The 72089-nt window shown below is 34.5% G+C and overlaps 1 long non-coding RNA gene across 1 annotated transcript; it reads left to right on the top strand.

Annotated features, from left to right (window-relative positions):
• Positions 1–24622: 24622 nt before the first annotated feature.
• On the top strand, positions 24623–61903 carry LOC135288482 (uncharacterized). The gene is made up of 3 exons (XR_010351551.1): positions 24623–25237; positions 40054–40385; positions 59687–61903. It is a non-coding gene; the product is annotated as an uncharacterized LOC135288482 (long non-coding RNA).
• Positions 61904–72089: the final 10186 nt, after the last annotated feature.

Below are 72089 nucleotides of genomic sequence, written 5' to 3'. Positions count from 1 at the left end.
GTCTGAGATGTGGCGATCTATAATCTCCAAATTTATAATAAGGTTGATTTCTGCTGTCTGTAAGCATGTCTTACAACTTCATGTTTCCGCTTATGGAACCAGCTTTGAAGTCAGGCATTTTGTGCTACCTCTTAAGGCACAGCATTGTTATCAGCTTTTAGACATCTCTAAGAGATGTATGTGTGTATAATTATATGCATGTATGTACACAGTGTCCGAAGGAAAAGATTTGTTGTCAAAACAAAGAGATGCATGTATGTGGTCTGAGAGTGTAGAGTTGGTAATAAAGGGTCAGACAATACTTCATTTAGCTTGTGACCTCTCAAAAACTGGAAGTCCAGAGATGAGCTATGTAATAGGATAATAATGTTTTCCTGGGATACTGGCCTCTTTTAACTGTTATGTGGATAGGGATGTGTCTTTGCACTTAATAGAAAGGGGGTTTTTTTTGGCTTAATTCAACCTGCTACTTAAGGTGAAGCCTGTGGGCATTTGATTTCTTGTCCTGGAAGAAACAGTGAATAAGCAATCCTTTGTTAATCACTTTGTCATTCATGATTTTGTAGGTCTTTATTATATCTTCTAATCACCTCATCCAATGCTGCAGGGTTTTAGTTTAATTGTCTTCTGTGTGAAAACAGCTCAGAAAATAATCATCCTTTGTGACCTGCTCTGAAACTTTTCCAGATGAGGAGTTTCATCAGTTTTGAACTCTCAGTAGGTAAGAACAATATCAAAATATGACTTTTCTCTCCTTTCCTATTCAATTTCCAAAATTTTATTCAGTAATAGGAATGTATCTATGTACATAACTAAGGAGCTTTTGAGTGCCTAGTCAATGCATTTAATTTGATAATTACTTATGGCAGCATCAGGACATGACAGTGTGAATGCAGTAGTTGCTATACGTGTCTTTTAATGCCATTTGAAGTCAAAATCTAAAATTGAGGTCAAAGAGACATGAATCAAATTCATTATTGTGACTTAATGTATTTCCAAATATAGCTTTGAAAGAGATGAATTTATTTTAGCCTTCTGAAACTACTTAGTGTGTAATTCCCTTACTTTATTAATTTTTTGTTCTTTTAAATTTTATCTCAATAAATTAAGTTTGACAATTATAGGTTAAAAATATTAGGTACTGTCACATGGAAAAAATTTCTCTTTCTAGTTATTTGTGTGACCTATGTCATGAATATAAAAAATTACACAACACTCAATTTAATGAAGGATCGTTTGGATTCCAATAATTCAGGCAATAAAACCATAACCAAAGAAAATGGATATTGATTGTTCTAAATAAGATGAGAGTTTATGTTACATCTTCAACCTGGAAAAGGAAGGAATACATTAATTAATGACTTTGGAGAATTTATATGAAGTGTGAGAAAAAGGCTGACGTTTCTGTTTCAATTAATTTAAAGTGCAGCAATTTCTGGGTCCACTTCTATGCAGACAAATAAATGATCCAGTGATTTGCATATGTTCCTTGCAGTAGAATGCCTAAGCTATTTCTTCCTTCACACATACCTTAATCACCATATAAGATGTACGGAAAGGGAAAAGAGAGAGAAGATTCCCATTTTTTTTCAACTTGCAAATTTGAAGTAATTTTATTCTCATTAAATGGAGAAAAAAAATTTTAAAGCAGCTGCATATTGAGGAAGTAAAAATTAAAACCAGGCACCATACCACACAAGAAAACCCATTTCCTAAATATTTCTTCCAAAGTGTAAAGTCAAGTGTAGGAATGTTGAGTAATCTATGTGTTTGCCTAGAAATAAACACAGGCTTAAAAAAATAAGAGGTAACATGACATTTATGATATTTATGAGGAATGATACATCAGATTTGCTTTTGACCATAATTCATTGGATTTTTTTAAAGCTTGTAAAAATGGAAAAGACTAATTTTAAGAAAGAAGAAAATTTTATTGGCTAATATCTTTGAGAAAGACAGGAAAGTTGTTATGACAAAAGAGTAAAGATACATTACTAATTATTCCTTCCATTTTACAGGTGAAATACAATTTGCTTGAGGACATAAGAATGTAATTTTTTTTCCAATTCCTGCTAACATGGTTGAAAACATGGCACAAATGAGGCAAAGTTTTAATTTCACAGTGTGGCTTATGAGCTCAAGTACCAGTATTCCAGTGCACTTTGAACTTCTATTCCCACCACTAATTTTGACTAAAATATTTTATATTTTACTGCTCTAAATTTTCTGCTTAGGAGTAGAGTCAGGTAATCAGCAGAAGCTTTTGACGTTTAAGAATCTTATACAAATATGATACTAAATCTTGGACTGCATCTTACAAATTTTCAATATTTAACTTCTTATTTTAGCGCTTACAGCCATCAACCTAGATGCTCAGATCTCATTCCACAGGGCAGCTCTCCAGCCTCTTTGGGCCCCCTTTTGGATGTAATCAAGGATTACCCCATCAGGCAGCTGCAACCCCACTGAATCCTTAGGACCCAGCCTGGCAGTTGTTCACTCAATGCAATCCATGTATTATAGACTTGTCCCGCTGTGCATTGTTGTCAGCCATATTTTTTGGAGTCCTTTAACAGCAGAAATGGCTCAAGTTTTTCAGTGTAAATATGAACATCAGGTCAAGAATATTCACTACAAAATTATTTCCAAGTTTCAGAAATAGTAGGGTTTGTAAAGTAGTATTTGCAGAGAAACTGTCCCCTATTAAAAAAAAAAAAATTTTTACACTTTTAAGAACCTGTAAATTCTTTATGCACGGTCCAAAATTAGCTGATTTTGTTGAAATATAGATCTGGGTTTTTTTAGATATTATTGGATTTTTATTTTTTTTTAATTTTAGGAGTTGCACACAATTTTAAAGAGTGATTTTTCTTCTTGCTTTTTTTTTTCTTAGTAGACTATGTTTTCAACAGCTCTTTAAATAGATTAATACACCACTATATCTTCCTTTTCTATTGACCACACCATAATAGTATGTAAGTATTTATTAAAAAAAACCAAAACCAAACCAAAACAAAACAAAATGTATGTTTTTAAATGAAATTACTTAATTTTTAACGTTTTTAAGAAAAGAACAGCACTTTTAAACAGAAATAACCCTGAAGATATGTCATGGTTTGACTCTGGCACAGTGCCAGTGCCTCCATGAAAATACACTTTCTCTAGTGGCTTCTGTGAGATATGATCAGGAACAGAGCAAAGCAGGCTCCAATTTAGGAATAAAGGAAACAAATTTTATTAATTACAACATCTAAAAAGGAACAAACACAAAACTAAGAATGAAAACCCTCCAAATACATTCCTCCTCCTCCCCCCTTTTCCTCCACAGCATGAAATGACATAATAGATTTCCACTCTGTCACTGTCTCTCAGGTAATCAACTTCCAGTCCATCATCACTCATCAAATAATCAACCCTCAAATCCATCAGGGAGAGAGGAGTCCCCCCCTTGCACCACAGGCTTCCCCCGGAAACACAATTGAAACCTCTTGTGTTTCAGTGTCACTCGCGGCACCGCCCAGAGAACATCGGCCCTTGTGACTTCTTCCCCCCCATGTCCAGTGCTCTCACCACTGCACATGGGCCAGGACTGCTTTTAGGGTTCCCCGTTTAAGGATGATCCACCCAGTTCCAAAAGCAGCAGTCTTTCAGCTTCGGGACACCAGTCCCCCCCAAATTTACCCCCTGGGGCCGAGGGGCCTCGTGAACAGAGATCTTAAACCCTCTCTGAAGACAGAGTGCATCTCACATCCTCCTCAGCCGTCTCTGTTCACGCCGCTGCTTCACTCTTGACTCCAAGGCATTGCCTCCCCCTAAATGCACTCTCTGGGTCACAGGAAAAACATGGGTCTGTCCATGGCCATACAAGAAAGAGTCCAGCTCAAGGCCACTCCATCATCTCTTCCCACCTAGGATTCTTCTCACCTCTTCTGACTTCTCTCGCATGCACCAACTTTCCTCACACTTGCCCATTTCATCATGCTTCATCTCTCTCTCCTCATTCTGATTCAGGAGGATCAGTATTTGTAAGGTTTCCATTATTCTACAAAGGGGTTAAAATCTTTGCCTCTGTCTGCCCAGAACTCCCACAGCTGCCGGGCACCTTCTCTCGCCACATCCCCTGCTTCTCCTTCTGGCCGGCCGTGCTGCCAGTCCATGATATCCAATACCAAGGCAGCACAGGCACTGGCTCTCTCTCTCTCTCTCTCCTGGGGGGTTGGGGCCCAATGCTTCTCAGGGCTCCTCCACCTTCCATCCTGCAAGGCCTTCACCCCCCTCCTCTGCCCGAGGCTCCGGCCTACCTCACCCGGCCGCATGGCTTCCCTCTCCCAGCCAGCCCTGGCCGGGCAGGGGAGCTCTGAGCTCCTTCACGGACTGGGACCAAGAGAGAGTTCTCCTGGGAGTTCTTGCTTTTAACCCCCTGTATTCTCAGAGGTGCTCCATACCTTCAGTGGCCAAACCAGGTGCCAATATTCAAATCCAAGCACTGATTGGTTTGACCACAACCTCCCAAAAACTCATTTCCTTCTTAACCTACGACAAGATATTAGGGCATATTTTGTTTTATTGTTTCAGTACAGTCTCTACTGTGAAATGAGGAACACAATTGTACCTTCCCTTTCAGGCTGCTTCCTTCAAACAAGAAAAATTTGAAAGAAATATTTTCCCATTTTGTAGAGAAAGTTTTTCACTCTGTTAATCATTTTCTGAATAAACAGAAGGCTTGTGTTTCCTGAAACGTTCAGCACATTTTCTGAAGTCTCTACCAAGAAAATTATTAGAAAAAAGTAAATGCTTTCACAGGTTTCTTGTATCATTGCAGAGGTAACTGCTGCCCCATAATAAAGTAAAAAGCAATAAAAAGGCAACAATTATGTGACAATCATTTTCAAAGGTGTCAGTCACCCACTGTAAGCAAAACACTGGATATTTTACATTCTTCTCTGTGAAAATGGTTGGCAAATGATGTTTAATGGCAACCCACTCTATTTTCTGAGTAGTTTTTCTCCCTTTCTGACCACTGCTGTCTGTTCTTCTCTCCCATTTTATTTTGTTCCATGAATTGTATAGAAGAACACAATTAAAATTGTTTCTCATTTCATATTCTCCCATCCTTATGTGGTTATTTTCTGTGAGCAGCAGCTCCTCTCATCACAATATCATGACTACTGTGGTGACTAGAGGAATAAAACATAACATTATTTTAACATTATTATCATCTCTAAGTTAAGTTGATGAGGTCCTGACAGATCTGCTGACTTTGTTCAATGCCATTTACAAGAATGATTCAATTACATCTATTGTGTAAGTGTTTTCTCTGGAGGGAGTATTGAAGAGATAAAAATAGCTTTGCAGGTTTCTGACCAGACCATTTTAAAAGAAGATTGTTCATCCTCCTGTACAATCAAACAACTGGGTGAGATTTTCATGGCCATGGCGATATTTTTTCCTTTCAAACTTTGTTCAATAATTAATTCTAGAATCAAATCAATCAGTGTTCAGCTTATGATGCACCTCAAAGACACCTTGCTAGAGTTCATTGTATAAAAAAGAAAGGAGCTACAGAGAATGTCAATTTATTCTCAGATTGATTGCATTTTTCAAAAAATATGTAGCCAGTTAAGACAAAATAAATTTATTTCAGTATTGAAGAATGTAGTCTCCTTTTTGAACCCAAAGGCATTGAGTGGTCTCAACAGACTGAAGAAACAGACTAACAGGAATCTCATGAAGTTCAGTGAAGGGAAATGCCAAGTTCATTGCTGGGCACAAATAACCCCACACAACAATACATACTGCAGGCTGACTGACTGAAAAGCTTCTGGAAAGCAGGGGTTTTTTTTTTCAAGAAGGACCTTAGGGTACTGCTAGTCAACATGCTGACGATGAGCCAGTGATGTGATTCTGTGCCAAAGAAGGCCAACAGCATCCTGGACCTTGTTAGAAAGACAATCACAAGTTAGATAAAGAGAGGAGATCCTTCCCCTCTATACAGCACACAGGAGTGCTTTGTCCATCTTTGGGCTCTGCAGAACCTTAGGAGAGGCATACAATCATAGAATCATTGACATGGAGCTACTGAAGCAAAACCAGGAAAAGACCACAAATATGTTTAAGGGACTAGACTATCTTCCACATGCATGAGTCTGAGACCTAAAATTATTTAGCTTGAAGATGAGAAAGCTCAGGCAAATCTTACCAGACTGTATAAATGCCTTTTGGAACTGAGGGAAGAATGCAGACCCTCTCTTTTCTCAGTGATATCCAGTGACAAGACAATAAAAAATGGGCACAAAATGAAAGATAAGACATTCTAGTTAAATAAAAAACAAAACAAAACAACAAGAAAAAAAATTAAGAATGGCCAAACTCTGAAACAGGTTGAGTAGACAGATAGTCCAATCTCCACTCTTGAAGATACTCAAAACCAGCTGTACACAGTCTCAGCTGATCATCCCTTGAGCTGGTGGTAAGGGGGGGCAGAACCTGACAGCCTCAAGTTTTTTTCCCTACACAACTATTCTGTGATTCTGTAATTGAGTTATTTTTAAAAGGAGCTCTACTTTTAGCAATGTACTTTTGTTCTAAGGAGACAATATATGAAACGTAAACTGTAACCCCAGAAGCACATTGCTGTAGTTCAGCTCTGAACATTCCTCCTGCAACCAGAGAGAAACAGGGATGCATCAGTGTGAATGGGACCTTGTGAGATTAGTACGTCTGAACCATGAACAAAAACCTCAGATGGAATTTACAGATTGTGACCATCTGGCAAATTTGTCAGTGGGGAACTATCAGTCCTCATTAAGGGAAGATAAAAGATTGCTATCAATGAAATGTTCCACAAGGAAAGGACTAGTGGAGAGAAAGCAGAATCATACTAAAAAGTACTAAAAATCTCAAATCCAAAAGGAAGCATCAAGGGAATGCTATCATCAAACTAATGGACCAGAAAGATAATAGAGTATGTATATATATATTCATATTAAAGGCCAAATTACTTCTAATTACCTTTTAAATCTTCTTCAGCAACTCTATAATTCTACTTTCTCTTTCCCTCTCTTTTGCATTGGTTTCTTCTGTTCTTTTTCCATTTATTCTTTCCTTTCCTAGATAGGAGTAATTGCACTATTGAATTCCTGTCTACACAGATGTTACTTTGTCTATTTTTTTTCACAGAATTCCAGTAGAAATCTGAATACTCGGTTGAATTAATTCTAAAGCTCTGTAGTTTCACTGAATTTTTAATCATCTTTAGTTTAGATATTGGCTTTTTTTCTTTTCCATTTATATTCTAGCTCTTCTTGTAGATTTAAAAGTTATTTTTAGTTGCAACACAAATATGTTTCCATAATCAAAGTTTCATTTGAATGCAAATCATTGGAAGAGTTTAAAAATTTCTCCTCCATGAATAAATAGGGAATTATTAACAAAAGTTTTAGGAAGTCAAGCAGTGATTCTTCCCATAAAGAGAAACAAAGTTCAGAGTAGAATAGTAAATATTAGAATATTTTAAATGCTTTCTGTTTAGTATTACAAATCTGGATGAGTAGATAATAATCTGAATGTACCTCTGTAGAGCGTCCCTATTTTTCATCGATGCACTTAATTTGAAATTATTATTGTGAAAAACATGTTCATGCCTGTAACGTGTATGTTTATAAACTGTAAGTGAATGACCACTGAATGTTACATGTAGTCTTCTAATGCCATGCTTCTAGGTGATGAAACAGCATTTTGAATTTTTCTGAAATCTTTCCAATTTTTCAACATCAGTTTTTGAAATCACAGAGGCAGGCGGAATGTTGTTTGCTTTTCCAGTATTGGTATTTCTGAAAGACTATTTTTTCTTCATTGTTTTTGAGCTCTATTCTCTTGGTCATCTTTAGTTAGAGAATTATTTTGAAATCTACTGTAGAATAGGTGTTTATGACTTTGTAGCAGCACTGCAAAATTTAACCCTTAGTCTGAAAACTTACATTTTGTACATAAGCTATACCAACGCTTATAATGTGGCATTTAGTTATATTAAAATACTCATTCAAAACAGCCCACTTTACTCAACAGACAAGATCTCTCCCTGAGATTTCTCTCTCCTAGCAATTTGTTCTTCTGTCATTCTTTTCACAAATTTTGCCAACATATTTATTCTTGATGGATGTAAACTGCCTGTATTAAATCCCTGAGATATCAAAGTCTCATGAAGATTCAGTGAACAATTTAGCTCATAATTTAAAAATACTTAGTTTCAACTATGTAATGCTTATTATATGTAGAATGTGTCTCTATACAATGCCTTGTTTTAAATCTGTTATCCAAACATATCTTTTTATCAACCCTTTTTTTATTTTTCTAACATCTAAACCAGAAAAGTAGTTTATGGCCTATTTTCTAATACATTAATTTATTTTTCATCAATTCTATTGCCCTTCTTTAGTCTTTTTGGATTTTGTCTATATCTCTTTTGTTTGTTTTTTTTTTAAATCAATTGCACTGATATTGAGATAACCAATGCATCCATATCTGAATCTGCCTGTCCGTTCTTTTCATTGTGTGCATACATTTCTTTCATTAGTCAAATTTCTTGTTCTAACTACCACGCGCCATCCTATTTGCTGATAAAAACTCCTTGGGAATAAAAACTCTTACCAGATAAGGTGGGTTTTTTCAGATGTTTCCAAGATGCATGAATGATTATGAACAGACCACCGCACTTTTCAAATATTTCAGAGGACTGGAAAATCAGTGCTTGTACCATCATATTTTTTTCCTAAAGAAAAGCTGTCATCAGAAAATTTTGTGAAATTCATCAATGATCTTCTGTCTTTGATCTTCCCATCTCTACTGGTTAGGGTAGTACAAGTGATGTCCTGTTGCCTACTTAAGTGGCACCAAAATTACCTGTCATTAAGTGTTCTTAGGAAAGTGGGCAGACAGAACTGATGATATGCTCTGCACATTTGGTCTCAGTATTAATTTGCCCAGTCTTAATTTTGGTGATGTGATGTGGTTTTTTCCTCCTTTTCACTCCCATCATCAATTTTAGTGCAAAATATGAATTGCATGCTCATCAAGTCAAAACAAAAAACTATTGATCTTTAATTCATTGAAGATTAAAGTGCATCTATGACTTTGACTGTATATCTATGCTTTAGTGAGCATCATTCTCATCCTGGCTTGTGTTATGGACTAAAAGTTTCATACCACATTCATTTGCAAAGAACATTATGACAAATCACAAGATTATATTTTAATAACAGTAAATATTCAACTGATTAAATGGCATGTTTTCTTTTCCTTTGGTGGACTTTACATTTTCATATTAAACTAGTAATTCCACTGAAACCAGAAGGAATTTATTGGAAGAAAGCAAATTTATTTATCTATTTTTGTGGAATAAAGGATAACTGTTTGTATGAAGTACAACAGGGGACTTAAGTATCTCAATGTAATAACTCATCAAGTGTGGATTTTGAAAACTCTTCACAATATGGACTTGCACTGCTCATTTAAAAGACAGAATATGTTTTAGGAAAGTGTTTTAACAATTTTTTTTCAAGAGATTGTCTAGAGACAAAGTCAATCTAACAGCTGGCTACTGAATATTGTTGACCATGTCAGTGTAGCAGACCTATACATTTTGAATTTTTTTAAATTTTTTTGTCAGCCATTCTTTGTCATTCATCATACATCCAAAACTGTTTTTAATAGTATTGATAAGAAATTTTAAAATTGTCTAATAGTCCATAATTTCATACTCTGAGGAACCTGCATTCTTATTGTAATATAATAATTAATGTAATATTGTATAATATAAAATGTAATGTATCAAATGTTAATTATAATTTTCTCAGGAATATTAGGTGTTTAAACCTTTGATTTAAAGAATAAAGATTTGTGCTTTAAGACACTGAAGTGCAAACTTCATCCTTTTTTTCAGTAAGACTAAACCTGAGTAAAACATTAAAGCAGTATACATGTTGCTTTTGTTTATTAGGATGTGAAATAAAAAATGAAAGACCAAGCGTTTTCCTTTGGTGTCGTATGATTTTATTAATGAAACACATCAGTTTATATTTAATCATACAGCTAGAAAAATTATAAAACACTCTCTGCCATTTGATTATTGAATGAGACTGATGCATGTGTCTGCTATGAAGGAAGATTAATAACAAGCAACTTCAGAATTACCTGACCTGTATTCAGAAGATACTGAGTGGAAAAAAACCAATCCCCCTCTTAAAAAAAACAAAAAACAAAACAAGTATGGAGACCGTAAGATTGAGAGAGGTAGTAAATTGCATGTCATTGTGTTAATTATATTTAGCATTGCCAAATATCACACTTCTGTTACTAAAAAAAAACTAAAGAAATTTCTACCTTGGCACATGTTCTGTCTTGAACCTTACTGGTCATTATAGAATTGTTATCTTTTAGTAATAGAACTCTTCTTAGACAAATATGGGTAACCAAATAAGAGGGCTGGCAAGTTGCCTGAGGATCTGAGACTGGCTGCAAAGCCCATCCATACTATCCCCTTTAGCTCAGACATGTAGTAGGTGTATAAAAGTCTATGGTGAACTACAGTTGTCTGAATGGTTTTATCCCTATCTATGATAAGGATAAGGATGAGGAAAAATGTTCCGGTCAGACACAGCTGCAGAACCATTATAGGAATAAATAATATGGTATCTTAAATTTAATCTGCATTTCTTCAGGTTTTTTTTTTTTTTTTTTCAAATTCTAACCCTATACTTTCCAGTACTCCTCTCTTCATAAACTGCTTTTCTCCTGATGCTGAAAATAGTTTTACTCCCCCATTACAGTAAAGATTCACACTATGTATTTAGAGCAAACTGTTCTTTAAAATGTTTCAAATTAACATACTATTTAATCATTTTAGTCAAGTGACAGTACTACATTTTTTAAGGATGACTTACAGCTAGTACAGCTGTGCATAAGGAATTAAATTTTTTTTAGGTTATAAAATGATGAAAAAGAAACCTTATTGGAAAGTGTTCTGTCACTTATAGCATTAAAGAAACACTTTACAGCCACTTACAGTTTTCTGTTTGAAAGTAATTAAGTTTTAGTTGTTGTCTGAGGTTAATTTAGGTTCATAGTGAGGACTACATGAGTTTTGCTACTGAATTCTGAGTAGTGAAGTTCTAGCAATATTTAATGATTTTTAAAGATGTCATTTTTTTCTTCTTTTTTTAGGAACTAGTTATTTTGATTGGAATAGTGTTTTTTCAGCTTTCTGGCGTATGACTTTTTCTTCCATGTACATTTGCTTTACACCTACACATGATTGGAAAAAAATATAATAGACCACACACTTAGCAATATATTTTATGTCATTTGATATAATATTCTGGATGTTGCACATTTTTAAATGGCTGAAAAAATCATTAAGAAAGATAAATATCAAAAACTCAAGATAAAATGGAAAATACTCAACTTTTTTTCTATTGTTTTTGTTCAGATGGTATGTAGGCTTTCAGAATGATTTCATATATGCCAGAGAGAAAAATAAAACTTCGAGGATCAAATGAAAGTCTTTCCAAAACAATTTCCAAAGTGAAAAGGAAAGGTAAACTGGAAATCAAACAAGGTAAATTAGAATCAAAGAATGTTTTTGGAATTTCTTAAAGTCAAAAATGATGAGTTTTTCAGCTTTCAGAAACATTCAGTGCTTAGCTGAATAGCCATACAGAATACCATGCTCATCACTCTAGTGCCAGAACAAACTTAAGCCATTAATGCAAGAAAACACTCATTCTTATTAGAGAATCAATGAACCTAGGAAGGCTTCTTGGATTCTTTGGATTTAAAAATGTTCAAGGAGATACTTCTCCCTCTTCTCCTAGATCATTGAATCAAAAATGTTTATTCTTTTACATGCTTCCAGGTCTTGGTGAAGAAAAATACAAAGACCAAGGCATCTGGAAATGAATAACTCAGTAGCCAGTATGCAAATTACTTTAATGAATATTGTACACTTACATACCCTTTTTTTTTTTTTGTTACAGTAATGCTATTTTCCCCCATTTTCTCAAGTTAGTTTCTTCATTTCAGTTTTATTGCTTATCATCTACTACCTCTCTAATTACTGGTTCATTTTCTTTTCTACAAACCTTCCATTTTTTCCCCCACTTTCTTTTCTCCTGTATTGAAATTTCTTTTAAACATTGGGATTTTAATTTTAATTTTTCTGTTTGCATTTTTTTTCTTTTTTTTCTTTTGTTGTTGCTTAATTTCCCTGAAAGCATCTGTAAACTATACAATTGCTTTCATGCATGGACATGCTTTTTTTTTGCTAATAGATAATAGATATTAAACTGTAACACATTTGCTTTTAAATGTAGATCTTATATCTGCAAGTCTTTTTGATAAGACTTGATTTTGATAAACAATTGGAATGAAAGTTCTATTGCTGAATACTGATGAAAAAAGATCAAGTTAGTTGTCTTAGCCTTAGTAATTGCCATTTATTTCTGTGTCAAAAGGATGGGTTAGGTTGAAGATATAATTCCAATTTTATACCTTTGTAATTTTTTCTATTAGGAGTTGAACCAGGTGATCTGTTGCTTGTAATTCATGAAGTAAAATAATGAGCTTTTTTTTTTTTAATTTTTACAGAATATGCTAAAAATTATAGAAGACTTTATTTAATAAGTTGAATTTAGGAAACTAGTTGGAAGAGAAGGGAGTACTCACAGAAAAAGTCATAGAGTATCTTTAACAAACTTCTTTTCTAACCAGTCGTTCATACTTTTTACCATGTCTTTTGTTTCTAATGTATAGGCAAGGCCTAAGATAATTTTTCATTATAAATTACAAGTTTGAGTCATGAATTAATGAAAAAGTGTTAAACCCCAAAATTAAAAAACAAGACTCAGCAACATAATATTTGAGTGCTTTGATCCAAAATACTGAGGCATTGCTGACCAGATTGGCTTCTAGCTGAGTTGTAGGTAAGACTTGCTGGATCAAGTGGAAATTTTAGTTTTAATGCATGTGTTGTTGATATTCAGTTCTTGCTTCCCATCCAGTAAATGGAGGTCTCCCAGGGAAACTTGAGAGGGTGATGCTAAGTTCACAGAGAGTGTTGTCAAGATGCACAGTGAAGAAATGTCAGGGAGGCCTAAGCAGTAAATTAATTGTTTAATCCAACAGCTCCAGTCTTCATTAGAGAGAAAACTAGCTTTGCGTTTTACATCTTGAGGTTAAAAAGAGAACTTGTCCCATGGATGTTTAAACTTTCTGAAGGAGACTTGCCAATAACTTTGGGGTTTTTTGATCAAGACTATGTGTTGTGTATATAAAACTGAAAAGCTAAGTTCTGTGCTGAAATTTTTGTCTGAGAACATCCACCAAATACTCTCATCCTTCACCGTTAGCCTTTGAAGCATTCTGTCTTCCACCTCAAAAAACCTAACCCGCCCCTTTGTCTTCAATTGCATCTCAATTAAGCTGCAATTTCATCCTCTAATATATACAGTGAAAAAAGTCCCTATATAAAGTTTGGTATAAAGTGACTAGCTCTGCATTTCATAAAAATCACATGGAAAGGAAGACATGACTTAGGAATCTTATGCATGCTGAAAAGTATCAGTCTTTTCCTACCTACTACCCCACAACAGGAGGTGCCTGCTTGCCTGACATAGTGAAGAATGTCAAGGATAGGCCTGAGCTTGGGCCAAGTATCAAAAATACTGAGCTGTGCTTTTCTGAGAAAGACTGACAGACATAAAGGTACTCTTTCAGCCTCTTGTTGGATTAAGTCCCAAACATTAATTTGAGAACCTTTATGCTTATTTTACTATTGCCATGGATGGAGGGATGTACTTTGCATACACTTCACTTGTAAGAGAGGAGGAACAATATCCTTTATTGATAATAAACCAATGAATTAGCAAAGTTCAATGGTAAATGTGTCAGTGGCTTAAAAAGATTTGATGGCGAGGCACACATGATAATGTCCCACACAGAAGACAAGGTCAGATGAAGCTCTCAGGGAGACCCCATCATTGAGTCAAGTGGCTCAGAAAGGAACCTGTGATGTTCCAAACTCTTTCTTAGAGAGATATCTAGATGCTGCAGGATCCATTCCTAGTCCCAGACTTGGCCAATGATTTATGTCTAAAGGATTGTTTGTGCACAATCAATCTTTTATATCATTTAGATAAAATTTCAAAGTTTATCACATATTATTTACTGAGAACCTGTTGTGGCAATGAACTTCTCAGCTTAAATGAGTAACCTTGACAGGCATCCTCATTCAGAGGGAGATCCTGCCATGCAAAGAGCTGCCATACTGAAGAGCTCAACAGGCCCTTGACTGCCTACTACTTATGAATAAAATTAAATAGTCATATTTGTATATCAGCAGTATGTCTAGGTCACTGTCACAGACAGCTCTTGGCTGCCCTGTTGCTAGTTGTTCCCCAAGGTCCACAGTCAGATGGATGCGGCTATCACATCCCCAGTGGTGGTTACTGGGGGGAAAACACATCCTCACAGGTATTTAAAAAATGCATGTAGCAGAAATGGATTGGAAATTAAAAAAAATTATATTTTAATAAATATTTCATTCAAATGTGTTCTTGTAACTAGTTATTTGTGGATAATTACTTTTGATTCTCATGCCCCTTGCAGGTTATTTTTGTTTTGTTCTTGGGAGGTTTTTGGTTTGTTTTAAAACTCATTGAATCTTTTTTTTCTTCCTCTTCTATTTTGAATCCTCAATTTTTAATACCTCCATTTTCTGCTAACTATAATAATAATTTATTGCAGTAGGTAAATCCCTTCTATAAAGAAAATGGCATTACATTTCTATTGCTAACCAGTGTTGCATGCTTCCTCGAAAAATCAGGTTGTTATGTTTGGGTTTTTTCTTTAGGTTGTCTCCAAATGTCTCAATACGTGGATATGACTGCCATTAAGACATCACCAAAAGTTGGATAAAATAATAGAGGTAAATTAATATGGAAGATGGTAATGCATAATTATGCATATACTTCCATATAAATCAAACACAATTGTTTAGCGTAAGCTGAAGTAGCGCAGGGACAGTAGTTGTGTGACTTATACAGATGTCATTTGTATCTGATAAAAATATTTAAAAAGTTTTGGTTCTGATTATGTTTATAAGTGATGGCTGTGTGTGGATTTTAAGAGAACTGACATATTTCCAAAGAATTTTTGTGCCATTTTCCTGTCCTGGATTTTTCTTTGAATGTACCAAACATATTTAACATATGATTTCTGATATTAATATATTTATAGTTTTAATTATAGAGAACATAAAAGGCAGCTAATAAAAAAATTGTTTTCTGTGATTAAAAAAATTACTTTTGAGAAGTTAATTAGAATCATACTTACCAATACAATTTTCTGAAGTTTATTTGGAAGTTCATTTTTTGCAAAAACATGGAAAATTATCCGTTTTAAAAATAAAATGCACGATAAAATGTATATAATTCATCTAGAACTGGCACCAGACATAGGATTGCACATGTTAAATTCAGATATTTTATTATCATACTCTTTATTTTATTCTTTTATTATTTAAAGTGTTGTGAAGAACCTTTACATTCAAGTACACTAAGCTATTCAAAGGTTTTAAAGGATATTTGGACTAGTATTTTGCCCTAAAATTTCCAGAATAAATTGATATTCACTGATATTGCAGGAACAAATAGTGAACATGGCCCACAGATTTTGGCAAAAGAGCTCTTTTTCCCCCTTAATAAATAACATTAATTCACCAGCATTATATTTTGCAAGAATGAGTTTTAATTACTTCAGTGCTTTCAACCAAAATCTGTTGTTGGGAAGTTCTACCTTTTTGTTTGCTTAAGTTGTGATATGAAGCATATCATTCACAGATTTGTAGCAACCATCTATTGCCTTAAAAAAAGTCCACAAAAAAAAAACCCTGCATAAAATACCTTCATTTTCCCCTCTGTTTACTGTGTATTTCAAGTGTTTGTGGGGAATTCCCTTGCATTTTTTTCTTAAAATGCATGTTCTTAATTATTCAACATTAAACCAATGAGTGTGTGAATAAGAGAAGAACTATGCCAATTTTTTCACCAATGAGGGTATCTTTTAATGCTTGGCAAAGATGCAGTATAATCCTGAAAAATGAATGTTAACTGATAAGCAGATTTCTGTGGAAAACACATTTTTACTGAAAAGCTTATGTAGAAAAAGTCTGCTCCATGATGTTTGCAGACAGACAGATGAGACTGACTGGTCTGTAATTTCCAAATCTTCCTTATATCCCCCTTTTTTTTAATGTAGGTTTTTCTTTCCCTTTTCCACATAAATTAAATGAATCATGTTCTAACACCAGTCGTTGATTTATCTTGTGGGAATTCAGCTGCAAGACTGAATTTTGAATTCATGTTTTCTAAACATTATTCTAACTCTGTGCCTATTTGTCCTAGAATTTAAGGTCATGTAGACTTTTAGCAATTCTGAATGATTTACCGATCCCTTTGATACTACAATATTTGCATCTTCACATCATAAACTCTGCCACTTTTCCTTTGTTTGGACTACTATGGAGTTTATCTCAATTTCTTTATGCTCTCTCATGCTTTTATTTTGATTTATTTTGCCTACCCATGTTCACAAATTGTCACATTTTAGTATCCTTGAGTCATGTTCTACTCATAGTTTATGTTAATTTGTCTTTGATGCTTGACAAAGGCAATAATATATTTGTATCTAAACACCAAAAATACACAAGAATCTGAACTTTTCTTTGGAAGAATACATTTCTGAATGACGATGTTCTGTTAATGCTTTGAAAGAAAAAGAAATTACGATTTTAGAATACAAAAAGTTAAATATTAGAAAGTTAAAACTATTGGAATAAGACAATGCACATCTCCCAGAACAATCTTTGTTTCCATTTGTAACTATACCTTTTCTTGCTGTTTCTAGCTTCTAGAAACTAGAAATTTCCTAAGGGAAGTAAAATTAAAGGAAATTACAGGTATCTTCATTGAATATGCAGGAATGGGCTGAATATTATACATTATGCTTCAAATCATTGGTATTTTCTTTTTCTTCTGCTTTTCTACCTTTTTTTCTTTCCTCATATGTCTTCTTTTCCTGCACTTCTAGTTTCAAGTTGTTTCTGTTTGCTTCTCTTGTCTGCTTTTACGTCTCTTCTGTCTCTGTCTAATGTCTGAAACTGGTTTTTTTAACCTCTTTACTTTCCCAGCTGTCTGACTATCATCTTCAGAACTATTGACAACCACATTAACGGTTCTGATTCAGAAATGGTCAGAGCCTGTTTTCAGGCAACAGGAACCATCATGTATATGATTTTTACTAAATTTCAATTATTTATTTCTATGGTTATCTGTCTTCAGTCAATAAGTTTATTCCCTTTGTTTTGACATCTATTTATTCAAGATAGAAATTTATTCAAGATATACATTTATTCAAGAACTATTTAGATAGATTGTCTATCTGGAGAATAACATCTGAGTTTTCTTCTTGAAATTCTAGATGTGTGTCTTCCTCTTGAGAAAGTGCCACGAATATGAAATAAAAAAAAGTTAATTATTTCAGAATAACTGGAACGAGTGATTGTAGCTAGGAATTTTCAAAGGCCTTGTTTCCTCAGAAGAGAATAAAAGAACATTCTGACAGTGATTGTTTCACAATGACACAGGCGGCTTGTGAGCGTGACTGATATGCCTTTAGTATTTAAATTACCTCAGATTATGCTGTATCTCATAACATTTTCATATCAAATGCAAACTTTCATGAGTGATAATAAGCAATCTGAAATTATTCAACTATTTTATAAATACATTTACAAAAAGCATGTAAAATTCTTAAAATGAAAATTAGCCAGGAAAATGTTTAAAAGCTGTTCAGTGATACAATACAATATTTATGGGGGCTGGTCTTATTCTTTTTGGTTGGGGATATAATTTAATTTTCTGTGTTTTAATAGAAGTAGACAGAAAAATGTTATGGATCCAGAAGGGCAGGAATGTGGAATAGAAGGGAGCTAGAATGGTAATTGACACACATTATTGCTGGAATACCACATGTCATACAGAACATATGCATGCCTACATAGTACATAGCTTCTCCAGAAAGATTCACTACTCAGACTCAAAGCTGAACATAAGCTTCGGACTATTAGGTAATGGTTTCTGGTACTTTCCTGGGCTGACCTCCTATCCAATCACTCCCTCACTCCTCCCTGACCCCAATAGCAATAACACAGGGGAACAAAATAGGGTGGAAGAGTTTGCGGGTCACTTACTATCAAAGGTGAAACAGACTCAAGTAGGGGTTGATTAATTTATTTTGATTAAAAGTAGAGCTGTAAGGTGAGAACCAAAGACAACTAAAACACTTTCCCACTCACACATGCATACACACACACAATCCTTTTTCCCAGATTCAGCTTCACTCCATTGTTCCCAAGTCTGCTACCTTCTACCCTCCAGGCAGTACAGGGTAGGATGAACATGAGGTAGTAATTAGTCCACAACAGCACCTTTCTGCCTCTTCTTCCTCCTCACACTTGTCTCCTGCTCCAGCATCGCTCCCACTGGTTACAGTCCTTCAATAACTGCTCTAGCACAGGTCCTTTCTGTGGGTTGCAGGAAGTATTTTTTCCCCCATGGTTCTTGGCATGGGCTGCAGTGGGACAACATGTTTCACTGTGAAGATCACAGACTGCAGAGAAATCTCTGCTCCTGGAGTACCCCCTCCCCCTCTTTCATTACTGACTTTACTGTTGTAGAATTGTTTTGTAACCCCCTTTTTCCCCTTACACCTCTTTCTCAGCTGCTGTACAGCCTTTTGGTTTTTCTGATAGTACACATTATTGTCTCCTTTAGAGTCACTGCCTGTAGAAGAGTCCTACAGCTGGCCTTACAAGTTGTGGAGGTTTTAATTGTACTGAAGTCTGAAAACTCAGTTTATTACTCAACCATGCCTTGACTTGCAGTCATCATCTTTTGAAAGGAGGTCTTCGTAGGTTTCCTTCCTTTTGAAAAAGTCATCTTACTGGGGCAGGAAATTATAGTATGTTCCAAAATCCCCATTGTGTGAGCAATCTAAAGCAAAGGCTTTGAGTATTATTTCTGAGTTTATATGTTCTGTAATTTTATAAAAACATGAAAATAAACAACATAATACCAAGAAGCAACTTGAAGTACATTATCAAAGGGCCCCGTTTTTACAACAGAGCCTAAATTCTCTAATTTTTGCATGTTTGTGCTCTTTCTGTGGAAAATGTAGGAGAATATGGTGGTTTCATTTTGCAAATAAGTCCCTAAAATTTTAAAAATAAAAATAACAAATAAAAAGTCCATTTCAATCTGGATGATCAAAAGAAAATATATAAAACCATGAAGACCACTAATGTAAGAAATGGAAAAGTACAAATGAATTTAGTGGATTTAGTAATGAAATCAGGACTATTTCTAAGATGGGTTAAAATTATTTGTAGTGAAGTCTAATTTTCTGCTGGTGTCATTTGAAAGGGGAGATTTTCTCAAACTCTTTGTCTGTCAGCACTTCAGGAAAGCCGAGACCCTTGTGCCTGCCCTATGATGTCCTGTAATGGGGACCCTTCACTGAACCGCCTTCTCGATTGGAGGGCCATTTGACTGACTTGTGCAGGATCACACGCAGACAGAAATGCTCCCCTCTGGGTCTCCACTGTTAACCAGTCTGTGGGTGCCCCAGGAAAGATCCAGGTGCAAACACCAACAGCATCAGAGAAACCTCCTCCCAGGCCTCCACGGTTGAGTATGTTACCTCCTGTGGCAAGTTTACTGACACTGAAAGACTCACATTAACAGTTTATGGAATAACATACTTTACTAATATAATAGAAAATTGTGACAGGTTAAGATTCAAGGATTGCTGCTGATAATATCTGGCTGCACAAACTCATTTAAAACAATATAGTAACGAGCTCTAATCTCTAATAAAAGCTGGCTTGAAACAATCATTCAGACACATACAGTTAAGGTTCTTACCCAATAAGCACACTTATGGGGTTGAAGACAAGCTCAGCCTGTTGACTGATCCTAGAAGTTACAATAGAGTTTTCCCTAACTTCTCCCCATTTTTAACTCAAAATATTTTTATATTAAGTGGTTCTAGAAGCGCTCTAATCATACATGATGTTCAGTGGGTGGCGTCTTACCTTGGAGCTAGATAACATCAGTATTACATCTGAGATAACCTTTGGGATGGAGGGATATGTCTATGAGTCTGCCGTGCTTGCTGGTTCTAGAGCAAAAAACCTCCCTTTTTCTCCCTTGGCTGGCAGCTGCTATGCAGCTCATCAGCTATCGTGTTCTACCAGGTTCCCCATCATGCAAGTATTTCAACAGAGCCTGGCCAGGGAGTTTCCACTCCACTCTACCCTTATCTTGTGTTGTGTGTGGGAAATCAGGCATGCTGACTGTATTGCATTCAAGGAGTAGAAAACATATTCTTACAGTTTTTTCATACTGTTACAATACATGCTTTCCACTCTGCTCAATTCTCCATTTCTTCCCCTTTAGCATGTATGTTTGAGTCAGTGCTTGTAATTTTACAGTTTTCTTCAATTTGTTTTCCCCACAACTTGTTTATACTATTGTTAGGTAAGTTAAGAACAGAATTTTCTTGTTTATCTGATTTGTTTATTTGATCTCGTTTATCCATGCTGTCTGTGGAGTGGTACTTTTTTATGCTTATAATTTAAATAAAGCAATATATAGGCCTACCAATACAGAAGTACCCAGATCTAAACCATTTACCACAATAGATCTAGGACAAAATCACACAGTCAGAGAACCTAAAGGTACCCACATAGTCAATCCGCTTGCCTCTTCCTCCACTTCAGATACTAAATAAATTGATAAAAATTAAAATTCGAAAGAAAATAAAAGTGTTCCACTTTATTAAAAGTCTCAGAACACTTCCGTTCAGTCCTTCCCTTCTCACCATTTGAGTGAGAAATAATTCTCAATAATGGAGTAATACTACTGTAATTATTTAATTGTGTTCTGTGCTGCTACAATATAAAATATTCTTAAAGAATAATAAGAAAGAAAAATGAAAATATTATTTATTAATACTTGCAAGTATTAATAAATAGAATTTTTCTTTCCAACAATGTGTTAAGAGAGTTTTGGTTATGATGTAAGATGGTGTCCATTTCATTTAGCCAACCTATATTATTAAGAAACAATTTCTGCAATGATTATAATCATTGGGAGTAATTAATCTTGGTTTATCACTGATTTTTTTTATTATCAGTGAAAATGCTAGTTTTTCATGTCACTGTTGTATGGAACAAAGGAGGAGGGGAAGAAAAAGACTTTTCATTTGCAATTTGTGTGAGCAACATTCCCTTCAGTATATAAATAGAAGAATCAATTACCTCAGAATCTATATGAAGATAATTTTGCCTTTGCAGATAATGAACTGTTTTTAGTGATGAAACTGAAAATTAATCCATTACTAATAATGAGGCTTAGAATGCAATAGATTTATACACCACCTCTTCCCTCAAAGATGCCACATAAATCATAGGGTAAAAAATAAACAGAAAGTCAAGGACATGGAAACCACAGAAAATATACCCTTGTATAATGCAAATGTACAACGGATAGTGCTTGAAAATTACAAATTCATATTATTAGGCTGTGTTTTGGAAAGAAATGAAATGTTCTGTTCTAGGATTTAGTCTATTTTGTAAATTGCAGTTGCAGAATTTAATATGTTAGTAATCCATTATATAAATTAGTAGTCCATATTCATGGACAGCTGTTACTAAAATTTCAGCATAGCATATGTTCTTTGGGAATAAATGATATGTTAAAAAGAAAGTGTGCTTAGTATTCTTAACAAAATAGGTTGGCAGAGCACATAGATTGTTTACCCTTTATCTCCAGTCCCACACTGCTTGCTTAAGAATAAAAAAGAATTAGTTTCCCTGCCTTTATGATTTTCTGTCATGAACCTTAGAGGCAGTCAGGTGATACAAAGGTGATCAAAAGGATGGGAGCTAAGCCTTACAGACTCATCTGCATTAAGACCAGAGATACTGGTTTTATGCCTGCATATTTAACATTGCCTGGAATCTTAAGGCCAAAGGCTTGCAGTAAATGAGTTCTTTTGAAAAAGTATCCATTCTTTATTTAAAAACTTAAAGAAATGTACCAGTCTTCATTCATCTGGATACTTTGGTTTTTTGACCACAAAAATGAAAATTGGTCTTTTAGGAAATTTTTGCAATTGGCTTTTCTTGGATGTTAGCTAAGTCTATTAACTTTACAGTATTTTCTCCTGTGGTCATGCTAGTACACTGTAGTCAGACATTTTAATTTTCTCACAAATAATGTTCATCTTACCTCATTGGAATCTTCATCATTTTTGCAGTACTTCTGAAGTCTGATTTTCAGTACAGTCTCTAGACTTTCAGTGGCTTCATGTCTACAGACAGGTATCACCAGCTGTCAGAACCCAAGACATTCCTCTGACTGCCCTGGAAGACTCTAGACTCTGGCAGGGGGCTGAGAGACTTTGGCATGGAGTCAAAGACATTTGATTTTAACCCATGGAGAGAATTACCAGCTTTGTAATAAAGCTTTGTATACAAGCCATGAGAGTTTAAGTAGAATGATAGTTAGTTTGTCACAGGGTGAAAAGGTAGAATTTTGGGGTTTTTAGAATGGGGGTTCAGGAAGCAAGATGAAGGGATTTGGGTGTGCCCTGTCCTTCCTCCTCCTTCTTAGCCTCCATCTTCTGTGTGATGGTGGCGCTTTTAGATTGGTTTAGAGTAGAGACAGGCTGTCTAACATAGGTGATAGCTATTGGAAAATTATTGTAAATAAAGTACATTGGTTTTTTAGTATAAAATGTTAACACTGTCCCAAGGACTGGAAGTGTGCCACAAACCAACCTGCTGGACCTACCTCAGTGGGTCAGAAAAAGAATGTTATAGATAAGCTAAAATAAATAACCTTGAAAAGCAGAACCGATATATCTTGGTTTCTTCTTATGGTCATGGGGCTGGGAAAAAAAGACTTTCTAACATCTTGGGGTCATCTCGACCTCAGAGACCCCAACAACTGACTAAATTCCTTGAATTATCAGTGCTTTTATTTTTTAAAACAATCCTCCGACCTGCTTACCATTGAGGGACTTTCTTATTTACAAAGCAACATTTAATACCCTTTAGTGGCATTCTTTGTTTCTTCCCTCACAAGGAAGACATTAACTAGGTGTACTTTAAAATATTGTGTGCCCTACTATATGTTTTCCCTATACAGAGGAAAAGAGTGCACAGTGGAGGCTGAGTATTAGATTTTTGAGTTGCTTTTATTACAGTAAGGAATTTCTACTTTAGTAGAGATGAGAAGCTACAGATGTACCAGCAGTTTTAACCCTCTAAGGCTTAGATCACGTTTTAAGGAACCTTTAATTCTCTAAGGGCTTTGAAAATATTCACCTTAAGATTTGATTTGGCTTTTCATTGAGCTTGGTATATTGAGTACAGCAACAGATCTAGTGAAGCTTCAAGGTATTTTCAGTGGAATATTCCATTAATATTCTATTAATATTATAAATTTATTATAAATAAATTAATTGATATCACTAAGAAAATGAGGCTTGCATTTCCATAAAGAAATAAAAATAAGAAAGCAGAAACAGTAACTTCTTTAAGAAAAACGTTTTGGTTCATCTTAAAGATGGCTTAAAAGAAGGATGAAAAATTCTCCTTTAGATCTATGTATTTCAAAAGTCTTCTAAGATTAAAAAAAAAAAAAATCAATGGCCATACTATACATCTTAAAATTAAAATGTTTATCTGATTTGTAATAAGATGCTAACTATATTCAAGGCTATTGAGTATTCAAAGGCAATGTAATTGAATGCTTCTTTGTACAATACCATAATGTATACTAGTTCCGTTCCTTAGACATTACTTAATGAAGTAGGATGGACTTTCTTAAGGAAATAACAAGAAAATATTATTATTCTTACTGTTTTGAAATATTTGCTCTTCTTCATAGTGCTTGTCATATAAAAGAGTAAAGCAGATTTTACTCTGTGATTTACAGTGGAGAGAGTTCATTCAAAGAAATAAAATAATAAATTATCTAATTATAATGAAAAGGAGGACTAGAGTAAAAATAAAATAAACTCACAGTGTTTATAAGGAAATTGTGTTTGTATTACCTAAACCCTAAAAAAGAAATAAACAAGAACCTACAAATCTCAACTGAAATACTATTGAACATAGGGGACTACCACCAACAAATTTGAATTCTTCTCAAAATAAATGTTTAACCTCTCTCAAGGTTCATGAATCTCAAGTATTTCAATAGCTACTCTGCTTCTAAATAATTCTTTAACTTTTAGAATTATTGTAATAATGTTAAGAAAGAAAATTTTTGATCAGATTAGGTCTGAACGCATGTATGCATACCTCAGAAGCACTAAGCTTTTGGCTGAAGTCCTGTTTGAAACAAATAACAAACATGACTTTATAGAAAAGTATATTTCTAAGCCACAGATACTTGCCAGGTAGAAGGTAGTTGTCCATGTCAATGATAGCTAAGATTTATAAAACAGTGTTATCTCATCAGCACAAATGAGGCAATTGGTGAATAGCAGTCCCAAGGAAATTTGCTGTAAGTGTTTGTGTCACTGCATTTTATTCTTCCTAGGGTTGGTTAACTCTTTCTCTTTATAGCTACAATTTTTTTTTTAATTAAAAGTATATAATCTTGCTCTTTGGAGGTGATGGTAGTGATTTTTGGGGTGGTGATGCTTTTTATTTGTTTGGGGTAGGTTTTGCTGGCTTTGGATTTTGGTTGCTTGGGGTTGTTTGTTTTAGTTTGGTTTGTTTTAAAAAACCTGTTTATTTTGTCTTCAGAAGAACTAACTATTTACTAAGTTGAGATGGGATAATCAGTGCACTGCAGTGAGTGTTGACAGGAACTGAGAAATATCTCCAGTGTCTGGCAGGAGTATATTCTTGAAGTACACAGCACAATTCATACTGCTTCTTCCCCCTTTCTCAAACATTCCTCGGAGATGGGCTGGTTTCTTCTCTTCCTAGTCAACATCCTTTACTGCTTTTTGTTTCTCTCTGAGGCCACTGAAGTCCTAGTATTTCAGCTGGTTTACTTTTATTTTAGTCTTGCTGGATGGGAGGCATTTTCTTATTTGTCAGGTATGTGATATCACACCACTAATTTATTAATATCTAAAATGGGAACATAAATTTTACATCAGATTCTATGACAAAGATACATTTGATCTTATGTATGGGTTTTCCCATTACACACTTTAATTAAGATCAGTGAGATTAGTTCGAGGCTAAAGGATTAAGATTTTTTTTTTCTTTTTTCAAACAACAGAAAAAGTCCTCTGTTACTTGGGCTCATTAAATAAAACTTGAAACTACTTAACCTGTGAAGAAATTTGCTTTATTACTTTTTTTTACAGGATCCAAGACCACTCTCCTATATTAAGAGAGTATTTTATTAAAATTGTATTAAATTTATTGAAATGTATTTATTTAATTTATTTATTTAATTTATTAATATTTGTATGATTTTTGCTCATAGACCTTTTCCTCTCTTTAATTTATTACAGTGTCTGAGCAGCCTATTTAAACCCAACAGTTTTCCAGCTTACTTTAGTCTCCCTAACCAGAACACAAATAATATTTCCAAATTAAAAGGAAAGTCACCTCAGTATATATATTATATTAATTTATTTTAAAGGCAAAAATGGGAGTTGATTTTTGTTTGTTAATGTTTTTTTCCAGGTTCTGACAAGATATGTGTGTTTTTCCTAGAAAAATGTATGTGGAAATAAATTGATTTACAGCATTATATCTGTATTCCTTAATTTTTCCTTCCCTCTTAATTTGTCAACTTTGTAATTAGATTAGACCTAAGAATCTCACTTTGATTCTATAGCAAATTAAAGATCACTTAATCACTTTTTCTTGTGCAAATGCACTTCTTTTAAGCCACATTTATGTTAATTTTGTCCCAGATAAGATTTTGCTGCCATTCACTAGCATGAGGGTCTATTGGTTCTTTTGGAGACTTGCCAATTAAATGTATTTTCCAAATACATAACTGCTAAATGAAACATAAAAAATAGAAGGAGAAGTACATGAAATTCAAAGCAAATTTTTGTTAATATGCATTTTTCTGAATTCTATCATTGCTATGCATGCTTTTTGGACACCACAGGTTCCATGCCATTCCTTTTAAAAGCCATAAAATGAAAGTGTTTTCTTTCATTTCCTTGTAACCAGCTTGGCAGAACACTTCCAGTAAGTGTCCAAAATAAGTGTTTATCTTGAGAGGATAAATTTATCCATTTTTTACCTCCTACACACAGTGGAGTCAAATAACTTTCAATAAAAACACATTTCAGGAAACAATTGACTATTTTGCTATCTATGTAGTGGAAACCTTTCAGTGTACCAAACACTTCATAGAGGTTCTAAAACTTTATGTTTGAGCCTCCTATTTTGAAATTGCTTGATTCTTTTTAATGAGGAATATGTATTGCTTTTTTTCCCTCAGTCAGTGCTGTGCATGCAATTTCTTATCTGCCAGAAACCTCAAGAGTGAAGATAGTTGGCACATACAGTTAAAAAGTACTATAGTTAGAAAGCAAATCTGTCCTTGCTCTTTCACATGTTCTTCTCTCTGTTGAATTATTCATTCAAAAAGTGGAGAAAACAATACCAGAGTCAGTGTTGGGGACAGAAATGCTAACCCTTTTAAGAAGGCTGCAGTTCTTATAAACATGCATTGACCTAGAATTGTTTTTTTTTTTTATGTTGTTAACACTACAATATTGCATGTTTGGCTTAGAAGAGACAATTTGGAAATTAGTGGCTGTCCATTTCAGTCAGTCCTTGTGTCAAATATGGAAGCTCACACACAAAACAGATTTCATCCCAAGAAACTGTAAGTGAGCCTGAAATCACCATGTTGGATCTCTGATATATTGTAAAAGCTTACTTTTACTTTGAAAGTAAGAAAGTACTTGCAATAATTGGGATGTATGGCTCTTCAGTGCACTAAGCAAATACAGGAACTGAATCTTCTACTTAGCAGTCAATAAATTCCAAACACAGCACAGCAGTCTCTTTGGTACTAGCAGCAAATGGGCAGAGAGTCTGCAGATAATTAGTTGTGAGTTCTAGGTGATGACTAAAGTTCTTTGACAGAGTTACTTCTCTGCTAAGCAATACTGATTTATTGTTACAAGATTTATAGTTAGTTTCTGCCTCTTATTTGATACTGTTCCAGAACCCACAGTTCACATCCAAGGTACATCTTGTGGTGAAGTTTCAGACATATTTTTGTAAATGCTGAATGAGTCCTCATATTTTAACTTCAACTAAAATGCTATGGAAATGACTGCCTTTTTTATTGTATCTATTAAGATTTGAAATTGATTGAGTTGAATTTTTTTTTTTTTGTTTGAGAGAGATACTGCTTTGCAGAGACATTTCAGAAGAAAAAATACAGAATAAAGAACTGTGACAGAGATAATTATGGCAGCTGAAAATTTGCATTAATACAAAGTTCTTTATTTTTACAGTTTTGCTATTATAATTTCAGTTGAATGTCATGTGGTACAGCATACATTCCATATTTTGAACAAATTTCTTTTACAGATTCATTATACTATATTCAAAACAATGAGCAAATGGTCACATGATTGACATTGGTATTATTTTGCTGTTTTGCTCACTGATTTTTTTTTTTAAATTAAGGTCTATATTGTAATATTAATTAACTGGACTGAAAAAAATGTTAAAATTAGTCATTTTTTCCAGTTTAAGGCTCAAACACAGTAATATGCAACCGAAAGTAACTGGTTATTGTGAATCAACTGATCCACAGGAATTTTATTCCCCTCTGTTTTTCCATGACAACTGTGAAGCAACGAGATATAGGAGATGTATCTACCCTGGTAGCAGAGGGGTTTTATGAGTTGCTGTGCATCAGATGACATACTGCATCATGGTAGTTCACTGAAGTTTCTCAAATTTAGAGTTAAGTTGTATGGTACAGGAAAGGACTCATTTTGGAACTTGACTTGAGAACCTCTGATAATTTTATTTTACAAAATTTTTGCCATTTTTTATTTGCAGCTTAGTAAACATAATGCTGCAAGATATTTTTATTGCAATATTTATTTGCAGATCTGTGTATTAGTTTCTGTTCTCTGGGTTTATAAAGTCATAAATTACCTTACTATTTGAAACATTTTCTGCTTCCTGCTTAATTGTTCCAGTGCTTCCATTATTGATTTCAGTCAGTTCTTCCAAATGTTTATCAAGAAAACCTAGTTTAACTGTAGTTTAATCTTTCATCTGAATCCTAAACTCAGGTGAGGTAATTTATCAGATCTGTAATGTATTATCGCAAAAGGTGATGAAACATTATCAGTATTTGTCCTATTTTATTTAATAATTTGGGAAGAAAGATGTACACAAGCTCTTATAGGGAAAAGTTGATTTGAAAGAGCTCAGATCTTGATGACAGCCGCCCAGCTCTAACAGACTGGTTTAGTCTGTTCTGGTCTGGAAGGGCAAAGAAACCCTAGACAAACCATGCTATGTAAATGCTGCTGGCTTTACCCCCTCACAACAGACTTAAGATGGAAAACAAGAGGTTGATAAAAATCTCGTGTGAATCCCCCAATTTGTTATAAATATGGAGGAAATCAAGGACTCTGGGCTAGGGCTATTAACCCTAAGTGTCATAAACAAGTGGTAGTGGGAGGTGTGTAGGTGCCACAGATAAGCCATGGCTCTCCCCCTGCTCTAGTCATACTCACTAGTATTAAACACAAACAAACAAATAAAGCAAATAAACAAAAAAATCAAAGCCCAAACCAAAACAAAAAAAGAGATATTATATATCACTAAATGATGTGGTTTGCATTTTGTGTCCAGCTGATATCAACTCCCCAGTTATAGAAACAGATAAGTAAAAAAAAACAGTAAAGTGGAAAAAAACCTTATTTCTGGAATTCAGGAAACCCTGATGTTTCTTGGATCAGGACTGTGAGAAAGTCTGAATATTAGTAACCTAAAAAAGAACAACTTTAAGTTCCTATTCTGCATGAAGAGCACTTGCTTAATTTCTTGCTAGACTCTGAAATGTCCAGAAATCCTGAATTCAATATAGCAAGATTATTATAAGGGTGAAAAAGGAAAACATATGGTGTTCTATAATCCATTCTAGCTGCCTGCTGTAATTTTTGTACTTTTCTGTTTTCACGGTACTCTTATACCATGGTAGCATACAAACACCTAACAATCAATGGTGAGGGAATATTTCCTAAATTATATCATACACATTAGATTATTTTAAAGCAGTTATTTTGTTGCAATTCATTTTTATGGCTTTTATGACTCCTTACAATGCTCCAGTGCTTCAACTCAGATGACAGATATTTTCTGCAATGGATATTGTATTTTGAGGAAATGTGTTTTTCAGAAAGTTTCCTGAGGCTGTGATCTGAATCAAAAGTTTATACGATTATCTTTGACCTTGGGACCTGGTCTCTGTCTTGGGACCTGGTCTCTGTTTTTCAGATTTTCCTGCATTTATATGTTAAGGTTTAATATAGAGATTTAAAATTTACATGTTGTTATAGTCCTTATTTCAATGATTATGTAGACAATCTTCTAGTTTAGAATTCTATACTTTGTAAAGTAACTGGAAAAATGGGTCCTCAGGTTCCTGTGTGTGGTGCACACCTCCAGCATCATTGCACCTGGGGGTCACCGTAGTTCTGAGCTGCCTACTGCCTGCCAAAGCCGCAGCCAGGTCATCTGGCATCTCTGAGCAGGCCTGTGTGAGAGACAGAAACATTTGGGAGGGTGGGAGAAGATGGAAAAGAGGCAAAGTCTGGTGACATGTTCTGGGAAGATGTGCTCAGTGACAGAGGGAGTGCTGCTCTGAGGGGCTGGAGACCACAGACAACGTTGAGTGGGACAGGTGCACCCTGGAAGGGCTGCAGCTGAGGGCTACCCCTGCTGCCACACAGAGAAAGAGTGAGAGGCAAGGAGCATCAGGCAGAAGCCGTTGTGGTCTGACCCTCAGCCTCTTCACCACTCAACACCTCACTGAAGGATCTGGGAGGGACTGAACATACAGCAAAAGTGAAGGGATGCTGAGATTCAGAAGGGAAGAACAGAGATGCTTGCCTGAGGCTGAACCTGGGTAAGGGGTAGGAAAACTCTTTCTTTAACTATTTGCTGAACGGTTTGATTTTTTTCCTTAATGTCTGAATGGATTATCAGAATTTTTGTGTTAACCTGCAGTTATTAAACAAAGTAAATCCCACAAGTTAAACCCTCTTGTCTGCAACAATCTTATTTGTACGTTGCATATCTCTTGGTATGCAAGTCTGCTCTTAGGTGTCATTCAGTAAAATGGTGCAGCACCAACATTTTCTTCAGACAATCTCAAAGTAAATTCAAAAATGTTTTGTAAGATGCATATAAAGCTTGCCGAAGAAATGAATATTTCTGTTGTGCTACATAAAACAAAAAGCGGCAGAGAATAGGTAGCAAGCAAATCCAAGGCAGATAATGTTTTTCTAGATTTATTTTTTTTTGGTGATAATAAAGAGATGGACATGCTTGTAAAAGACATCTAATGGTAGCTGATCTTTTAGATGTATATACTCTGGACTATCCTTTCTCTTGAAAGAACGAAAATATTTTTATTTACAGATTCAGACTGAATTTCTGTACAAGTTGATATTTGTGACTCTTCTCCCATAAAAGCAAGCACTGTAATCTTTCCTGAGGACTGTATTTTCATTACTAAAACTTATGTTTATATTGTTAGTAATCCTGACACAGTTTTGAGTAGGCATGCATACTCTGGTGCTTTCCAAGTGGAGCTCTCAGCTGGCCCTCCAGCTACTCAGAATAGCTCTTACATTTTACTTGGTGGAGGGAGTGAGTTAAACATGATAATTTCACTTCAGAATCAAGCCTGTAGGAATATATTCAATTCGCAGACCAAGAAAAATCTTTTTCTTGCTGATATTCTGCTTTGTTAAGGGGGCCTGCAGCAATGTCAAATTTGATAGTGTTCCACTCTCCAAAGCACAGACAAAGTGATTGACGTATGAAAGACAAGGATGCACTCTGAATGGGCTGTGGAGACAGAGGTGTAGAACTGGCTTTGTTTCAGTATAGCCAGGTCCTGACATGGATTGAGACTCAAAAGTGGGCTGCAATGGCAGTGTTTCAGGGATTATTTTGTTTTGTTGCTGGAAGGAAATTTTTTAATAAAGAGCTTGGTACGTCCAAAGTGCAGGTAATGGCTTTTTTTTTTAAATTTTTGACCTAAGATGAAAAAGCATTTTTCATTTAATAAATAGGCATTTAGTGATAATTACACTAAATGTAATTATTTATAAATTTTTATATATATTTAGAAAATAGACCACTTTATAACTGAAAATAAATCCTATATTTGTGACACACCATTTTTTTTATGTGTAGAAAATCAGTGCCATTTTACCAGAAGTAGAAAAAAAAATTGGCAGTTATCATCAAAATTTTTTACTACACCTTAAGAGGCATTAAAACAAGAAAGGTTTGCTATTTGCTGCCATATGAAAGTGCAGTGATCACAACTATACTTTTTTGTAAATCCTGCATATTATTTCTTAATTGTCTATGTGCAAGCATATGCAATTTCAAAATTTCTACTTTCTCTTCTATTTTCTTTGTCTAATAAAATGAAGATTTAATTAGTTATTTTTTGCAACTATATAAACTATTTCCTTAAAATAGTGATGTCACTGCTTACTCTCTGAATGTAAATGAATCTGAGCGCTATGTTTCATGTGAAATAACAGCTATACTTTTAATTTTCCTTTTTTCCTTAAGGTTTGTCTCAATATAAGGATCCCTTTGGCATGTGTAAGCGTAAGTTCAGGAGGGACTGATTCTCTGTGCAGAGTGACAGAGGTTCTAGAGTGACAATTTACATGGTCAAGGATTTTGTACTATTGTGTATTTGGCTTGAGAAGTATCAAAAGTTTCCACTGGTTAGAGAAGCTTAAAGGTAAAATTTGTGTGCAGAAGAGAACAGAAATGAGAAGGAGTCCCTTGACATTTAATGAAGAAAAAAAAAAAGAATATTTTATAAAAGATAGTGGAATGTCCTCACTCTGTGTTTAAAAACAGAACTGAAGAATGAATACTATTTGCTTTTAGCAGTCTGAGTGTTGAAATATATTCCTAAATATAATAATGACCTTAGGAAATTAAAACACAGATATTGACAAATTGGCTGCGTTCTGGAATGTGTTATATGGTCAAGCTTGCTTTACATCTACACACATTAACTTTGCAGTTCTATCATGTTGTTTATGCCCTGAACCTGTTCATGTGGGAGGTAATTTTTACAGCACTAACAACTTCTCAACTGGTGAACAGGCACAGTTCACATATCATACAGAGCCCGGCCCTAAGGTGTGATTTTGGGTCATTAGAGAAAGAGAAAGGATTTCCTTTGATAGCAAAGGTCTCTTGCTGTCTTTTTAAGAAATTAGTTCTATGAGGGTTATTTCTCAATTATTTTTCATACTACCCTGTTATAGATCCTCAGTTATGTAGATGTATTGGAGAATATGGCAATCTTTGGCAGACACTCAGTAAAGCTTGTAGGCTGCAACTTCTTAGTTTCCAGTCACTTCATGGATGTACATGCCAGGGTAATGAGATCAAATAATGAGCTATTCATCATCCAAGACCTTTGGGTCTGTTCTTTTAATGAAGGCTTTGGAAGCAAATAACCTTTTCATTTTTCACTTCATGGAGTTTTCTCCTAAGCAAAGAAGAAAAATCTTGCCTCTCTTGTTTTACATCTATTGGCACACTGTAAAAGAAATTCCTGGAAGCAGTGTTGGCAGGCAGGTTATTGATAAGTTTGCACAAGAAATTCTGCAGCACTGATAGACTAGTTTGTTTGGTTATGTTTAACCACTGGATTGATTCCCATGAAACACATAATTAGAAGATATTTCTGTACAGAAATTGAGTAATAAATGTTTTTCATGCTTGAACATTTGTGTATAGACTACAACAGATTTTGCCTTTCTAATGGTGAAATGTTCTCAGAGCTCAGCCTCCTGGATTCTGATGCAAGTTACAGATTTTACATATGAATGGAATGTACAGTGAGGTACTTAGGAAGTGGAGGAGTGTACTAATGTAGCTGTATATCCATTAACATACAAAACGAAACATTATAAATTCAGTTTGAATTGAAAACCTTTCTGTGGAAAACTTGTGGAAAAGACATTTATAAGAATCTTTCCTAAATGGTAATTTTACCTGCCTTTATGGTGACAGTGCATATTAAAGGAATGATGCACCTAAAACTTGACTTTCTAGTCTTTTCATAATGAAGTTTATCAAACAAAAACCTTAAGTAAGAAGAAGGGCAATATACTAGATAATAGCCTGGCATTGAATCTTAGACCCTCTTCTGTGCCTGTTGTGTACAGGCTATCTGCAAACAGAGCAGCAAGGACTGATCATCAGGAAATGGAATTAGAAGTCCTGAGTATACTACCTAAACTCTCTGGACATAAAAGAGACTGCAAGTTTACTGTCTTGCTATAAATGTTGAAGAAGAATATATTTTAAAAAGATGCTTTCTCTGAGGCTTTCAGGAAACATCTACACAACTCTGCTGTTTGGGTACTTGCCGTGATTTGAAACCTGTAACCCTTCAGAGAGCTTTTCCCTTAAAAAAAACTCCAATATTTAATGCAATAATAAATGTCATCTTAGTCTGGTAGGTCAGTAATTAGGTTTTGCCAGTAAGCATATGATCTAGCTTAAATATTCCTTTACACTGAGTGTCTCAATTTGTAGGTCAACTGCACAAGATATCGTCTTAGTCTTGCTTGCTAGATATCTGATTCCTTTTCTTGCAGCTGTGCTTTCATGGGAAAGATCTTTGAATCAGAGGGAAGATGCCTGCGCTGGAGTGGTCAAGATGTGTGGGCGTTTCTTAGAGTTACTTCAGGGGTTGACTGTTAATTTGAAGTTAAGAAGTCATTGGATAGAATGAAAAGCTCAGATTTATACATCCATTTCCAGCTCTTGGCTTTTTGATTGGAAGAATCTGTGAATACTTTTACTGAAACTGCCAGGTGCTTGTAGAAAAGGAGTGGTGTTTATGCATCACAGATGGATTAACATCAAAGACAATGCTAAACAACAGAGATAAAATAGTTTATACTATGTATATGTTACATGAAAGTTCCAGTAAGCCAGTCTCTATTTGAAAGTGCATTTTTCAAGACAAATTTCAACAGAGATTACGATTCAATACAATTGAAAGAGAAGTTGTTCAGAATAAGAAATTTGTCTTTGTGGATCCACTTTGTGAACTTCTCATCAGCAGTTTTATCAAATTGTCATCTTCTGAAAATGTTCATGGGGCTTTATTTTATTCCCTGCAGCAGTATGAAATAGAGTGCATTTTTTGGTTTTTTTTTTTTCAGGGAAATGTCCTTCTTTAGGTTGATTTCATGATAAAAAGGCAACTCTGAGAATGACAGTTTATATCTCAAGAGTCATAGATTAATCAGTGCATATTGCAAGCACAGATGCCTGTGTGTTAAAAAAAATACTAACTGTAGTAAAAGGCATGAGACTTCATTATTGACTCACTGAAAATCTTTTTCTCATAAATTGTCCCCAAATACCACTGAAGTGTCACAGTGCTGAAATGAATGCATCCACCTGCCTCTAGGCTCTACCCAAGGCCTATGCAAACTGTGCTCTTTATGTACTGATCAAATTTCTTAATCTGAACTCATTGGTAAACCCTTCAGTACCTATCATACATTAATCTGTTATGATGGCTTGGAGTTGAAACTTTCACTATGTTTTTTTTTGTACTTTATTTCTCATTCCAGAGGCTAAAGAGAATTTACGCAGAGTTGACTTTACCTTAATTATAGGTGCTTTGCTATCTGCTATTAAACATTAAGTATTCACACATCTTGGGTAGGTGAGATGACTTCCATATCCTCAGAAGTGATTACTACAGATTATTTTGATAAAAATATTGATTTTAAAGAGTAACAATCATATTCTTCATTGCCCAGTACCTTTATAATTGCTTAAACATGTACACAATGAGCACAATGTAGCAGAACAATTATGCTGCTTTTACTTGCTAGACCAATTCATTAATTTCTCCAATGTTTGTATGATTATGAAGTATTGAAGATAAAATCAAAGAAGCCTTGTATTTATCTATTGTTGAACAGGCTCTGAGGATGGACAGCACACATTCATGGTGGTAGTAAACTTAGAAGAAAAAACTATGGTAAAAGATAAGTCATTCAGAAATATATTTTATATTATAAAGGAGGCTGATTTTTGGGAGTAGGTATTTTCTTACAATAAAGTTTACATTACACCATGATAATAAAAATATGTGGTTCTACATGGAGCATAAAGTTATACTACATTTATGATTAATGTCCAACTGAGATTTGTTAATTGCTTTACAAAAGGAATATTATTTCAATGCATAAAACTGTTTGAGACAAAAATTTTCAATGTGTGCATTCCACCTGTTGGGAAACAGAACTTGTGCACATATTTCAAGGTACAAAGTGGGTCATTCCTCAGATTTTGAAGTTATAACGTTGTTGCTTCTGTTTTTATGTGGGTTTGTTTTTTCGGTGGTGGTAGTGGTGATAGGAGTTTTGGTTTTGGTTTTTGGAGTGAGAAGAGAGGGAAGATGGGGAAAACCTCAGCTATCTAATGGAATTTCTCTTAGAATTTAGAAGGGGATTGTAGAAAAAATTTCAAATTCCACCAGTTCATCTTGTCAATAAGGGTCTCAGCAGTGTACGTAATTGTTTTACTTTCCTATTTGGTTTTATTTATATTTGCTTACTAAGTCCAAGCAAAACAATCTTAGTAGCATAACAACCACCTACACAGCATAATGCTAATGTGTTGCAGAGTAGATACTCCGCCTCCAGTTATAGTACAGTTATTCCTTCTTAGTACCTAGCAAATAATAGTGGTCTTAATTTTTTGTTTTGCTTGGTTCTGGTTTTTGGTGGTTTTTGGTGGTTTTTTTTTTTTTTTTTTTTTTTGTGTTTTTTTTTTTTTTTTGTTCGGGGGTTTTTTTGGTTTGGTTTTTTTTGTTTTTTATTTGAGTTTTTTAAGGGAGAAAGTAGAGAATGAAGAAAGTTCTTTAGTAGTTTTGGGGGCTTTATCTGAAAACATCAATAGAAAAAGATAAAGAAAAAATAAAGAAGTAAATTGTGAGAGGTCTTTCACTTGAAAATTAATTTGAAGCTCTCTTGCATGAATTGTCTTGGGAAAGAAAAGCAGAAATCTGGAAAGATGAGCAGAAAAATCAGTCTAATAGAACTTGCTCTTTTCTCACATAATCTTGATTCATTTGTTAGGAATATTTGCCTACAAAACTCTCAGAGTGGAGCAGTTGTTTTTTTCTTCTGTTCCATAACACATAATAGTTCTCCCTATTGCTTAATTTCTGGCATTCTAATGGGAAAGCAAAACATGTTGTATAACATCAAAAGTGTATAAATTCATTTCACCACATCTGATTGGGGTACTTATTCTAGGAGACATGCAGAGGACCAGGCCAGTGTTGCTCTCTAATACATGATTATTAAGAAAATGGTACAGTAGTCACTTTTCAATATTCAAAGAGTTTTGTCTGATCAAGGATACGGTGAATTGGCTGATTTGTTTACCTGGTTCAGTTTCTCTGCCTAGCATGAATACAAAGCTTCTTGGAGTGTTTTGAAAAACACTTCAGCGTAATTACTATGCACATCATTGATCTGCTAGCCTCCTGGAGTTTCTTGTATTTCACTGGCTTTCCTGCATGTAATACTTAACTGAAAGACATGTTTTTGACACTGAAATTTTGGGTTTTATCTTGAAATACATTATTAATTAAAAAAAAAAGAATAACATGATTGATGTCTCCCTATAGCTGTCTGTATTGTTGGTTTTCTTAAACAAGTAAACCCTTCCCTTAATGGAGAAAGAAAAAATCTTGAATCTTTTCTATATTGAACTAAATTTTCCCCTTTTTTATCTGCATGCAGAGACTTTTACCGCCACATTAATTGTACCTCCTTCTGCTAAATTTGCAAGTTTACTTCTCTTATTTGTGGTAAATCAAGAAATAAGCTCAAATCAGTTACTTTCTCTTGAAATTGCTTAAAGGATTGGTTGCTAAAGCACTGCTGAGCACTAAGTAGGAAAAAACATTTACCTACACAAAGTTTTAATAAACAAGTAGTCTAATGACCTCTAGAAGTTTCTGAAAGAGAGAAGAAAAATAGGTGCTTACAGAACAGGAATAAAACCAGTTTCTTATGGGCCATATCTCCTGTCAGAAATCCCTCAGAGTTCAGCTACTTCAGAAATACACAAATAAGTATCTTGGCTATGGATGAGAGTCTAGGTTCTGATCTGGATTTGTGAGTCCTGTAGTGCACATTTGTCTTTCTTCCCCTTTTTTATATTTGTGTGTGCATGAAAATTTGGAAGAACTAGCTTGGAAGTTTGGAGAGAGAGGCAGAAGTTTTGTTTTCATTTTTATTAGGAGTAGATTTCAATGACTATCAATAGCAGGAGACCAATCTACTCTGAAAGAATAGAGTGGTTTTCTCTGGCATAAGGCCTACAAGTAGTATTTTTTAGTAAATTACATTACTGTTTATTTATTTTTATAAATTAGTCATGAAAATAAGGACATTTTTACATCTCTTCAGAGTGGTCTTGATATTTAAGATCAAGGCTAAATGGATTGAGATATCAAAACACTAATTCCAGAAGTCTGCAGTTTTAAGAATTTACTTCCTGCAAGCACAAGCACCGAAACACAAAATCACAGAATCACAAACTTGGAAGAGACCTTCAAGATCACCTAGTGCAACTGTCAACCTAGCACACTTACCCCCAAACCATATCCCCAAGGCACACATCCAGATGCCTCTTTCACACTTCCAGAAGACATTGTTCAGGAAGATCAGCATGGTTCAGGAGGAAAATTGAGTGAACGGGCACCCATTTTTGAGCCATGCAGGGCACCAGGGCCTGTGCAGTCCCCTAGGATGTCTTTTGATTCTCTCTCTCCACTCTGATCTTGTTGGTTATGGGATTGGGTAGAGAATATCTAATTCCTGATTGACCCATTCAAATAAATCTGTCTCCCAACAGTTGGTTTTTACTGTTGTTGGAGGTAAAATTCTGCCCCACTCAATTGTTCTCATTACCAACAAAATTTTGGCAGTGATTGATTGGCATTCTTTAAGCTCAAAGAACAGTTATGTTCTTATAATAAAGCTACTACTTTGTCCTACATGGCTGATTAATATCCTAATGCTGCTCTCCGCTAGGCCCAACACCTACCAATTGTGACAAGAAATTTACGCAGTTTTAGCCAATTGAAAAAGAAACTTAAAAGTCATCCATAATACATGCTACTCAATATGGCTGTTATAATCATCTAGACTTTGAATACTCACTCAAAATACTTTTTATTTGACTGAGTGGTAACACAGTGTCTATTATATTTGGAAGGTGATTGTGTGTCCCAACAGCTTTTTCATTAGTCCTTTCTTTTTCAAAACTCCTACTTGCAGTACTCTCACTTCTTAATATATAGAAGCTGAAGTAAAGCACAGTGGTTGGTGCCTTAAAATATGGATTTTAATTAAGCTGCAAATTAAGGAGGTTCTGACAGCCCCCTGCATTCCAGGAAATCTGAGAGGGCTTCACTTGGGACTCTGTTTGTTTATAGGGTCACAAGATGATTTGCTTTAGACATTTGAAGTTTCCATCCTGTCTGTAACCCATATTGTTAACTACTAAAGTGGACTTGTTTTTCAAAAAGTCCACTGATAATGGTGATGTTTCGCTCAAGCTATGATTCAGATTAATGATTTACCAAGGTTAACAAGGATAAGTGCTTATATCCTTTGTTCCTCACCTTGGCTGGGCAGGTCATGTTCCTTTTCCATTCTTTGCCATGCAAGGACTCCTGCTATGGTCAAGGGATGCTTCACCAACAAACTGGTGCAGTAAAGAGATGCTTCACTGCTCAGTTGCTTCAGTTAAGGCTTATCAGGAGCTCCTGAGATCATGGAGAAGGCTTGAGGAGGATGGGGGGAAATGTACACCACACCCAGGAGCTGCCAATTACTTCTTGGGGATGGTCTAGGCATTGGACAATGGATGGTAAGCAATTGTACTGTGCATCATCTGGCTCCATTCTCCTCTTTCTCTGTGTCTCTCTATCTCTTCACCACAATTATTACTGTTATTATTACTGGTATTTGTATTATTAATTTTAGTGTTTTTAGTTTTATTGTAAGATTTTATTTTGTTTCAATTATTAAGCTGTTCTTATATCAACCCAGGAATTTCATTTTTTCTGGTTCTTCTCCTCATCCCATCCTCGTGGGGGAGGGTGGGGAATGGGGAGTGAGTGAATGGCTGCATGGCAGTATTTAGTTGCCAGCTGGGACTAAACCACAACAAACATTTTTTCAGTATCATGCTTGTTTGCTATGATCAGAAAGTACTGAGGACAGATTGAAATTCTAACCTAAAGTTAGAAAAGGATTCTCACATATTTGCTATACATTGACTGAATGTTTTCTCCTGTTTTGCAAACTGCTAGCCTTCAGTACAACACCTTTCTGGAGAAAAGTTTCATATAATCAGTGGCTCTAAAGGTTTGCTTCAGTGCAGTTAATTATCACCTAAACTTGAATAGTTATCAAACTGTTTCCTGAACTAGACTGAATTGTTGAAAAAACAGGTTCTTCTTAGAAGATCTTCTTACAAATAAATTTTGTTAAATAATTCTGTTACTTGCATATGGGATATGTGACAAGTACCATGCAGAAAAACTTAGATTTTTTCTTCTCTCTTGACAGAAGAAACCATACATGACCATGGGACAATTTTAACCAGTCTGGAGATAAGCCTACAGCGACAGGTCAAGTAGTAAATATAAAGATGCCTGTACATACTGACAAGTATTTAAACTTGTCAAGAATAATAAATTTTTCAGCAGACAGGGAAAATAAAAAGTCTTTGATAAAAGAAACACTAATAGAGAAGCATGGGAAAAGAATCTACTTGAAAGAAGAGTAATAATAAAAGAAAACGGGGTAGTAACAAAACGAGTATTTGAAGGAGAAGAATTGTGGTAAAACACACTGAAGAGCCTGTTGAACTCTAGGAAACCTTAGCTGAGGAACAAAGGGTGAGTAGTAATGGAAAAAATACACAAGCTTTACTCTCAAGGAAGAAACTAGAAATGGTATGACGAACAAAAAAGAATAAAAAGCAGATGTTGTTAGACTACCTGATAGATGCTGCAGAATTCCAATCTTCTACTTCTCTGCAATGAATGAATGCTTGTATTCTTTAATATGTCATTTACACCTATAGAAAGACACATGGAAATAAAGACATGTACAGATATTATTTCAAGAGTGAATCACTCTTAGATATATGTATTTAAATGGTTTAAATATGTTTTCATTTCTGGTATTATGCAGATGATTTTACTCGTCTTGTGTGTCACTTACCCATCAAGTTCAGAAGATTTTCCAAAATTTTCCTCAATTTGCTCGCTTTTGTTTGGTTGACTTTGTTTGCTCATTAAAATTTTAATTATAGCATGTTTACATGAGTCTCTTCTAGGAAGCTCATGAACACCTTGTTAACATAATGAGTTTAGCAGTTTAGGTAGCTTGAAAGATAGAAGGTTTTGTTTTTATTTATACATTTTGTTTTCAAGAACTTTGGTAACAAATATTTTTTATGCTGTCAGACTTTGAAGAATGGCACTTTGATTCTTCAGTTATTGTTACAGTGAAGGAAATTCTTGTTTTTCATATAGGAAGGTCCTAGGGACAACAATATTGTTCAAGACAGCTGTAAAAGTTAAGATTTTAACAGCAGTCACATTCTCCATAAGAGTAAGCAAGAATTAGGACAGAGCAGTGAGATCACAAAAATTTAAAACAATTTTTGCCTCTATTTATCATTAGATAGTCTGAAAATTCCTTCAGGGAGTCATAACAACCCTAAAAGAATGAATTTGACTGGAGGTTGTAGGACATCTGGTTTGTTACTTTACGTTTGGCTTTAGATCCCAAAATTTTAATTTTTGTCATTTCTTTTCCTTACTCTTAAATCCAGACTAAATCTCGAAAACTATGAAAATGGCTGCTATTTTACTAAACCTTTGAATAGAATTAGAAATGGGACCCTATAATGTGGATAGATAGAAGGTAGAAGAATAGAGATAGTGGTGAAAGTAATCTCACCCCTAAGGAGTTACAGCTGTGCTAATTATCAAGCATTAAGAACAAGCCTGCCCTTAACAGGCCACAGCTGGATCCAATTAAGAGGGGTATTATAAAAGAGCAGATTGGCTGGTTGAGATGTGAGATGGAGTTTGTTGGCTGTACAGAGGGGAAGACGAAATCAGCTGCCCATGAGAAACCACCAAGAAGGTATGAAACCTTTGTAACAAGATGGCAACACTATAAGAAATTGAGAGTCCCAAAATTCTTTCTCAAAATCCTGTTGCAGATGAATATAATTAACTCTAATATTTATTTTCTCCATTCTCCAGTTTTTTCCATAATGTCTGTGACTGTATTTTTGTCAAAGGGGGAGCATATTAGAAAAATAGTATCATACTGACTTTTAACCTATTTTGTATGGCTGTTCTAATTTCTGTAAACCTGCATGTTTTTATAATGCATGTTTTGTAAAAGGTTTTTTTTTTTTTTACTTTTTCTGTCCTAGAGCTAGAACAGCATGTGTAAATGAATCCGATTCACCAACAGAAGTGGTTTTCCCCTCCAAAATCTAGCATTTCATAGGATCATTGAATAGTGGAGGTTGGAAGGGATCACTGGAGGTCATCTAGTCCAATCCCTCTGCTCAAGTAGGGCCAACAAGAGCACAGAGACATGTCCAGAGAATTTTTCAGTATCTCCAAAGATGGAGACTCCACAACCTTCATTTATATCTGTGCCCTGATGCCTCTTTTCCTGTCACCAGGCACCATTGAAAAGAGTGTATGATTAAGTAAATGCTCAATATAATAAGATGAAAACTATTTAATTCTAGGGTTTTTTTTTTCTTCAAGTAAAAGAAGATGCTCCTTTCTTCTGCCTCTAACTTCAATAATCAGAGTGGGAAATTCTTGGGAATTAAAGACAGCAATTTAGGAAGCCATTCCCATTCACACACTGAAACAAAGATTATGTCTCATAAATGCATGAGATGTGTATTATGTGGACATCTAAATTTAAACAAAAATCTAAGCATTTCTTGAAAAGAACATGAATGTAAACCTATGCTAACTTTTTCCCAAATTGTAGGAATGAGTAGAACTTTTATAACTATTAAGCCAGTGCTTAAGAATATGTAACTTTCAAGGTAAACCAAGTTGGTTTAGAATGAAATAAAAAGAAACTATTGCACACGACAAAAAAACAGTTTAAATAAATGCTAATATAAAGGTGTAAATTAAAGAAAAAAGGATTCCCACTTTTCATGGCACAACAGTTAAGTCAATTTCTGCTGTTTCAGATGTGTGTACAGCCTTAGCTCATAAATTCTACTGTCTGTACTGATTCATTAGTAGTAATGAATTACAGGCCTAATCTAATAAAACTCAATATTTAAAAAAAAAACAGATCACACTTACACAACTACCAACATACAAGTACCCCACAGTGCAGCACAGTACTCATCAAATGAAGTTTCATTTAATTAAAAGCTCCATCAAAAAGATCAGTATTAATTTCAGTTGAAAATGGCTATTTGGTGTCAATGCATTTGATATCAGGATATAATGAAGATAAGGTGAATACCTGCTAAATGGCTTAGTACTTAACAATCTCAATAAGAACTTTTATATAACTAAAAACTTCTGCCTTCAAAAGTCAACAAGTTGAGCATGCTACTCCGATAATAAGAGCTCAACTAGAAGCAGCGTAGGATTTGCAGTTCCAAAACCTCACTTGAAGTAACTTTTAAAACTTGTATGGAAAAGTTAGTAAGGCAATTTTAAAAGTACTCATGTTCACATGATATCAAATGGAATCACTATTATATAATTTCTCCTGAAACACACATATTTCAGCCTTTTTCTGTGTGAAGTGACTTGGTCTGAGGTCAAATAACTTCATTTTCTATGACTGAAGTGTTTCCCAGTGTTTTATACTCACAAATAGACACAAAAAATGCAGACGTGTATTTCTGTCTCTGTAAAGCTGGAAGATACAGAATTCTTAATATTTTTCTAGACAACTCTAGAGGTAGGGTCTATGTAGAAAAGTCTCAGGTATATAGACTCAGAAAAGTTTTCCTTGATATCTACATTTTAATTCCATGTTATTTGATGTTGTGTTTTATTTAAGGGAAGTTAACATAATCTTCCCCCCCTACTTTTTTTTCTTTTTTTTATGGTACAAAATTATCAAGACTGCAAATTCTTTTGAATTATAGCCTTCTTAATTGATCTTTTTTCAGATACTCGACCAAAGCTTTGCTCATGACAGTTGCCCCAGCAAGTTGAGCTCTGAATGATGCCTCTTGATTTAAATTTTGTGTACTGCTTTGACAGTATATGATATCTTTCTCTTTCCTGTACTCCTCCTATTATTTTGAATTATTATCAAAACACCTCTCCATCCACATCTCCTTCCTGTATCTTTCAGTTTGGACAATATAGCATCCTTTTCATAGTGAATTCTGATTTCTTTAACAGGACTAAATCCTGGAATTGTTTGCTTTTCATTGTTCTACGTTTAAGTGTCATGATGCCAGCCAGAACACAATCACTTGTGAGTCAGCTGTTACCTCCACTGGTTGCAGATTGTCAAACTGAAATTTCAGTTTTATATTGTGTCTAAATATACTGGAAAATTTCCTCCTTTATAAATAATTAACAGCACTTTTATGATAGTTACTACAAGAATTGCTGTTCTCAGTGCTGTCATACCTTTCACTAGCAACTCCTTGGTATAAGATAATAGAGATTCTCCTTTTTTTAAGCTGCAGTGTTTTAAAATTTGAGATATATATTTAAGTTTTCCTGCCTTGTCCTTCACATTTAGGAAGCTTCATTTTTGGTTCTTTCTTTGCCTAGACCACTTCTACTACTCAGGATTTTGTCATTTTTCTTCTTATTTCTGATTACACAGCCCTATATGATTGCTTGAAGTACAGCACTTCAAGTCAAAGAAGTCTAACTTTTAAAACTAAAATTGCTATGGGCAGTTTTAAAGCAACATTTAGAATCTGAGACTAAACTATTTTATCTGTAAAAGCCACATGCATTGATATTTTCCAGTATCATGTACTCTTTTCCGAATTAATTACCAGCTAATGAAATAGCAGATACAACCAGCTTAATTATAGTTTTATCATAGTATTCAAATTACAGTCCAGGAATCATCTTAAATGTTTAAATATACACAGGTCAAAATTGTCATATCAGAACTTATTATAGGATAGAAAACTTCTTTGTAATAACAATAGACATGGGAAAGAAAGTCTTTTCTATTGAAATGATCAAAAATTTATGGCTCATTTTTTAGTTCAACAAATTTATATTACTCTTGATATAAACTAGACTTCAGCATTGCTTTGCTGAAAATCACTTATGAACCTGCACTCATTTATGAACTTGCACTGATTTATGAATATATATACTGCATGCCTCTATTTCCCCTGAAGTCATACTGCAAAACTGAAAAAAATTCCTTTATTTGTTTTACGTGGAAGAATTTAGATCAAGTGAAGCTGGGGCATTGTTCAACAAAAGGAAAGAAAAAAAACAAAACAAAACAAGAAAACAGAACAATAACTGAAAAACAACTAACCCTCCAAAAAATCCAAAATATGTAAAGAACCCACACAAACATACAAAAGCCCCAAATCAAGTAAACCCTCATCCTAAAGCTAAATAAGCTTTCTTTAGCCAGCTATTAATTCTAGACTTTTCTAGAGCATTACTTCTCTATGTTTTTCCAGAGCATGTGATATTTTGCAGTAAATTTATAAGAAATTCTAAGCACCTAAGCAGTGAGAGTAAATAAGATACACTAACTTTTTTTTTTTCCCTTGGATATGCAGAAAAACAGGTATTTCAAAATGCTCAAACACTAAACTTTTGGGAAGCATCCTTTCCCACATAATTGTGGAAATAAACTATAGAACTCATATCTACATTGCTTTAACATTAATTTCTAAACACCAAGTCATAATGTGTAAAGAGAACCACTTTATTCATCAGCTTCCTGCTTTAGCATTAGAAAAGAGTTTAAAAGCTCTTCCCATTCAAACAAGGTGCCTGGTATTTGATACTAAATTATTTTAAATCAAAGTTCTGCTTAAAAATCATATAAGACTGTAAAGTATCACCTGTGTTCATAGTTAGGAATATGAAGGTAAAAGTTGATTTTCTGTTTCTATCTAAGACTAATTTACTTCTATTGTTTTGTCTGCATATTGCCTAAAACCAACATATAGTTCAGACAGTTATATTTTCTGCTCTATTCTATCGATTTTTAAAACTCTACTTGATAAATAATGCACATTTCTAGAAGAGTCAACAGCAGAAGTTCAAAGTAATTTTATCAGCATATAGCATAGTGCTTTAATTGCCAATATGCATAGCAGTTTATGTGTTTCCATTTGCATACATGTGTTAGAAAGAACTGAATCATTCATGTTAAAAACAGATGGGTGAATATCAACTTCAATGTATAATGAGTTTAGAGCATAAGATAAAAAATAAATAAACAGATGTGAGTGAAACTTTTTTTAAAATTCTTTTCTGCAAGATTGGTTGATTGGTTGGGATTTTTTCAGAGATTAAAAATAGCCAGCCTCTGTATCAATGACAACCATTAAATTCTGCAAAAAGCAATTTATAACCTAATCTTTATTACTAATTAATTTACTAGAGAAACAAAAACAACCCCTTCTCACTCACACATTTTTCTTTTTTTTATATGTTTCTACCCCAATACTAACATTTTGGCAATTTAGTTTTCATTCGTGTCAAAGGGTTTACTGTTTTATTCACCATCACAGAAAATGCAGCTGCACTTTCTATAAGTTTCTATAAGCTGACTTCTCAGAAATGGTAGCTGTTTATTTACATATACCATAGGCCTCTATGGTATCTCGCCACAGTAGTGACTTTATTTTAAAAAGGAATAAGGCAATTTTTTTTTTCCATTTTTGATATTTGAAATGAAGGTTATTTTGGTGTCTATGTGCAATAGAAGACTGTAGGAATTGAGACTTAAAGCAATATTACACTTTATTCTCTCTAATTCAACACTTTTTATTTAAATTCTTTTCAGCTCGGCACTGAGACAAACTCCATTTCCAGTTCTGAGAGAGCTGTCTTTACTAATATGATGAAAAGATTATTACTCTTTAAATGTATTATCATCACTCACAGTAGATTCCTAGTAGATCTAGGGAGAATATATATTTTGTGATTGATTACTTTGAAACAGTGTTATATATTATGTTTTAATTACTGCAATACAGATGAGCTTGTAGCATTTCCAAATGAGATGTAAAAGGAAGAAAGGTATGGGGGTTTTTCTGTTTTCTGACATAGACCAACTTCTTACCCTCAGTAATGTTGTCCATGGATGTGCAAGAAAAATATTGTAGGTTAGACTTTTCCTAGCATTGTTCTGTTGCAAAACAGTGGGCAAAAATGCAGCTTTTCTTCTAAAACCATTATGTTGAAAACTGAGTTTAAAAAAACCCTTCTTACTTAGGTATGCATGAAGAGATTTCCTGACAGAGATGTTAATGGCAGACCTCCAGTCTGCTGCACACCATTACTGGAAGTACCCTTTTCCTCCAGACAGAGCTGACACAGAGTCAAGTGACAAACTAGTCCAGACAAGTTAGCTGAGCAAGTGCAGTGAGTCTGTCTCCAAAATCTGTACAAAGTGCTGAGTGGCTTTGATTAACAGCTTAAAAGTTTGAAATGGCTTCACCTGTATCTGCCCAGTCAGCAGGTATGTTTCTGGTTTAGCAACTGACATTTGAAATTGGATAGACCACTCTAGGAGTCCTGCTTTGAATACTGAGTGACCAAACCTGTGCATCCTCTTGCTGGAAACTCACTGCAGGTAAGAGGTATCACTCTTGATAGGAGAGTCCTTGTTCTTTTTCAGGGATTCACTTATATTCATGCATGGTTTCTTACAAATCCTGTAAATAGATCAAAGGTATATATTTGACCAAGTCATTCTTTCACTGAGAGAAATTACTACTCCTTTCTAAAGATGGCAGTTTTAGCACTATGGTGGTCACAAAAGGAAAGGGAAATACACATCACTCTGGTGGGTTTAGCCGTATCTTCTCTCAAATTACTAGAACAGGCCTGGGAAATCACTCTCCAGATGAAGGTGACTTTTTTTCCCAGTCTCCCTGTCTCTCCGCCAAGTGTATGCAGTGAGATGTTCCATATTGTTTGTGTGCTGAGCCTCTTCAGTGAGGGTTTTTCCCATTCAAAACCACACACTCTGAGAGTTGTGTTTTCATTAACTTGCTTTCCTAAATATAATAGGATTGAAGCAATGCCTTCAGCTTCAAGCTTCCATGGACAGTGATGCAGTCCACAGGCACCTGACAGTAGCTGGCCACAGGCCCCTGAGAAAAGATCTTAGTTGGGGATTATGTTGGTGTATGTTTTTCCTTTCTTGTACAATGGCTAAATCAAGTTTGTTTTTTTTTTTTTTTTTTGTTCCCTGAGTACATTAACCTGATGCTTATATTTGCTTTTAACTCATACTAGACTTATAAAAAAATGTAGTATTATTATTGTCCTTGATGCTTTCCTGGTTATCTGCTTATTTTTGATGGTTCAATTGTTTCCTCTCTAAAATGCCTACTAAGCTACCTAGTTTTAAAAGTTTTCAGCTTGGTGGTTTTATATGAAACAAGGGATAAAAAACTGTGAGAGAAAATTTGATAAAAAATTAGAAAGAAATGGCTCTGACACTAAGGTTGATTCTATGATTCTTTATATTTTTCAATTTGACTTTTATTCCTGTTTGACACTATCTTAGAATAAGCCGCTCTAAAGAGACCTCAAAAAGTCATCTATATCTTACTGCATAACTCAAATAAGGATTAATTATAGTTTCAACCATGTGTATATTCTTGCAAGATCTTAAATTATGGTGACTCCCCAGACAGCTTGTGCCAATGTTTTACTACTGTTATGACTAGAAAGCTTCTTTTAATATCTAACCTAAGTTTTCCTTCTTGTAGACCAAGCCTGTTATAATTTTACTTATCCACATTCATTGTAGATTATTCCCTTCAATGTCTGTTATGCATCTGAGAACAGCTATTGTATCCTTAACACCTGTCTCCTTTTAAACTAAGCACTGGAATATTTTCCAGTACTTTGATGTAGACCTTTACTTCTGCTTATTTTATTCTTATCTTACTCTTATTCTTTTCTTATGTTTATTTTATTCTTCTTTATTCTTATCTTATTCCTCTGCACTTACCAGTTGGCTAATTCACTGAGCTGCAGTGTACAAAAATGACAGTTTTTCAGTCAAAGCTATTGATTGTTTGTTTTTTATTTCCTACTAATGCATTCATGTACATACAGAGATACCCACACATATTGAGTAACAGTATGATATTGTTGGCTCATATCCATCTCCTGATTTGTTATAACCACAGATCTTTTCTGCACAACTGCTCACTATTAGCATCACTGTAAAAGTGAGTGTCTATTGTCAATCTCTGACTTGAAAAATTCAGATCTAGCCTTGAAATATCACTGAACTCAGTACTGACTTCCAAAATATAAATATTGTTTATTGCAATTGAGTTACTGAGAGTCACCTCAAATGACAGAATAGCTGTTCTGCCTACGTCTTTGAACACAAACAACATGTATTTTCACTTTATCCACCTCTGTGACCAGTTCTTAGTGAATCAACATAGATATTGGTTTTCAATTTGCGTATGAAAATAGAATGCAAAGAAATTAAAATGTTTATTGCATCTCAGGTATCTTAGCTGTTGCTTCTGTTCACAATGCATATTATCACACTAGAGAGAAAGGAAAAACACTTATATGATTTGCTCCTTCCTTTCTGCAGTATTGTTGTTTTCTTGCAGATACCTGTAAATCGTATTCCTCTGAGGAGAATTTTTTTTGGCTATTTACATTTCTTTCCATTTTTTTTCCTGAAGACCCAGATTTATCTTTGTCATGTCTTTCAATACAACTACTAAACTAACTTTTAGCAAATCTAAGATTGCTATAGCCAGATCTGCAGGTGTCTAGAACAAAATTTGTCATGTCTAGCAGACAACTTTAATATTTTTTTCATTGATTTTTTTTCACAAAATATTCAAATGACCATCACAATAAGTGCAACTACAATAGAGCAAGATACCTCTTGAATAATGAAAGAGCAAGTTACAAGGTACTTGACTAAATTAGAGGCTTTCAGAAGTAATCTCTAACCTTTCTTTTTCTATAAAATTTGAGATCTTATCCTTTGTCTCTAATATTATGTTAGTGCCCTTTTTTCTCTGATTTTTATGGCATTAGATATCTGATTTAAACTGACCTTTTCACTTCAGACTAGAAAAGACTTGCATGCATAGAAGCATTCAACACATAGGCCTTTCTCAGAGTCATTTTTGCTAGCTTTAAAAGTCCACTAACTAGAGAACCTTTACAAACTTTAGTCCCATTGCTAATATAGAATATCAATTTGCTCGTCTTTATTTCTCTATCACTTGTACCTTGGGTTCTTTTTATTGTTTGACACTGAAAGCTGTAAAATTTGTGTTCAGTACCTGTAGACAGACTTCATTTTTTCAACATCTCTCTTCTATCTTATGTAAAAAAGCAGATCTGGCTCCATTCCCACACTGAATGAACTCTCTATTTTTTTCAAATATAGCACAACAGATATTATTTATACTGTTACCTTACACTGTTGTATTCACATGCAAATAAGTAAATCTAGGTTATCAAACATTATGCTATTCAAAATATGAAATAGCACATCATCATAGGGTAAATTCTTCGATAATTAACTTGTTAGTTTCTAATTAAACAGTTTCAGATTTTATTTATAAATGTAATGTATCCTTATAGAAGTATAAAAAGTTAAAAAACATAATTTGGTTTGCTATGCAGCCTGAATAATCATACTGCATATCTATTATTATATCCATGCTTGTACCATGCACCAGGAATTTATTGTATATTTTTCTGTCCAAGAAATTATATGCTCTTCAGAAGTGAACTCATTCTTATATTCAGGTTAAGCTTGAATTACAAGTATCTTTCATGAAAGAGTGAAAATGAACTTCAAGATACTTAAACAAAACCAAAAAGAAAAACAACAAATGGCTATTAAAAAAATGTATTACTGGAAGGAAAACAAATCTTAATGTTCCAATTTCCCAAAAATTTGAGGAAATTTCTTTTCGTTTCATAGGAAAAAAAATACAAGTACAAACACAAAATATTTAGAAATTAAACACAACTTTTTTTAAATTTGTCTTTTAATTCATAACTTTCAATTGTTTAGTCCCTTCCATTTGAAAATGTTACAGAAACAATAATAACCCTGGAAATACAGTGGGATCATGATAATGAATCTTTCTTCAAAAGTAATGACTGGCTTTTAAATTTTAATAGTTTTTCACTTATCTCACATATGAATGTTTTCCATCTATTAACTACTTTATCAAGCATTTTGGCTTCTCCATTGCTCTAGTTTTTGACATCTAAGCTTCCTTTTTAAAGCTGATGCAGAGTCCTACATTCTGAACTCTGTTCAGAATAATATGTTTAAAAGCAGATTTAGTTTTGAAATTTTCAGTAAAATTCATGGGTACATTGTGAGTTTATTACAGTGGATTTTTTTACAAAATCTCTGGAATTTCTATAGGATGCTGTATATGGGCATAGGGACTTTATCATAATTTCATTGTCTATATATTTTTATATCTTGTACATGCTTTACATGTGTAAACTCAACTTAAAATTGTGAAACACTGTTAATAGTCTCTTCATGGGCAAATCCTGGATATGGATTGATACCTTTGTCTTCCAGTAGGGCCTAAGTGTTCTGAGCATTACAGCTACATTGTGTCAGTCATGCTAAAAGTTTTTCTCCTATTTGGTCTTTTTCCCAGTAGTGACACTTTGCTTTGATGGAACAATAAATCAAAAAACCAACACTGTGTAGTGAACCAGCAAGAAGGAAGGAGAAATCCATCTTTCTCTGAATAGCATTCCACACAGAATATAGGAAAATATCAACATGTGGAAAATGGAGTTTGGGAATAAGAGGCTTCATACTGGAAGGCTTCCTATTGAATACTGCAATTACAGACTTTCTGGGTAAACCCTAAAAAAACAGAAGATAATTTCTTCCTTTCACACACATAGGAAATTGTGTAAATAATTTTTCATTACAAAATGAAACTATTGAAATGGAGAAAGATATTATTATAAATGATCTCCCTATTCACCCATTAGGTGGGAAACACTTTAATATCTTTCAAACTGAGAAGCATAATTGTTTGATGAGCCCAATCTACATTACATAGCTCATCCTCTAATTACAATATTAGTTTTACAAGTGATTATGAAGCAGTTACTTAATCTAAGCAAGAAATCAATAATTCAAACCAATAGCTAAATTGCATGAACTATTTTTGTACTGATGTGGACAGACAATTAGTGACTTATTTACTTTATTTAACATCTTTTCCAGAATAAAATGTATTCTTCTAAAGTACACTCATCACCTAAAATAGCATCAGAGAACATGAATAATTGTGTGAGTATAAAACTGGATGGATAGATTTGGTGGTTCTAAACTAAAAGATTTGGTGGTTCTAAACTAAAAAGATGGTTCTTTTCTAGTTTAGAACCACCAAATCTCTTGGCTTAAAGCTTCCAAACTTTTCTTTGGTCTACCAGGCTTGGTCTTCATAGTGATTTCATATATTAGAATCACTTGAAAGAGTAAGCCTATAGGAAAAGGGCAATTGGAGCCCTAAGATCAGCAGAAAATACTTGCAAATGTAAGACCTCTTGAGCAGCTGAAAAATCCCCAACCAGCCAACCAACCAACCAAAAAAAAAAAAATCCAAACCTAGAGCAAGTGTGATGTTGTGATGTACAGAGTAGTTCCTTTTCATTTTTTGGGGTTTGTTCTTTTTTTTGTTGATGTTGTTTGTTTGTGGGGTGGGTTGTTTTGGTTGTTTTTTTGGGGTTTTTTTTGGTTCCTGTTTTTTCATTTTTTTGAGTTTTTTTTCATTTTTTAAGTTTTATTTGAAATGCATTTATTTCAAAGGAGGCACATTAGCAACATTAGCTAGATAAAAAAAAAGAAAAGACTGATTTTGCTTTTATTTTTGCAAAAGTAAATTGTTGTACAATCTGACATTCTGTAACTGAGCGAGGACACTTTAAATTTTGCAGTATCTCCTTGTGCACATTATAAATTTGCTTAGCTCTGGTCTTAATTCAAAAGAGTAAAAGATGGATTCTGACTCTTGTTGATTATCCACAAAATGCAACCACTCATTTTGATACAACTTTTTCATAAGCAATTTAGAAATGTTTAAACAAAAGCCAGAAATACAGCAGACATTAAAAACTTTATATTTCTTAAGCAGCAACTCTATTCTGTTCACAGGAACATAGTGTACTATTTACTGTTAACCTTCATAATATCTTGCAGTTTATGGAGAAGTGAATTTTCAGTGGAGGACTTTCAGTACAATAGAGTAGTACTATTATGTGGCAATGTTTTAGAATTTCTTCACAGTTTTTTGTTTGTTATCTTTTCAGGTTTATGTTGGATTACATGAAAGAGTACTTAATAAATGAGTGGTGTCCTGTTTCATTTCTTTTTGAGGCTTTTCATTCTCTGTTGAAACAAGTGTTGCGCTAATGCAAACACTTAATATTTCAGTGCTTTCCAGAGTGTGACAAAAGATATTTGTGATAGATATTTATTACATGGCATTTTATACTAAATACATATTTTGATTGTGGTATCTGCTTGAAGAAAGATGGGTGTATACTCACATGCCACATGTTCTTAAAAAATTAATTTCAATTGTCTTCTAAGTCAGAATTTTCAGGTGAACCATTGGCATTATGTAATAGAACAACTTAAAAGAAAGCACACTATTTCCAATTTGATAAATAATTTCCACTTTAATGAAGTTGTACTGAATATACATTAGCATTTCAGCATTCTTTTTTGGAGTTGTCTCATAAGGATCTCTAAGAAGTCCTGTGTGCCAAATCAGATTCATTCTTGTGTAATGGCTGTTAACCAAAAATTTTTTGTATTCCAAGGGAACATAGGAATTTTGGGCAAGGGCTAACCCCATCTGTGTTAGGTAACATGAGATCCTTTGTTCAAGTGCAATATATTATGTGATTTTTTTTTCTATCAGTTTCAAAGTTTAATCCAAAGTATGTTGATGTTTGTCCATAGTTGTTCTTGCCACTTTTGAGAATTTAGGCATAAGGGGCCCTCTCCAAAGTCCACTGATGTTTATGTTAGCTCTAATGCTGATTTATTTGAAATGTGTTCAGGATCAATTGCAAAAACAATTAAGAATTGTTTTTAAGAATGTTTGAAAAGTATTTATGAATAACTGATAAAGAAGGACAATAATGAAGATAGATAATTAAAAAAATAATTCAAAAGAAATTTGTTAGAAAATCAAAAATGCTAAAGCATACTGAAAAGATGCATTTGATCTTTTTTCTTCTGTTTAATAAAGTTTAGGCTGGAAAGCAAATGGCATCTAAGAGAATATTGGCCATTGGGTTATGTTTTTCACTGTGATTCTCCCTGTGTTAAACTAAATTACTTTTTCTCTCCCTTCACATTTCATCTATGACAAACAAGGCAGATTTGGTAGGACAGAGAAAACTAGAACCTTAGTGTCTTTCAATTCCATGGGGGAATATTTCAATACTGAATGTGGAAACACTTTATTTTCATATTCTGTTTAACATGTTATTTTATAAAACCTTCTATTTGTTTTCCCTTTCTATAAATCTCAAAAATAAATACATTCATCTGAAAATTTACACTTCAGTGCACTCTCAATGTAATTCAATATTTACCATACTATGTCAGTCGTTTTTCATGTATCTATGGAAACCATCTATAATTATAATATCAGAATCATTTAGCATAACATGTTGGTATAAAGACTAAGTCTTATGCATAAAATGAATCTGAAATGCTCTTGACATCGCAAGGAGTTGATTTTAAATGTGGATAAAGTTTTTTGGCGGTTTTTTCATAAAGAACAAATTCCACCTCTAAAATTTTCTTGGAGGATTTTATCCTGTTCCTGGTTTTGATCAAGTAGTAATGTTAGTAATATGCAGTATGCCTCCTGTCCTGAATTTGTGTCATATTCTGTGTCCTTTCTTGTGCAATTCCTAACTAAAATTTGCAAAATAATTACATTAATAAAAATGTATTTGAAAGACCTTTTTGGCATCTTCTATAAAGCTAAAAACTCTCGAGAATTATCATCATTTTACCATCACTCTACACCACCTCAATTAGTTTGCTTGGTCTAAGTCTGTGCTATCTTCCCTTCAGAAGTCACATAGCACAAAAGCTGGGGAAAAAAATTAGATTATTCCTTCCTACTACTGACCTACTGATCACAGACAAAATATTTCAAACAAGTTTGAGCTAGGAGAATCTGAAGATTACATTTATGTCAAGAGTAAAACATCTAAATTCTTGGTTTCTATATATAGGTGTCAAAAAATTTACATATATCTACGCTCCCTTTATAGTCAATGGAGAGGTAATCCATACAATCTGGATGGATTATGGAATTTAGATATCTATAAAGGTAATTTATGGATCAGCTTCTCAGACCTATTGTTCAGACCTGGAATTTAATTTGGTGTGAGTTTCACTCTTTCAGCTTTCTAATCTTTAATAGTACTATTCTCCAAAATGCTTATAGAATTAATAAGGTTGGAAAATACTACTGATATTGCCAAATCTAACCTCTGAGAAAACACCCTGATGACAACTAAACCATAAGCCATAGACATGTGCCATATCCACTCATTTCTTGAACACTTCCACGAATGATGAGTCCACCACCTTCCTGGGCAGCCCATTGCAAAGTATTTTTTTTTCAATGAAGACAAAGTTCTTGGCATTTAACCTGAACCTTTACTGGTACAGACTGAGGCCATTTCCTCTTGTCCTGTTGCTAGCTGCCCATGAGAAGACCCTCATCTTGCTACATCTTCCTTTCAGGTGGTGGTAGGGAGAGAAACAGCCTCCCCTGAGACTCCTTTTCTCCAGGATAAGAATCCCAAGATCCCTCAGCCACTCCTCATAAGACTTGTGCTCCAGGCCCTTCACCAGCTTTGTTGCCTTTCTATGGACACATTCTTCCCCTTAACATCCTTCTTGTAGTGAAGGACCCAGAACTGGACACACTAATCAAGATGTGGCCAGCACTGAGTACAGGGGGTCAATCACTGCCCTGGTTCTTCTGGCCACTATATTTTTGATACAAGTCAGGATGACATCACCTTCTTGGCCCCCCATACACACTCTGGCTCATATTCAAGTGCCTGTCAACCAGCACCCCCAGGTCCTTTTCTCCTGGGCAGCTTTCCAACCATGTTTCCCCAAACCTGTTGTGTTATATGATGTTGCTTTATGCAGAACCCAGAACTTCTCCTTATTGAATCTCAAAGCATTGGCCTGTCTAGATCCCCCTGCAAAACTTTTCTGCCTTTCACCCTACATCAGATCAACACTCTGACCCAATTCCTAGGATAAAAGGTTGGCCAAGGTAGACTTTTTTCCTAAAACCATGGTTTTTCTAAAACTAGATTATGGTTTGCTCTGATCCCCTGGTTGTTCTGTACATGCTGTGTGATTGCACTCACTCATCTGTTCCATAACCTTCCCTGGAATCAAGGCCAGACAACAGGCCTATAATTCTCTGGATCTTCCTTCTGACCATTCTTCTGGATGGCACCACAATGGTTAACCCATCTGGGACTCCTCCTGCTTAACCAGGATAAACAATGGAGAGTGTCTTGGTGAGGTTCTCTGACAACTTCCTCAGTACTCCCAGGTGAATCCTATCCTGCTGGCCCCACAGACTTGTGAGTGTCTGAGTGGCGCAGGAAGTCGCCAACTACTTTGTCCTGGATTGTAGAAGGTCTCCTGTCTACTAGTTAAGAGTGTTGGTAGCCCTGAGGATAACTGATCTTTCTGTTAGAGACTGAGGCAAAAAAGGCATTAAATAGCTGAGCCTTCTCCTCCTCCTTGGTGACAATGTCCCCATGTCCAATAAAGGAGGGAGATTTCCTTTGGCCTCCTTCTGTTAATGTATTTATAAAAACACTTCTATTAATCATTCACAGTGTGGCCAGATTGAGCTCTAGCTGAGCTTTCACCTTTCTAATTTTCTCTCTACATGACCAAACAGCATCCTTGTACTCTTCTTGAGTTTCCTGGCCTTTCTTTCAAAGGTTATATATTCTCCTTTTCCCCAGTGAAATCTTCAGCGTTATTATCTGATTATAATAGATGCCTCAGCCTGAATTAAAGTGCAAATGAGACCGTATGCTGGTCAATAGTATGGATTCTATATAACAGTTAATACACAAGGTAGAGAGATAGAAAGAAATGGGGTGGCATAGCAGGGTGAGGGAAGAAAGAGAGTGGGAGAGAGAGATTAAGTAAAAGATATCATCACCACGTGGTTTCCTGTGGTGTCCCACTGGTCCTTCTTCACTGTGCTCTTCAGTGGTAGGGATCCCAGAGTTGTTCTTCTGGAGGTACCACTTTTATACAGTCCAAGTTCTGGGTATCTACAGTGTGTAGATGATGTTCCCACAAGTTTTAGCTGGCCTTTACCCCAGTGTGTCACCTTGTGAATTTTTTGTTTATATAAATTTAATCTTAAATTTCCACAGTCTGCACCGTGGAATTTTGTCCAGTGCATTAATTCCAGGTCTTTACCTTTGCCTGGAATCAGTGACTTCCTGTTTTGGCATCTGTGCTTCTCTCAAGTCCCTGTTGTGGTGGTTCATCTTATCTTCCTTCTTCAACAGCTCTGAGACATGCAAATACATTCTATAAGTCCCCACATTCAGCCAGACTGGTCTTCCTGCCTGATGTCACCTTTCAGCGCATAGGGACAGCCAGCCTTGCTGGACACCTTTCTTAGAAAGGACTGTTTCCCAAGAGACTCTGAACCAGTGTACTGAAAAGGCCAAAGTTCAACCTCCAGAAGTCAAAGGTAGAGGTTATGTTAAACTCTTTCTTTATTTCACCAAGGATTTAAAATTCAATAACTTTGTGGTTGCTGTGCCCTCAAACTACCACATCTCCCACCAGCCCTTTTCTGTTCCTAACCAGCAGGTCTAGCAGGGCACTGCCCCTGGCAGGGTCACTTACCAGCTGTGTCAGGAAGCTCCTCACAATCCTGGAACCACCTATAACTACCTCATCTCAAGTGTGTTCATTTTTCAAGTGACTTTCTGCAAGTTAAATTCTCCCTCAAGAGCAAGGGCTGGCAATCATGAAACTGCAGCCAGGCACCCCTGAAATACTTCATCTTCCTCTTCATCCTGCTTGGGTGGTCTGTGACAGACTGCCACCAGGATGCTGCCTTGATGGCCTTCCCTCTGATTCTTATCCATCAGAACTCAACCTCATTTTCAAAATCCTTGAGATCCCCCAAACCACTCCCCAATATACAGAGCCACCCCACTGCCTCTCCCTCCTTATCTGTCCCTTCTGATGAGCTTGTGACCATCCACTGCAGCACTGCAGTCCTGTGAGTCATCCCACCATGTTTCTTTGACAGCTACTGTGCCACAGCTTTCCTTCTGCACCATGGCTTCCAGCTCCTCTTGTTTGTTGCCCATGCAACATGTGTACATGCCCTTCAGGTGGGCTGATTTCACCCCTGACTCTTGCTTACCACTCCTAGGCTCATCTCTGGAGAGCCTGGTTTCATTCCCTTCCCCCTCCACACCTAATTTAAAGTCCTCTCAATTAGCCCTGTCAAATCCTCATCTAGCATAATTTTTCCCCTTTTAGACAGGTGAAGAACATCTCTCCAGGACCCAAACAGGCCTCCAAATAGTTCAAAACATAACCAAGAAGAGGGAGGGAAGGTTTTAATGCTGGAAAAAAAAGATAGCATGAAGAGGAAACCTTTCATCCTCATCAGAAACCAGGGAATTCCCAGCAAAGCAGCAGCCTATTTAAGGAATTGCTAGTGCATTTCGACATAGAGGATTGCACAGTCAGATGACATATGGCTGAAGAGAACATCCCAAAGAGCAAGTCATAATAACTCTATATTTTCAGGCGAAGAGTAGGTCAGAGGATAGCAGGGATCAAATAGACAATTCAAATATAAGTGTTATTTAAAAACCTTTTTATTTGACAGGCAGCGTGGCACGCTTATTTTTATAAAAATGTTGGAAGGTGAAGAACTATGATAAAGAAGCCTTAAATGAAGGCAATGTTGAAATTAGAAAATTGATGACAGAACAATTATAATAACAGAGCAGTTTAAAATTATCCTACAAAATATATAGAAATTAGGGCATGAAACATAGTGGGGTTGAATTAGATGTGTAAATTTAAGAGTTCATGGAATTAAACCAAATTAGTAAACTTTCTACCTCAAGTACCAGAAACTTCATTAATTGAAACTCTTTGGCCTAAACAATAGGAATATTGTGCTGTGTCTACATTGAAACCCAAACAACTAGAGATGAAATGGGTGGGTATATCCTGAAACAGGTCCAGCAGAGCCTGAGAGAAATAGTTAGATGACTTCAATTATTCTATGGAAAAAGGCCAAATCACAACAGGTGATATCAGTATTCATACTACATATTATTATACTATATACTATATACTATCAGTAATTATACTTACATTCAGAATCCCTACTGAAGTATCAACAGCCAAAGAATTCACTGTTAAATTTTAGTAAGAACTAGGTGAAAATGAGAACCCTTGCTAAAAGCAAGCTAAATGTGACATCTGCTTCAGAAAATTGCATGCTTGTAGGAAGTCCAAAAAGCATTGAAGACCATACTGGTAGCACAGTGCTTGTTCACACCCATTTATGAAATGCGTGAGAAAGTCTAAAAGAAGGCCCAGCATGGACAAACACCAAAGGCAAAAGTTAATAATAGTAAGAAGCATTTGAACAAAGAAAAGTATTGAAGAATCTGACAAACAAAAATGTAAACATAGTTGGGCCAGAAAATAGTTTAATAAGCAGCTATGTAAAGGAGTCAAAACTGGTACTAACTTCCTGAGACGAGAGAAAAATAAGCCTCCTGTCACCTCGAAGATCTGTGGACTGTAAGCATAAAAAGAATTCCTGGAAAATATAATTATGTTGTATAAAACGTAAATTAATTTTTTACAGGAATATTCACTATGAAGAAGATGGAGACATTGATATACCATAACCTTTTCAGGATGGGCACTTGCTGGAAAATCTGAAATTTAAGAAACAGACTCAACAGAATTACAAATAGAGTAAGCATCACCCTGCCACTGTGATTAGGCAGCATTCATCTGGACACCTACAGCTCAACAGACTTTCTAGGAACCTTAGGACAAAATAGGTGAATTGCTAAAGTAATAGCTAATCTTGTTCCTTGTGTCCTCGTGTTCTTCAAAATGGGTGTGGGTGTGCATGACACCAAACTTTAGAAAAATGTTCCACAGATTTGCTATATATTCTATGTTCTATGTGTTTGTCAATCACTTCCAGAACCTGTATAAACTTTCATCCAACACTTTCTCTTAACAAGGGGTCCCACAGATGTGCTGCCTATTGTATGGAGGGGAAAAATACTTAGAAACGAACAATTATTTTGTTTTTTTAAACCTTAGTGGAATAAAATATCTGCTCCACCACCATAAGCTATTTCAGATATATCTATAAACTCTATCGTTTTGGACATTTCAATTAAGATATTCCCCTTCGTATTTTATTTCTATTTCCTTTGAGAATTTATTTAATTATTATTTTGAAAAAAATACTGAGTAATGTACTGGTTGCACAGTACAATTGCATTAAAATAGATTCCAATTCAAATATATATATATTTAATAAAATTTAGACAGATAGACTTGAAGGAAAAAAAATATTTACAAGAACTATGGTTTCTTTTCAAACAATGATAAGACTGATGTACAAATAATGTAGCACTATCATCTTTTTCTGTTTTATTTGTTTTAGCTAGAATTTCACGGCATTGAAACATATATTGCTTCATGAAATCTTTTAAGGAATCTAGTCCGATTAGGGGCAACATGCTAAGTCCATCTTGTAAGAGGCATTAATGAGATTACCTTCACTTAAGTGCATTCTTTGTGTTATATGTTGTATAACTAAAATGTATTAATTGTTGGCTTTGACATTCACATCCATGCAGGTTATAGAACTAGAGTAATAGACTAATTTTAATGTAAATTTTTGAAATTGTAGCTAGGTGTATGCATAGTCTGTGGGTGGTTATGTACCAAAGAAAGTGTATAGGAAGAGTACCTGTGCACAGAGTACAATGTTTGGAAAAGGGAATAACAGGCTGACACTAGTTCTTTGGACACACCTGCAGAACAAATGTGTTTGATATTGTACTTCCATTTCAAATGATGATGTTTCTGTGTATAAAGCTATATAAATACAAATATTTTGCAAGAGCTCTCTGTTTATGTATAACTAAAGGCTGCAGCAGTTCCATGTTCATAACATATATGAAAAAATCTAGTTACTTAAAGTCTTACAATGCTATTTGTGGTAAATAGCAAATAATGCACAAGCTGAAGGTGTCGAAAATATCTGTTGATGTTGATACTCTATGTTGATACTCTATAGGCTTATCCTTCATATGTGAAATCTTCCACTAAAGAAATCCAAACTGTTCTTGATAAACACTTTTCACTTCTTCTCCTTTCAATACCATACTATATAATTTATTTTGATACTATGTAAGTTTCCTCCACATCCAAACATGTTAAAAAATTATTGGAAAGTAATTTACTGTTTCTGACTTAGGTCTGGGTGCCTTTGACCTGTTCCATTGTCAACTTTTTTAAACTGAATATTTTTAATCCTATGCTTTGTCTCACCTGGATTTACATAAAAGTCACTATATATGATGACATTAAAATTTTGCCTTATTTTAATATTTTCTGCTGAGAGAGTTGCATATGCTTCATAAAATGTTTTCTATAGAACTGTAGGGAATTCTAGACAAGGTATGCAATAAAAAGGAAAATGTTTTGTCAATCAGCATCCAAAAAGTCTATGTCTTGAAAAGTACTTATGGGACTGATTCTTATCAATATTTTTGTTTCAGATTCTTCAGAAATATTAGTTCAAATAATTACCTCTATCCTATTTGCTGACCCTGAAACTTCTACACATTTCTGAAGTTCGGTCTTGTTCCAATTTAATCAAATCCATTTTTACTTTAAAGGCTGGATTTTAGCTATCCCCAAAATTGGAAGTGATGGTCAGAAAACTAATTTTCAGACCAGTTTATCTATTTGTAATGTATCGTGTGTTCACTCTTCATAGTTTTCTGTGTGCACCATGATTAATAAAAATGTTTATTAAAAATGTTTAAACTTCAGCAGTGCCTGAAACAGTAAGCTGATTACAAAATTTGTAATCTATAGCTTGAGTTCAGCAATAATTCTTGGCGCAACAATTTTTTTTACCTGTGATTTTTGAAGAAAGTAAATACAGAAGTTCTGATGATTAAAATATATTATCTTCTGAAAATCATCAAAGAAATTTATATACGCACTTTTAAGTTATCTTATATTCTAATATTAGTAAATACTGAATTTTTAATGATTTCATTCAATTTATTTCTGAGTCAACACTCATAATTGATCCTAGTCTTACATTAATCTACCCCAGGCAAGATAATATTTTTTCCACCACAGATTACATTGACACTATCATATTTGGAACCAGTTTAGATCATATGATATTTTGTAACATCAATTAATTTTGAAAGTAATGACCATCTATTTGTTGATCACACCTCATAAACTCTGAATCATCTGCAGTAAAAGTAAAAATTCTGTATGCTTTTCGAAAATACAGTGTTTTTTCTCTGTGTCAGGTGGATTTTTAAGTTGTAATAATTCTATTATATGAAAGATAGTTGGCTATGATAGTCCCTCAAATTCAACAAGATATGAATCTGTTTTGAATAAGTAACAAGATATCAGATCATATTTTTGATGCACTGTATTCACTGCCGTACACCCTGAACCAGCTGAGATACTGCAAATTGCAATATGTATTTCACTGTCATTTTTCCCAATAAATTTGCAGCATATGACACATTTTGAAGCTTTCTGTCATTTTCTGAAGTAGAAGTCAGGAACAGCATTCTATATTCATTGGTTTTAACACTTCATCTGTTTATTTTCTATCTCCACATCACCCCTTTGACAGATGCTGGAATCTGTACACGTCAGTTCATGAACAAGAAAAGGAATCACTGAGGGGGTTATTCCCATCTTTGAAATAGAAATCAGTTGAGGTTAAAAATGAGCCTCTTTTTTTTTTTTTTTTTTTTTTTTTTTTTTTTTTTTTTTTAACAGAGTTAAGAAGGAGACTCTGATTGGTTAAGTGTAGAGTAGTCCAAGAAGCTTTCTCTTTTTTTAAATTATTTTTTCCCTAAGAAATATATACTGATGGCAGTTACCAGGAAGAACAGCAATGTTATAATAAAAAATGTCAGATGGAAAATTCAACCCCTTTAATATAAAAAAGCTGACTCATTATGACTATGCTCAGTAAAATGAATTATTTCTGTAGTATAGAGTACATGGCTACTGGTTCAGTATAAGTATTGCAACTACTCTCTTAGACTTAAAATTATCGCAGATGTTTTTAAAAACACTTTTCAAATAATTTCTGCTGTCAGTTAATTCCCTGAACACACTGTTTTGGCACAAAGATTATTAGCTGTAAAAAGGAAAGAAATAAGACTGATAAGATTAAATGAGGAAGTTAGTATGCTTCTATCTAAACATTTGTATACAATTATTAAATCATTAGTACTGCCATTATGCACAGTATGAAAGCTCTTACCTTGCTATTTAACCAAAGGAAATGTTGAATAATTGTAATTTATGAAGGGAAAAGATGAAAGCAATAAAAGTGTTTCCTAGTTTCTAAAAGTTGCCTTCAAAAATTATGTGGAGCACTGACTTCTCGTCTGTAGTGATTTCCCGTCTTTTTCAATTCAATTAAAGATACACCATTTTATGCAAGATCTTTATTGAGAAGACCTCTCACCTCATCCCCACCTTGTTCCTTTGTATTATGGCAAATGAAAGATTATTATTCTTCATATATTAAGAAATAAGTTTCTGAGTGGGGGGGATAATGATAACTAAAGAAGCTGTCTTGAAAGAAAGGAAAGCTTCATTTATGGAGCACAAAACTGCTATAGTCAGAGTGAGACATCTTTTATTTGTCCTTGAAGTTTGCCTGGATAGCACTGAAGATTAGCTTCTTCTTTCCTGGGTGAAACTGGATATTGTCTTGATAGTTAGCTGGAAGATCTATCCATTCCAAGTAAATGATAGACATCTTCAAAAGAAATATAGCCTTCTAGAAGAAATTATGGAGCTTATTAAAATAGTATTTCATTAGATATAATGGAGCAGTTTATTTGCCCTGGAGCAGAAGAAACTGGATGCACTGAAATACAATTAAATATAATTATTACAAGCTTGATCTTCAAGCCTTAGCTGAAGTCCTTCAGAAAAAAATTAAAGAGGATCATTGAAAATATAGTTTTCATCTGCTGTTCTTTAGTGTATGTGTCAAAAATTGATCTGATAAGAACCTGATTTGAGAAAATACCTCAACACAAGCTGAATTCCCGTTGACTACAATGGGAAATGTACATGTTGACTGTCTAACAGAACCAAGTCTAGATTCTGATGAGACAACACGCTCTTGCTCTTGTTTTTCTAAACATAGGTAAAATTTTCAACCAACAAAATACTACTTGCTAAGACACATTAATCACCTGCTGCAGTCCTGCTGCTATTTTAAAAGTATTTGTTTTAGTGGGCCACAGAATAGAATAAATCAGTATATCAAAGATAAGGAAGCATATGAATCTCTGTAATGAAATTTCAATGGCTGTGTAATTTGCAGTACTATAAATATATTTAGTTTATGGATTTATCTGTTCCTGTATGTTGTTATCTTTTATGGTATGGAAAATTTATGTCAGAGAAACATTTCTCTTTTATTATCATATTAAAAAGTAAGGAAATAATATGAAAATTATTAAACAAAGGAAATAAAAGACATAAATCTGAGGATTCATTTTTCCATTCTGGAATGATATCAAAGCTCTCCTCAATTTTTCTCCACATTAAGCTTTAGAAATTTTTGGTCTTCAAAAATCAAGATAGCACAGGATTCTTATGACAAATTAACTATCAGCAGTGACTGAGTGAATCTTAAGGTGAAAGAAAATTGTTACGCCTTGCTGCAGCACAAACAAATGGTAAAAGTGAAAGGACACATTCCTTGCCTGCTCATGATGTTCACTGAAGTAGTGCTGTATTCTGAAAGTTGAACACGAGTTGCACCAAACCTTTAAAGACTTCTAGCTAAGCCATAAACCACAATTGCAATTCAGTGATTAGGAACCAATTAAGAGTATGGCACTTGAGGCAAAGAATGAAAGAATAAGTTACTATCAAATTTCAATGCATAAAACAACCTCACAGTTCGGCCCATTTGCTTTCCAATCTTAAAGTGAAACATACCAAAGACAATTAAAAACATTCTGAATGCACCCAGGTGTAAATACACTTGAATGCAATTATGCAAGGAAATTATTGTCTATAAACAAAATTACCAACAGTCACTTAATCTGAGCCATGAAATCAACCTTTCGGGCTGCTTATTGCTAATAGAGTTTCTAGATGATATCTGTCTCAAAATAAGATCTTCAGTGCTGAAGGTCTGATCTTGATATACTCCAAACATGTAAACATTTGGGTACTGGCTTCCATTATAAATAAACTTGCCACTTTGTTCTATATGAGTCACTGTATCAAAATATCTACTCAAGTACAGGCTGTGCAGACTACAGCTGCTAGACCCTGCTTTAGATTCCTGGCTCATGGAACATTCCCCACAGCATCCTTATGATTCGGACATTTTTGTCTGTCTTCTCTTTTCCCCTCTCTATTTTTCTCACTGTCTATTTTAAGCTCTGCAACCTCACTTTTTACTACTGTCTCCAACTGAGAATCAGTGGTACTGCTTAGAGTCTTCTGGTTTTATTTAAATAAAATTAAATAACACTGGCAACAACCTCGGACATATTAATTGTTCTAATATGGAAACTTCTCCTTAAAATCCACACAAGTGATCATTGGCATAAAACACTTCAATGTAGAGAGGAACATTTCCAATTAGAGAAGTTTATTTTTCTTTAAAGACTTTTCAAGGTACTACTTTAATGAAATATAAGGGATTTTTTTGGGTCAGTACTATTTTAATGAAATATAAGGGATTTTTTTGGTCAGTTTGGGGTTTTGGTTGGTTTTTTTTTTTGGTTGGTTGGTTTTTTGTTTGTTTGTTTGGGTTTTTTTTTTTTTTTTGTTGACTGGTTTTGTGTAGGGGGAGGTATGTGGGGTATGTTATTACTATTATTTTATTTTAGGAGTGGAACAACTAAGACTCTTTAGAAATGCAGAATTTAAGAACAGTCTTTTTTCTCATTTTCCACTTTAGCAGTGGACTCAAATGCAATACTCAGCTCTTGAGTTCCAGGTACAGATACAGTATTCTAATGCTCTTTTGGGCTTCAGGTTCATGTTTGGAGTTCTGCATATCATAATACTACCTTTATTGTCAAAATCCAGAAAAAAACCTCTATTCAACCTTGCTATTCCAAACATCAGGATATGTGCCTTGTAATTATCCTTAAAACAATTTTTTCTGTATTCTAATTGCACAAACAGCATGTTTCCAAAAACCTATATCCTTAAAAATCATCTCTACTATGTGTTTGTAAGCATGCCCAGTTATATCTCTGCATAAACCCTAGTGTGCACTCACTAAGATGTGTTAATTATTGATTCCAACTCTTAGTAAAAGTTTTGTTTGGTGCAATGGAGTTTTTCTAATACATATGGACAGTACCATACAGTGGTCTTACATATCTAAATAAATCAGTAAACTTCCCCTATTCCCTTTATTGAGGCAGGATGATTTCCTCTTATAAACAGAATAAGAAAGGAGGTTCTAGTGGAGATATAGGTCTGAAATGCAATACATATCTGGGTGTATTTCCCTGATCTAAACTGAACAAAACAACACCTTACAACTTCTTAAACAGCCAGCAATTGCTTATAAACTGATAAACTGGCCAATTTAATATTTTGGTTTTTTTAGAGATTTATGACGCTTTACAGATAGAACCTAAAATCATAACTTAAGATTGAAAAGTTTCTGCTATTTATCTCAAGCATTCATATAGAGAGATTTTAAAGTATTTGCTTCTCAAATTTCAAGTTTCCCTCTATATCAAAATAACTGAAAATATATTTTTCTACTCCATCATTGATAAATAAGGAAGATTTTCAGGTAAGGATGTTACTCCAGAAGTTATGACTCTGTTAAATCATGAAGAAGAAAAAATATTATCTACTATGAAGATAAAATCAAGAAAGTAGGAGTTAATGGATTTTTCAAATGTTATGGGAGATATTTTGTGAACATGTAATTTAGAACTAAATAGGTACTAAGCATCTGCTAATGACTTTTCAGATTTGAGGCATGCTGGAGGTATTTCAAAGAATATTCTAACCCTGCTTGAGAGATCAGATAGTACAAAGGGAAGGATGCATATAGATCTGTTTCTCTGAGGTTTTTTTGTATAAAACAGCAATAAAATCTTTAACATGTTTTATGGTGGGTTAACCCTGACTGTGTGCCAGGTGCTTATCAAAGCCTCTCTATAATTCCCTTTCTTCATCTGAACAATGAGAGAAAAAATTACAAAAGGGTTATGGGTCAAGATAAACATGGGGACAAATCAGTTCAGTCACCAATTACCCTCCTGGTAAAAACAGACTCACTTTGGGAAATTATTTATTGCCACACAGATCAGACTAGAAAAATGAGAAATAAAGTAAAATTTTTAAAATACCTTCCCTTCACCCCTCTCTTCTTCCTGAATTTTGCTCTTTTGAGTTCTACTTCCCTCCTTGCAGCAGTGTAGGGAACAGGGAATGAGGGTTGTGGTCAGATCATCCCATCATGTCTCTGCTTCTTCTTTGTCCTCGTGTTAAGGACTCCTCACACTCTTTCCCTGCTCCATTGTAGGGTGGCCTCCACAGGAACTCTGTTAACTTCTGGGTCCTTTCTACAGGCTGAATCTCTTCATTAAGTGCCCATGCATCTGTCCCTTCCATGAGGAGAATTCCTTTAGGAGCAGGCTGCTCCAGCGTGTGTACCCTATAGGGTAACAAGACCTGCCAGCAAACCTCCTGTAGCATGGACTCCTCTTTCCATAAGCCCACAACTCCTGCCAGAAGCCCACTTCAGCATGAGTTTACAGCATCCTTTGGGCATTCATCTGCTGTGATGTGGCTTTTCTCTAATGTGTTCACACTCCTCCTATCTCAGGCAGAAGTTGTTGCATGAATTTTTCCCCCTTCTTAAATATGTTACCCCAGCTACCACAGCTGCTGATGGGCTCAGCACTGGCTGGTGAAAGGTTCATTTTGGAGTCTGTTGGCACTGGCTACACAAGATATAAATGAAGCTTTCAGCAACTTTCTACAGCAGCCACCTTGTAACCTCTCTACAATCCTCACTACAAAACCCAGCTGTGCAAACCCAAATAATTTCTGAAAAGAATTCTGATGTATAAGCAAAAACGAATGAGTAGCAGGTTGTTTATTGTGTAAACTATCACTGAGTAATTGTGTTAATTCAGCATTTAAAGCAGTCATTTCTTCAAACAGGAGCATAAAATTATCTTCCAGGATAGGAATTGTAGATCATACTTATTGTGTCTGTATAATTATATATACATGTGTATGTGCATATATGTATGTGAATATATGTAATATATGGAGCAGAAAAATGGAGTTTGTCTTCTACTGAAAGAGAAGAAATAAATCATAAAATGTTTTCTAAACACACTATTTTTCAAATTCTTAACCTTAGATTTTTTAATGTAACATTTCAATAATTTAGTCATTGTCAGCTATCCAGGATTTGGTAAATGCTGTACACACTTGGTTTTTCTACACCTGTTGTGGATTGATACATTTCTTAAAAAATAAATGGTGATGGTTGTTTCTGTCAGAGTCACTGTTCAGTTCCCCACTTAACAAAAAACTGTCAAATGAAACATAATGTCAAGAAAAACACACCTAAAATGGCCAAAGTAAATAAACAGAAACAGTGAGATGTATAAGACTTCATCCATTCTCATAATCTTGAATGATTCTATGCTAAAGCCCTCATTGTTATACTGACCTCTGTTAGATATCTCGTTTGACATCATTTGAGTCAATTGCTTTTTTCCCCTAAATCTAAAAGATTTTTCTAACTTCAAATGCTTACATATTTTACCTGTTATAATCTAATAGCAAACAGTCATTCTTGTGATCAAGAACTGATTGAGAATCTGTAACATTTTTTTTATTTTAACAGTTTATGACATTATAATCAGATTTGATTTTATATCATTATTTCATTTAGCTATGTTACTTGGGAGGTAAGGAGAAATTCGGCTACCTCTTTATGAGAAAAAAATGGAAGGTGTGGAGCAGAAATTCAATCAAGCAGGAAAGAATAATTACAAAAACTTGCTTACTCAAATAGAACTCAAAAATTGTGTGATATAAATTCTGTGATATAAAGATTAAATCACAGTGTCTGCAGCATTGTAATATTATATTATTGCATTTTCTGGAAGAAATACCAAGTAAGAGAACTTAGTTCAGCAACTTGTTTTTTGTGAACTTGGGCTGAATAATTTTGCAATCCTTTTTTCTCTTTTGATACAGTAAGAAAAAAACAATTAATAGAAAATACATAGCCTTCCTACAGAGAGTTGACATGTAGAAGACTAGGTCAGTTCTGACACAGAGCTGAAATATATAAATTATTTCAACTGATATGCACTGAAATAAATGAATCGAGGATTTCTTAGTTTAATATCAGAGAATATAAATTACTTTATTAGAAACACGACATAAACAACTCTTAGATTTTCCATTTTGTCCATGTATACCATCAAGATCCATGCAACTCTCTATCATTCCCTGTCTCCGTAGTATATGTCTCTGTAAGTGTGTATATATATATATATGATATCCAGATTTACCCATTGTTCTATGTCTTTAGGGTGGGTTGAAGAAGTTTGCTTTCTTATCTTCTATAGATCAAGGAAACTAACACCAAGTACATTTTCTGTTGTGAGAAAAGTCATGTACAATTAATTGGATCATGGAAGCATATTGAACATCATCTGCAGGAAAGTTTATTACCAGCCCTTTTGTACCTTTGTCTATGATTGTTTGCTGCTTTCCACTGGAGAAAATTATGATAGACTTCTAAACTCATATCCAGTCAAGAATCATTTCAAGTTTACAATGACACAGTAATACTCTTTGGCGTGAACAGAGATTGAGTATAAACTGAGTGACGACAAGCCTAACAATAAAGGAATATAGATTATTTTTCTAACTCGAGATGTGATCCAGTGAAGCATACACAAATTAGTGCAGTGGCAGCAGTGGATGTCATCTTTATTAAACTCCCCCCAGGCTCAACTACCTTACTGACACAGGAGACACATTCAGGAGGAAATGGTAAAAATGTGACATTGAAGCTAGAAAACAAACACAGTGGAGAAGACATTAAGAAACTTTCCTTGAATTGCAAAAAGTGGAAGCATATTTGGAAGTGAGAATATCTGAAGACTCTTACCACTTATGCAAAGAAGTGCAAAATAATGTGTAAAATAATAATAAGTTCCTTGAATTTGTATATTAACAGAAAATTGTTACAAATATCATGAAGCCACAATAGCTGAAATGCATTTAAAATTCACAGCTTTTGTGTTCTACATTCATGTACACAGAAAAAAAAAGGAATACTAAAAAACAAGATTCTAAAAACCGAGAGTTGATGTTTATGTAGCCTCAGCGTTACAGGAAGAATTCAGATAGAAAACTGTAAATATGTATGTGGAGAGAAAGAGGGAGAAATCTCCTTCCTCTCAAGGCTTTAATGATTTTTGGTTTTGTTTTTGCTTTTTTTTAAGAGTTCCTAAAAAGTATTTTGATAAGCTTTTCTTACTATAGATAATTTGGTAAGTTTTTCTTACCACAGATATTTTAGAATTATATAGACATTTGGGTTGACTTAATAAAAGAGTGTAAATATTTAAATCATTTTAAAGGGTTGATGAAGAGTTTAAGTTCATCTGAGAATGCATGGAAAGACTAGTAACAAGGAAGTATAGAAACTATTAACATCAACTAAGGTAGTTGCTTAAGAGTTAGTCCATCTGTTTCAAAAGTACAAAAATACTTTCCTGATATCTGATCCTATAATCTTCAACTTCTTCATTACACTTTCCCTTTCTCCTTTCTTCTCTCAAAAATGTTATATAAAATCTCTATATTACATATAGAGAGATTTAAAACCATTCCAGCTCTTAGTTATCAAAAAACAATTTAAATGGGGAAGTGTCAAACAGAGATTATTTGTTTTTAGGCCAGTACGATTTAATATCTTTATCAGTATCTTGGTGTGTGGGGGGAAAAAAATGCTAATAAGGTTTTTGTATGGTGTACAATAGTTCCAGTGGCAAAAAAGAACATAAATGCAGCAAAGATTCAAAAGCTTGCTGTAGGACAAGTGTAACATTTGCAATGATTACCCTATGAGAAACTGAATAGTTGGAAAAAATGATGCTGAAATTAATAATTATAAATAACCACTTTAACTTTCTAATGAAATTGTTGTTTGAGATAAAACTGTCCTAACTATTTAAGCAGAGATACAGCAGTTCCTGTGCATACTGGTAAGGCAGGCTGGTTTCACCCCCAAGCACCACATTAAATTAGGAAAGCTTTAATTGAAATTTTTTAAGCTGAAAATATCAAAGGTGAAAAAATGATGAAATTATAATAATATTTCAAAAAGAGAACTATCTCAATCTTATTAAAAAGAAATTTTAGTAGGCTTCATAGTTGTTTACAGGCATATAAATGAGAAGGTTATTTCTGATAAAGAGCTGATTAATCTATCACACAAGTGCAATTACAGGATGATGCAGTTTATGCACTGAGAGTATATGTTTTAACTGCAAGGACAAGAGTAGGATTGATATGGTAAACATGGGAGCTTGCAATTCAGAAAGCCTGAAAACCTTCAAAGAGAAGTGGGAAGGCAGGATTCACAGCTTAGAAAATGACATTTCTTAGATGGGTTGTGAAGGGTTTCCTGCTGCTGAGGAAAAGGTTAAATGTCACTATACTAAGACAGTCTGAAGAAGAAGGCCCACATTAGTAATAAAGTAATAAAAGGTGTTCTTTTTGTCCATTAAATGTGTGATTTTACTTTTAAAAAATATTCTTGTTCTAGCCTTTTTCATCATGTTTTTCAACTTTCATAGTTATCTTTCTTTTAAGAATAAGAATGCAGATCTACCTCAAAAATCAGGTTGATGTGTGATTCTGGTATTATTTGATTTACTGCAAGTACAATCATTGATTATTCTATC

This window comes from Passer domesticus, chromosome 1 (assembly GCF_036417665.1).
Source record: "Passer domesticus isolate bPasDom1 chromosome 1, bPasDom1.hap1, whole genome shotgun sequence".
Classification (NCBI taxonomy): Eukaryota; Metazoa; Chordata; class Aves; order Passeriformes; family Passeridae; genus Passer; species Passer domesticus.
This window is presented reverse-complemented; position numbering and strand designations above follow the sequence as displayed.